This window comes from Arachis hypogaea, chromosome 3, assembly GCF_003086295.3.
Source record: "Arachis hypogaea cultivar Tifrunner chromosome 3, arahy.Tifrunner.gnm2.J5K5, whole genome shotgun sequence".
Classification (NCBI taxonomy): domain Eukaryota; kingdom Viridiplantae; phylum Streptophyta; class Magnoliopsida; order Fabales; family Fabaceae; genus Arachis; species Arachis hypogaea.
Window position 1 is genome coordinate 49,644,311 of NC_092038.1, and position 72,089 is coordinate 49,716,399.

The following is a 72,089-nucleotide window of genomic DNA, read 5'->3' on the forward strand; positions in this document are numbered from 1 at the left end:
TTTTATATTTCAAAAACCGTTACAAACAATTTAGCGACACTCCTTACCAACGGTGGTCCAAAACCGTCACTATGTCAACTAGCGACGCTCAAATCTGTGACGCTTTTTTTAACCGTCGCAAAACCATTTAGTGACAGTAAAAACCGTCGCCAAGCATTAAAAAAAACCGTCGCCAAAATGCTGTTTTGTTGTAGTGTACTTATTCTCAAGATTATCGATCTTGTTTTTATATTGCTGTCATGTAGGACATTCCATTAATTATTTAACTTTGACTTCACGGTGGGACTACATTGAAGTTAAATGAAACGTTTTTGGATTCAAATAGGATATTTTAAACCTTAAAAATCAAACAGAATTATGCCCAAACATAAAAAACCAATTTAATAGGCGTTTCAAATATAACATATAATTTTATATTGATGATCAATGTTAATTTGAAAAAAGTTAAAAAATTTAGACAAAAATTATAATCTTTTTGGTTTATTAAAAGTTATAATTACAATGTAAGTATTGCTCTGTATGATTGCATTTTTAAAATTATAATGCTAATTTTATTTTGTTCGAATAAAAAATAATGGTTATTGAGATCGGGACAACAACATAGATTATACGAATCAAAAAAGAACCTTTTATTTACTGAAAGATGATTTCTTAATACGACTTAGTACAAAATAATTTTTCATATTAAGGATCTTATAGAGGTTTTTATATATTTTGATTACATTCTAAAATTTTTGTATATCAGATTTTTGCAAATAACGTAATTATCTGGTGACATTATTTTAATTTATTAAACTACCAAATTTAAAAAGACAGTTTGTGTGACTATTAAAGTAGTGAAGAATTTTTTTTTCGAAAAAGTCTTAGTGGTACAAGAGTTGCAAGATTTATCCTTTGACTAAGAAAGACCAAAGAGATGGTTACAAATGTCCCTAATGCAAAGAATTTTACTCAAAGGTGCGTATTCTTTGTGAAAGAAATCTTATTCTATTATTTATTAAATGAGATTTGTGATAATAAATTTATTCATTATTTATAGATATTCAGTAAATTTGAAGGTTACTGATGAGGATTTTTATACATTATTCATGTGTATGAAATAGTTAGTAGCAAATATTTAAATATTTCTGCAGTAGAGCTCACGACAAAATATATAGTGACTACTAAAAAATATCATTTTTACGTATTAATTATGTATATTATAACTTAAGTATGAATAATAGTTAAATTAGTCTGTAAAAGATGTCTCATTCTTTAAATTCATCTTTAAAATATTTTATTAATTAAAATAATTTTTCAAAAATTATATATTAATTATTTTTTTCTTTCAATCATTTAATTAATAGTTTTTGTAAATGATTAATAATATAAAACGTTAATTCACGTCATATATATATGATACATAGTATATTTAATTAAATGTTAAATAAATATATTTATAAAAATTTATTAATTTAGTGTTGTTAAATTATATTAAGATTAGGATTTATATAATTAAGAAGAATTAAGTAAATTTAAGAATAGAACATTCCCTTTCAAAGTTTCTGTTAAATTGGAGAGCATCAATTTTTTTAACCGATTTTTATTATAATCGTGAAGTTGCATTGTGTCATGATGAGACTATAATTAATTTCTTTAAATAAAAATATAGTATAGAGCGTGTATTTTATAATTAGAGTAAACATGTTATATATGTAATTTTTTCGTAAACTCATTGTGTTTCTTAAATTTTTCTAGACTATCTTTTTCTTTGAAAATTTTGATAAAAAAACACTTCCATCTGATAATTCAGATATGAATAAAGTAAATACTTTTTCAAAATAAATATTAGTTTATTTAATTTTTAACAAATTATTTATTCAATTCGTATTTGTTAAAAAACATATGTAGCAAAATTAGCATTCTTAAATCATTCAAATGTTAACAAAATATTGAATTAATTAGCTGGATAGAATATATATTCCTTATTAATATTGATATATTTATCTTTTATACTTAATGATATAAAAAATTCTCAACTTTACCTAACTTCAATTGCACTTTTTTATATCAATTTTTATGTATTTTATTTTCGCCCAATTATGGTGACCGAGCAACTACAATTAAACTCCTCTCTTATTAGACACACTTAGATCCTTATATGAGTTCACCATATTCTCACCATCTCTAAATGCTTCTCTTTTTAATTATCTAATTTTACTCTCAATTGCACTTGCCACCGTAACAATCCTATTTCAATCTTATCTATGTCACCTCTTTTAGTGTCACAAATATAGAGTCTAGACAATTATCTAAGTAATTTGAGGTACACAAAATTCAAGGCCACGACAATCAACTAGAATTTCCAAGACTCATTCTTAGTGATAGCGATCTTCCTTGGTGCATTGTTCTTTGTATTTATTGATATATAGTAATTCAAAATTATTAATAGACTGAGTTTAAATTAGGACTACATATAAATAGCATAATATTCGCATATCCATAATATTTATTCATATCCGATATATATTTTACGAATATTATTCGATTCACATTTTGATAAGATTGAATAGTAATAAGATTGAATAGTGGATATTGTATTAATATCTATAAATTTGATTCGTAAATCTGTACATCCTCATCTTTAATAAATAAATAAATATATAATTGAATAATATAAATATCATAGTTAAAAAATGTAAACTCTAATTCAAATATCTAAAAATCCTAATATGATGCTTCTCTTCTCTCTCAATTAGTTCTAGACTTGTCTTTCTTCTTTTCTCAGACTCAAAATTCCTTTTCTCAAAACTCACTTCTGACCTCATCTATCACTGGTGTCTCGTTAAAGAGTGTTTTGGGAGTGTACTAAGTAGATTAAAAAAGACATATGAAAATATATTGGAGATAAATTTAAAGATACATATTTTGATTATAAAACTATATTTTAATTATAAAAGTGAATTGGGCAAGATTGTTCATCTTGAGCTCTTTTTTTCGAAAGTGCAACTCCAGTGAGATGGTAGAAGCCTAGAAGGTGAGGATCTCCTTCTTTGTTTCTTGGTATTGTAAAATTGTCTCCAGCGAGATGATGAAAAGATAGGATCCCCTCTTTTGTTTCTCCTGAATATATGAGAATGTATCTCCGGGGTAGACGTAAAGGTTGTGGTTTCGCCCCACTTGCTCTGGATTAAGATAATTTGAGTTTCTTGGGTAGATGCAAGGGTGTGATTTGCCCCACTTGCTCCAAGTTGGTAATTATGATTTATCTACATCTTCCTAGGTAGACACAGTGGCTCACCCCCACTTGTTCCATGTCGAGATTTGAGATATTCCCTTGACCATGCGTCACAAGTGTGGCTAGACACGTATACCTTTTCGGAAGATCTCCCCTAATGAGATGATAAATGAATGATTATATATATATATATATATATATATATATATATATATATATATATATATATATATATATATATTCTTGGGGATGCGCGCATGCAGGGACTGTGCAGAGTTTGCTACTGGACATGTCGGGTTTGACTGAATAACCGACAGATGAGACTCATCGGCCATAGAGCAGATATGTGTCATGTGCATTGTATGATTTGTTTGAGTATGCATATTGTGTTTGGGTTTGCCTAATTGTTTATCTATATTTATATGCTATGTGACTTAAATATTGTATTTGTTTTTTTAATTGTGTATTACTTGTATGCTTTGTATGTGTTTGCTTTGAGAGATCCTTCATACTGGTGGAGGTGACGCTGAGGATTGTTCTAAACTGGCGATTGAGAGGTTTATAGAAAACTGAAACTGAAGAGATAAATAGAATTTCTAGGTAGAATTACCATATTTCTGGTTAATGAGAACTCTAGGCTTTGATCTGGATTGTAGAAATTTAGGATTGTCTTTGACTTTTCAAAACTTTATATCTTATCTATTAAGTACTGTTACCATACTGAGAACCTCTGATTCTCATTCCATACATATTTATTATTTTTTAGATATAAAACGTGAGACACCTCACTGAGCGTACTGGAAACCCCCTCAGAAGCGAAGATCTACTATTTTTGGGGTTTAGCGTATGTGTGTGTGTTCACTTTTAGGGCTTAGCATGTGTGTGTGTGTTTTCTCCAGTGTTGTATTAAAATTATTACTGTCTCTTCTAGAGGTTGATTCAGAGAATTAGAATTGGATATTTTATCTTTTGGTTTGTTGTTTTGAGCTGTATATGTATTGTCTTTTTTACTTTCTGTTATCTACACCTTCTTGTCTCAACGTTTCAAGTGCGACGAGATTTAAACTTTATTTTACTTACTCTTTTGTTTAAAACTCCTAGTTAAATTATCTTTTTATCTTTATATATATCTACGTATGTATTTTTGTTTTTAGAGATTATAATATTTTACTATTTTTGATTTTAGCCCTGAACGTAAATCTCTATATAGTAGAGTGTTACACAATGTAAATCCAGAATGCCGCACAATAACCACAAATCCAAACCGCCAGCGCGGGGACATACTAAGGATTCGGAAAAGCACAACGCGAGGGCGTGTAGTGGATTCAGAACGGCATGGCGACGTCAGAACCGGAATGGCGTGGTGATGATTTGTTGATTTGTTCTTATTAGAGCAACAAATATGATATGCCTAGCGCATTGCTTTTCTCTCTCCTCAGGAAATCGTGTCTGCAATCTGCAAGTTACTATGGACTGTGATGTGGTAATTAAGTAATTATGATCAAACATGAAAGATAAGTGATAGTTTTTTTTCTTTTTTTTTTGGGTGTCATGGTGATAGGGTTTCTTAAGTTGGATAATGGATATATGGGTTACCTTTTTATTTGGGCTGTACAATTTTTTTCCTTTCTTATTATGATATATATTGTTTTTTAGTATTTATTTAATGTAATTTTTTATTATTATCATAGGTATATACTTCTATTAAAATATTAAACAAATACATAATAATACAGATAATTTAAATATTAATATAAATAAATTATAATACATATATACCTCTATTAAATATATATTAAAATTTAAAAACATAGAATACACTTATTCTAATGAATTTTTTTTATTATTTGACTTTTGAATTTACACTTAGATAAGATTTGTTACGATGGATAACCAGAGATTAGTGGGCTGGACTCGTTGAGTTGGCCCAATCATCTGAAGGAGGAAGCCTCTGACTAGGTTCGTGTCTGGGAGTCTCCGTCCGACTTGTGGGTATGAAGGAATGGGGGTGATGACAAGTCATCATATACCTATTTTTTTAGCTAATTTCACTTGTTTCATTAGTTTTATGCACTTTCTTGCATCATAAGTAAGTGATTTGGAGTGAAATTACATGATTTCCTTAAATCAATCAACCACCCTTTAATTGACACAAAATCATGAAATTTGAGCTAAAATTAATTGGTTTTTAAATAAATTTAAGCTTTGTGAATTTTGTGATGCTTTGATTGGTTGTTTGATTGCTTGTAGGAGAAGAAACGGTTGAAAAAGAAATTTTGGGCACGCTTTTTGAAGAAAAAGCACGCTTTAGACCTTAAGCCACGCTTTAGAAAGCGTAACCTAAGGAACCAAAAGCGTGGCGCATTGCGACCCAAGAAACCAAAAGCATGGGCAAGGGAGCTTTGGAAAGCGTCACCCAAGGAAACAAAGGCACTAGCGCTAAGTTAACTTAGTTAACTGAGCGCCCAAGAGAAAGGAGAAAAGCATTGGCGCTCAGTTAACTCATCTTACCTTTTTCGTGCCTTTGGAGAAAGAAATCAAGGTGCAAGCAAGCAAAAGTGGGGGAGCCAAGTCTCGAACCGTGTACATGATGGGACCAAGGGAGCGCTACTTGCTATTCTTCACCAAGGGAAATTAGACAAAAAGCAACCACCAGGATTCGAACAAGGGAGCCCTCTCTTGCAAGGAAGGAGTGCTACCACTTGGCCAAGGAAATAAGCACCGAAGTGCACTCCTCAAGGCTCGAACCAAGTGCCTCAAGCCCACCAAACAAGGCGCTACACAAAGAGAAGGGGCGCTCAGTTAAAACATTTTAACTGAGCGCTACCCTGATTGCATGCATCAAGCATTATGAGCACCACCAAGACAAGCCAAGGACACAAGGAGGGGCGCTCAGTTAAAACATTTTAACTGAGCGCTACCCTGGATGTATTGCACGCAACAATTCAAGCCTGGGAGGTGCACCATGGGTCCAATTTCCATCTAATTGCCAATTTGGATCCAATTCTCCATCAAATGAAAAGCCCACTCCAAATTCTAAAAATCAAAAATAGAAAGTGTATAAATAGGACTTAGTTTGATTTAGATAGGACTTTTGGCTTACACTTATTTTCACTTTTGAATTTTCATTAGTTTTGAGCTTTGAATTGAGAACTGGGATTGAGAGCTGAGTTCTCTCCTCCTTGTTCTCACTTTTGATTTTCTTGCTTTCTGTTTATGAATTGTGGATAGAAATTGAAGAAATTCTATTTCAATCCTTGATCTATAATTCATCTTTGTTCTCTTCTGCATAATTCTAAGGAATTGTGGATTGGATTTAGATTTCTGATTACATTTTCAAGTCTTCTGCTACTTTTGCTATCTTCCTTTGGATCTTGAATTGAGTTTTTGAAGAGTTCCATTGATTCAAATTCTGAGAATCATCTCTCACTCTTCCTCTCAATTGATCTAAGGATTGGATCTAAATCTTCCTTATTGTTTTCATCTTTCTTTCCTTCTGTAAATTGTTCTTTGTTGGATCAAGGAAGGTAGTGAGATCTAGACTTAGTTTTCTAGTCTCTTGACCCCTGAGATCTGCATTTTCATTTTAGTTCATCTGCTGAATGCTTCTTCAAGCTAATTCACTTCTCTGTTTAAGATCTATTTCAATTCAAGTCATCCTTTATTCTTCTGCTTGTTGCAATTTACTTTTCTTTGTTTAAATTCTGCAATCCCAACTCCCTGAGCCCTCTATCATTCATGTAATTTATATTTCTTGCACTCTAAGTTTCTGTCCTTTACTTTACTTGTCCTTCAAGATTCAGCTATTTTACTTTTTGTCTCTCTAATTCACTGCAATTTCCCCTCTCCGTTTATAATTCATGCAATTTAGCTTCTGTTTACTATAAATTACTCAAATCAACTCTTGTTTGCTTGACTAAATCAACCACTAAACTAAAATTGCTCAATCCTTCAATCCCTGTGGGATCGACCTCACTCATGTGAGTTATTATTACTTGATGCGACCCGGTATGTAACACCCTAACTACCAAAGCTCACGCTTCCAGCTGCGCAACTCTGATAGCTCGGACATTACGACGACACTTATACTAATTAATACTAAAATATGAGCCTGTTTAAAACTTTAAACCGCAATACCGCTCCCAAAAATACTTTCGTTCGACAAAGAACATCCATAGATACCATACAACTTACAAAAACTCTTACAAGATACATCCATATATATACATACATATATATAAGTAATATTACAAACATTAACCAATACAATTCCTATCCCTCTTACAGAATATATCAAGATAAAGGCGAGGGTACAATAAATAATAACTAAGGTCATACAGAGCATCACAACAATAACTAAATAAATTCTTCGTAACTTCTGCGCCCATATCCTGAAAGGGGAAAAATGTAAGGGGTGAGAACATCATCCTCGAAAGGGTTCTCAGTAGAGGGTTTTTGGGAATTACTGTAATAGGATACATGAAGATAGACCGTACCAGTGATTAATAACCATCTTATGCCTCTTTTCAAAAACAACAGTTTACAATAAAAGTAAAGTCAGAAATCTTTTCTGAAAGAGGAACTGTTCAATTCTCAAAACATCAAAGCATTTCAAAAAGGTTTATCTATACTGAGCCAAAATGACCTTTCATATCTTATTCCAAACCAGAACCACAAAACTGAAATCAACCATCGGTCCATCTCATTCAACCACGGCTCTAGGCCCAAACAATCCAACCACAACCAATCCACCACAATCCAACAGAGTCCCAGATGCAAACACAAGTAGGAAGATGCAAACACAACAAACAGTTATTGCAAGTAGAACAATTAGCAGTTAATCACATAGGCAAACCAAGTACAATATGCATACCCAAACAATGTCACATAGATGCATATGATGCATGCCTGTCCCTAGTGGCTGATGATATCATCTGTCGGTTATAGAGCCAACCCGACAAGTCCTGGTAGCTAACCATTGGACTGTCCCTCTGTCGCGCATCCCCAACTCGAGTTATACTCATCATAAACTTGATCATAAACATGATCCATATCCATCACCCTCACTGGTGAATATTTTGGGGGCGAGCTCATCCGGGACTTTCACAGTGCCCGGCCACACTTACGACATAGGGTCAACAGAGTATCAAGTCTCAACCTGGAGCACGTGGTGGCTAGCCACTGCTACTACCCAGGGAAACCCTCATCTCCGATAGTGGAAGTGCAAACATCACAACTTATCAATATCTCAGCATAAATGCTTTCATTCTCAATCATGGATCAACATCCATCTCAGCCATCCGGCTCACGGTTCAATCCAGAACCAGCCAATATTAATAATCACACACAGCCATTCCGGCTCACGGTTCAATCCAGAACCAGCCAATATTCATATCATTCAAAGCCATTCCACTCACCAAAACAGATTCCACATTCCAATCATCAACCTTTCCAAACATCTCTTTTTTTTTTTTTTTTTTTTTTTTCTCAATCATCTCAGCTCATAGCAATTTACTCAAAGTGAGTTCCCTTTTAAAACAGAGCCACTCTCGGCATTCTCTTTCCAAACTTCCAAACCATGGCAAGTTAAGGATTTATTTCAAAGCATTCAAAATCACCCATCCAACAATGGGATTTTATAACAAAAGTTTCTCGGCAGAGTCCCAAGTCTTTAGGGAAGGTCAACCTATATCAATTCCTTAAAATTCATTGAAACTCTTAAAATCATAGATTCTCGGTTCAAGTAAATAAAACTGAATTTACTATAAAACTGGCCATACAAAATCACAAGTTCCAACCCGGTCCAAAAATCAACTCATTGAAACGGAACCGGTTCATTTGAATCAAACCGCTTTCAGATTTCTTTTTGGAACCCATTTTTCCAACTCTTCCAAAATGCCTCAAACTTGATTACTCAATCAAAAGTCTAGGTTCCTTTAAAAATCACTAAAAACTCCTTTTTATATTGAAATCAATATTAAAGCATCATTCTTTCCTTCAGTGATACAAACGGTAACAATAGTTCAATTCTAAATAAGCCAAACTCAACATATAAGGTTCATCAAGTAAATTAAGCTTGAAAACATAAATATCCCCTTAATAAATCAAATAATACAATTTCTCGAATTCAACCCTTTTTAAATAACCTTTCAAACAAGACTAAGGTTTTATAAAAATTTCGGCAGCACCTCCCCTAAAACTTGGACTTTTGCCACCCGGTTCGGGTCCCAACCAAACCATTTCTCATTCCTTTTCAACAGCTCAAAACCAGAAATCAATTTAAAGCAAGCCAAATCCAACAATCGCCTCAGTGGCGTATCTCAAGGATACCATTCAAAATCAACTCAATATCAATCGATATAACTCATTTCCAAAGCTTTAAAGAAACGGTTCAATAACAAATCATTTGTCCAAAACCAAATCAATTAAAATAAACCAGGCTGAATTCAAAAGAGCATTCGACTTTTCACATCATTGAAATAATTGACTCAATTCAAACCAATCCTCAACGGTTTAAACTCAAATTTCAAATCTTTAAAGAATCAACTTCAAAACATTATATTTCACAAAGCCGCACAACAACTCAGCCAAACCAACATTCATAATCATTCAAGTCAATCAAATAATACATAAGGCAGATACAATCACCAAATACACAATATCTCACATCAGTATCCATATGTAATAATTCCAATATACAAAACATAGTTTTTGAAAAGCGCCCCTACCTCAAAACGCAATTCCATAACTCAAACGCGCCACAAGAAGTCTCTATCAACCTGAAGTTACCGGCAGCTCACATCACAGCTTTGTTCACTTTCGCGGCAGCAATTACAACCCTTACGCGCAACATGTGGCTCCGATAGCTTAATCCTAGAAAATATTATTATTGCGAAACCTTAAAACACATCATGGGATATGAACTGGCAAGGCCTCGAGGCAGAAGTACTTACGGTAACTAAAGAATACTGACCGAACCAAAGAACACAAGCCTCAGCGATGGTTCCATTAGTAGTTCCAGCAACAGATGAAGCAGTCCCCAAAACGAATACTACTTGTAACATAAATCTCCAAACAGAGCCAGCAACCATCTCCAGTAAAGGCAGCGACAATGCAACTTACTAGAACCATTTTATTCAATACAACTAGTGTCAGCAACAATGCTTCTAGGTAGGAATGAATTGATGGAACAAGAGAGAATCGGAAACAGGGTAAGGCTTACCTAACAGCAGCGATTCCAAATGGAGCCAGGGCAAGATCAGAGCAACACTAACTCCACAGCGGCAGTGTCGCCTGGTCAGAATCCAAAACCCAGGAGCAGAGGCAGAAAGGCATCTCCTTTCCCTGATTCACGCGGCGCTGTTCTTCGTGGTGCTCAATCGGCGATGGCATGAGCTCCGGCGGCAGTGGACTATGGAGAGGTCAACAGCGGCGAGGCAAGGCGCGGTGGTGACGCAGCTGGCGGTGGCTCTAACAGCGGCGACAGCAGCAACGTCCTCCACCCCCGCGCGGGTGCCCTCTGATCGTGGATCTCCGAGAACAACGATGACGGCGCGGCCACACAGAACGGCGACAGTGACTTCTCCTCCTCGCGACGGCGACGGGTCGGGACGGGCGGATCTGCGGGGATGAGTCAGACCCGCGCCTCCTCTTCCCGCGACTAAGCTCCCTCACTCCCGTTCTTCCTTTGGTGTGCCATGGCGGCGGCGGCTGGCAACTCGGCGGCGACGGCAATGCCCACCATTGCTAGCCATGCCTTTCTTCCTCCCCTGCCTCCCTCTGCTTTCCCCCCGTTTCTTTCTAGCCCTTTCTTTCTTTTGCTTTCATTTTGTTTGCAGCTGCTGCTGCTGTTAGGGTGCTGGTGTGGTTGAAAGGGAACCAGGCAGGGTTTTTAGGGTTAGGGCTTCTCTTTCAAAAATTAGGGTTATGGGCATTTTAGTAATTTCAAATAAAAATAGGGATATTATAGTAATTAGAAATAAATTCTAATCCATTAATAATAATGTATAAAAATAATATTTGCTCATCAATTTCATAAATTATTTTCAATAAAATGTCCCCACCAAATAATTAGAAATAATATACTTATTTTCCAAAATAACAACAGTAATATTTGAAATATTACTTATCTAATCCAAATCATGTAAAATCCCTATTATTTCATAACTGCCAAATTTATAATCTAAATATAGAAAATAATTCAACAATTATAAAATTGGATAATAATCATAACTCATCTTAAATCCAATAAATCAAAACTTGCCTTAATTACCTTTAATAAAATAATTTCTGAAATTAAGGCTATAAATAACCATATGATTTGAGACTTGATCATAATAAGACTTTTCAAAAGTTTTGGGTCTTACATTCTACCCACCTTATAAAAATTTTTGCCCTCGAAAATTGATACAAAACGAAGGAATTTTCATAACAGTTCATTCTTGAACACATTTAAGAAATAAGCAAAAATGTCTCAACATATAAACATATATACGGTTTTCAAATACTTTGATTATCATATGCATAAGGATGCAAAGGTAGAAGTGTGAGTGCAAAGCAAACATTACAAGGTAGGCTCAATGCAAAAAGGTGACATGGGTCAAACATGTGATAGTAAGGCAAGGCATTGAAGGTTATAAAACAGGATGAGGTTACAACGACGTGCTCAACATCTGCACACTAACCTCATCTCAACCTCGAAGCCTTAACCTTCTAACTCCATCAGGCACTTTACAATCTCATGGCCGATCATAAGCCTAACGATCGCAAACCCGCTCGCAAGAAATAAATCACCTACAACTCAACGTTGCACACCTACCGCTTCACCTTCCGTATACATATATCACGTCCTAAAGAACTAACGCATCGCGTAACTACGTCTACAAGTCGCACGTGATATCAAAACAATTCTCGAGTCTACTCAGAAGGATACAAGATCATAGAAAGGAGAGTCAAATGTCAAGGATAGTACTCATAGATCTGAGGGAATATATCCAATCCCAAACAACAAGGATGATCAAGCAAATGAAGTTTGCTAGAAATGAATCAACTGACAACCTCAAAGATGACCCTTGGATCAAGGAAATTCAATAAGACCAATACGCAGAAAAATCAGTGCATCAGTTTGAAACAATTTCAAGTTGAGCCGAAGAAGCATGAGGTTTATAGAAAAGAATATCTCAGACCCAAGACAAAACTCACAGAAATCAAGAGCATGATTAAAATACTTCCGAATGCATTGTTCACAAAAGAATCGAAAACTTGCAAAAAAATCACTTCGCAATCTGAAAGAGAAGTTAAACAATAAACATCCTTCAAGAGAGTAACAAAAGCATAAACGTGGCTTTACTTCAATACAATTTCATGTTGAAGTAGATTATGTAGAATTCCAAAAACAAAATGCACACAACTTTGGCTAAGAGCTAAAATATTTCCTCAAATATTTTAGAAAGATAATTAGATGCACGACTTAACCAAAAGCAGTTCATAAAAACTCGGAAGTAATCAAATGCTTGTTCATAATTCTCAAAATTTCATATTCAAACAAGCGTGTATAACATTTGTAGCAAGTACAAAAGAGGAAGTTAAACTCTTTTAGAAAAGAAACTCCGAAGTAAAAATTTGTTTACAATTTGGTAAAGGAAATAAGTGGTGCGTTACAAACGAATCGGTTTCCACTAAACAAGGAAACTTTTCAAAATCTCATTTAAAATAGCGCATGCCAACTTTAAGAACAATTTCGTCAAAATCGAATAATGGTTTCACTCTCAATCAAGTAACAGGGAATAGATTCAGTTTAGAATTTCTTCAAAGAGAATTCAAAACTTCTTTAAAAATTCAAAACAAGACTCCAAAAGTATAGTTGAAATCACCATTTCAAAAGGATGTTCAAGGATATTAGGATGTACTTGAAAAGGAGTCAAGCCATACAAGAAAGGATCTTAAACCAAAGTAGTTCAAACAAGATTCACTAGGCATGAGTCATCAAACAAGCTTTCAATTGATCCAAAAGAATACAAAAGTCATAAGAAAAAGACAACTCAATCATTAGTAATTTCTCAAGGATAAATCTTTGACTAAAAACTTTTGTAAAGATAATGAGAGGATATATAAATGATGCACTATTTTGAAACGAATCAAACTAACTCACATAAGAATGAGATTCACAAGATTGGAAAAACCAAGATCAATGGTAATGTTCACAAATTGTAAAAGATTAGTTAAAATAAGGTCAAGTATGATATTCATGTACATGGAAGGTTTAGTAGAGAATTTAGTCCGTTCATAGGAAGAAAGCTATGAGTCCAACACTCTCAAAAGAACAACAATGGCATAAATCATATAGCATGCTAAATCAAACTCAATTCAAAATAAGTTAAGTAAAGCTTATCAAATGAGACTCAACTGGGATAAAAGTGAAAAAGCTTTCCTTTCCAAAATTTTGAAAAATATCCAAATACCTAATCAAATGAAGATGTGCGTTGGAACCGTAGTAAAATTACTAGAAAGTCAAATTGTATTTTAAAGTAAATGTAGTTCCGTAAACCAGTAAAAGCATAGGCGGGATATTAGGAATAAATAGTTGTCAAACTGTATAAGAAATCTCAAAGTTTTATACATAGATAAATATATATCTAATCAACAGCAATTTTTATAAAATCTCAATTGGCTGTACTCACTGTCAAATAAGAGAAAAACTAAATCAATAATTTCTCTAATAATGGACTCAGAATCTCAGAGTTAAAAGGCACAGCGCATCATGACAAGTTCAAAGCTATATCAAAGAATACTTGAATCAAGAAGGACTCAAATAGAGAAAGGTAGATACAACAAGGATTTCAACCAAGCATATGCACTTAAGATCAAACAGGAATGCATATGAATAGAAGAATGAAGTTGAAAAATCAAGCTACCTTTCAAAAGAACTAGCAACAAGAACTTCAAGTTAGAATATGAAAGAACAGGCCGACTCGAACAAAATTCAAGACACACAACTGAATAGCCTCGAGAAAAAGTTTCCAACGTTCCCAAAACTCGCGATTCGCTTTACTCAAAACTCGGATTTCATCTATGATAACCCATCAGTGCTTTCATATACATAATTCACTAGTATTAAGCCGGCCAAACTTAATATTAGGAGTTATGCAATGCAAGACTAACAGCGTTAAATCAATAGATCGTCATGTGCATAAAGCTCTAATTCTCGTCATTCGACGAGACCTAATACATGACAAACACTCAGAGTATGCAATTCAAGCATAGTCAGTCCATTCCTCAGGCTCTACAGGAAGAACTGCTCTGATACCATAATGTAACACCCTAACTACCAAAGCTCACGCTTCCGGCTGCGCAATTCTGATAGCTCGGACATTACGACGACACTTATACTAATTAATACTAAAATATGAGCCTGTTTAAAACTTTAAACCACAATACCGCTCCCAAAAATACTTTCGTTCGACAAAGAACATCCATAGATACCATACAACTTACAAAAACTCTTACAAGATACATCCATATATATACATACATATATATAAGTAATATTACAAACATTAACCAATACAATTCCTATCCCTCTTACAGAATATATCAAGATAAAGACGAGGGTACAATAAATAATAACTAAGGTCATACAGAGCATCACAACAATAACTAAATAAATTCTTCGTAACTTCTGCGCCCATATCCTGAAAGGGGAAAAATGTAAGGGGTGAGAACATCATCCTCGAAAGGGTTCTCAGTAGAGGGTTTTTGGGAATTACTGTAATAGGATACATGAAGATAGACCGTACCAGTGATTAATAACCATCTTATGCCTCTTTTCAAAAACAACAGTTTACAATAAAAGTAAAGTCAGAAATCTTTTCTGAAAGAGGAACTGTTCAATTCTCAAAACATCAAAGCATTTCAAAAAGGTTTATCTATACTGAGCCAAAATGACCTTTCATATCTTATTCCAAACCAGAACCACAAAACTGAAATCAACCATCGGTCCATCTCATTCAACCACGGCTCTAGGCCCAAACAATCCAACCACAACCAATCCACCACAATCCAACAGAGTCCCAGATGCAAACACAAGTAGGAAGATGCAAACACAACAAACAGTTATTGCAAGTAGAACAATTAGCAGTTAATCACATAGGCAAACCAAGTACAATATGCATACCCAAACAATGTCACATAGATGCATATGATGCATGCCTGTCCCTAGTGGCTGATGATATCATCTGTCGGTTATAGAGCCAACCCGACAAGTCCTGGTAGCTAACCATTGGACTGTCCCTCTGTCGCGCATCCCCAACTCGAGTTATACTCATCATAAACTTGATCATAAACATGATCCATATCCATCACCCTCACTGGTGAATATTTTGGGGGCGAGCTCATCCGGGACTTTCACAGTGCCCGGCCACACTTACGACATAGGGTCAACAGAGTATCAAGTCTCAACCTGGAGCACGTGGTGGCTAGCCACTGCTACTACCCAGGGAAACCCTCATCTCCGATAGTGGAAGTGCAAACATCACAACTTATCAATATCTCAGCATAAATGCTTTCATTCTCAATCATGGATCAACATCCATCTCAGCCATCCGGCTCACGGTTCAATCCAGAACCAGCCAATATTAATAATCACACACAGCCATTCCGGCTCACGGTTCAATCCAGAACCAGCCAATATTCATATCATTCAAAGCCATTCCGGCTCACAACAAAACAGCACTTCCACATTCAAAATCATCAAATTATGAAATCGGCATTTAAGCCATAAATCATTTTCTCAATTCATTTCACTTTGAAATCAAGTTTCAACTCTTTTCAGCCTTGGCTTTAGAAATCTCGTTTCTCAAATCATCTCAGGCTCATAAGCCAAATTTACTCAAAGTGAGTTCCCTTTTTAAAACAGAGCCACTCTCGGCATTCTCTTTCCAAACTTCCAAACCATGGCAAGTTAAGGATTTATTTCAAAGCATTCAAAATCACCCATCCAACAATGGGATTTTATAACAAAAGTTTCTCGGCAGAGTCCCAAGTCTTTAGGGAAGGTCAACCTATATCAATTCCTTAAAATTCATTGAAACTCTTAAAATAATAGATTCTCGGTTCAAGTAAATAAAACTGAATTTACTATAAAACTCGCCATACAAAATCACAAGTTCCAACCCGGTCCAAAAATCAACTCATTGAAACGGAACCGGTTCATTTGAATCAAACCGCTTTCAGATTTCTTTTTGGAACCCATTTTTCCAACTCTTCCAAAATGCCTCAAACTTGATTACTCAATCAAAAGTCTAGGTTCCTTTAAAAATCACTAAAAACTCCTTTTTATATTGAAATCAATATTAAAGCATCATTCTTTCCTTCAGTGATACAAACGGTAACAATAGTTCAATTCTAAATAAGCCAAACTCAACATATAAGGTTCATCAAGTAAATTAAGCTTGAAAACATAAATATCCCCTTAATAAATCAAATAATACAATTTCTCGAATTCAACCCTTTTTAAATAACCTTTCAAACAAGACTAAGGTTTTATAAAAATTTCGGCAGCACCTCCCCTAAAACTTGGACTTTTGCCACCCGGTTCGGGTCCCAACCAAACCATTTCTCATTCCTTTTCAACAGCTCAAAACCAGAAATCAATTTAAAGCAAGCCAAATCCAACAATCGCCTCAGTGGCGTATCTCAAGGATACCATTCAAAATCAACTCAATATCAATCGATATAACTCATTTCCAAAGCTTTAAAGAAACGGTTCAATAACAAATCATTTGTCCAAAACCAAATCAATTAAAATAAACCAGGCTGAATTCAAAAGAGCATTCGACTTTTCACATCATTGAAATAATTGACTCAATTCAAACCAATCCTCAACGGTTTAAACTCAAATTTCAAATCTTTAAAGAATCAACTTCAAAACATTATATTTCACAAAGCCGCACAACAACTCAGCCAAACCAACATTCATAATCATTCAAGTCAATCAAATAATACACAAGGCAGATACAATCACCAAATACACAATATCTCACATCAGTATCCATATGTAATAATTCCAATATACAAAACATAGTTTTTGAAAAGCGCCCCTACCTCAAAACGCAATTCCATAACTCAAACGCGCCACAAGAAGTCTCTATCAACCTGAAGTTACCGGCAGCTCACATCACAGCTTTGTTCACTTTCGCGGCAGCAATTACAACCCTTACGCGCAACATGTGGCTCCGATAGCTTAATCCTAGAAAATATTATTATTGCGAAACCTTAAAACACATCATGGGATATGAACTGGCAAGGCCTCGAGGCAGAAGTACTTACGGTAACTAAAGAATACTGACCGAACCAAAGAACACAAGCCTCAGCGATGGTTCCATTAGTAGTTCCAGCAACAGATGAAGCAGTCCCCAAAACGAATACTACTTGTAACATAAATCTCCAAACAGAGCCAGCAACCATCTCCAGTAAAGGCAGCGACAATGCAACTTACTAGAACCATTTTATTCAATACAACTAGTGTCAGCAACAATGCTTCTAGGTAGGAATGAATTGATGGAACAAGAGAGAATCGGAAACAGGGTAAGGCTTACCCAACAGCAGCGATTCCAAATGGAGCCAAGGCAAGATCAGAGCAACACTAACTCCACAGCGGCAGTGTCGCCTGGTCAGAATCCAAAACCCAGGAGCAGAGGCAGAAAGGCATCTCCTTTCCCTGATTCACGCGGCGCTGTTCTTCGTGGTGCTCAATCGGCGATGGCATGAGCTCCGGCGGCAGTGGACTATGGAGAGGTCAACAGCGGCGAGGCAAGGCGCGGTGGTGACGCAGCTGGCGGTGGCTCTAACAGCGGCGACAGCAGCAACGTCCTCCACCCCCGCGCGGGCGCCCTCTGATCGTGGATCTCCGAGAACAACGATGACGGCGCGGCCACACAGAACGGCGACAGGGACTTCTCCTCCTCGCGACGGCGACGGGTCGGGACGGGCGGATCTGCGGGGATGAGTCAGACCCGCGCCTCCTCTTCCCGCAACTAAGCTCCCTCACTCCCGTTCTTCCTTTGGTGTGCCATGGCGGCGGCGGCTGGCAACTCGGCGGCGACGGCAATGCCCACCATTGCTAGCCATGCCTCTCTTCCTCCCCTGCCTCCCTCTGCTTTCCCCCCGTTTCTTTCTAGCCCTTTCTTTCTTTTGCTTTCATTTTGTTTGCAGCTGCTGCTGCTGTTAGGGTGCTGGTGTGGTTGAAAGGGAACCGGGTAGGGTTTTTAGGGTTAGGGCTTCTCTTTCAAAAATTAGGGTTATGGGCATTTTAGTAATTTCAAATAAAAATAGGGATATTATAGTAATTAGAAATAAATTTTAATCCATTAATAATAATGTATAAAAATAATATTTTCTCATCAATTTCATAAATTATTTTCAATAAAATGTCCCCACCAAATAATTAGAAATAATATACTTATTTTCCAAAATAACAACAGTAATATTTGAAATATTACTTATCTAATCCAAATCATGTAAAATCCCTATTATTTCATAACTGCCAAATTTATAATCTAAATATAGAAAATAATTCAATAATTATAAAATTGGATAATAATCATATCTCATCTTAAATCCAATAAATCAAAACTTGCCTTAATTACCTTTAATAAAATAATTTCTGAAATTAAGGCTATAAATAACCATATGATTTGAGACTTGATCATAATAAGACTTTTCAAAAGTTTTGGGTCTTACACGGTACACTTGTCGGTTAGATTTGTGTGTTTGGAAATTCGTTTTTCCACAAAAACACCATCAAGTTTTTGGCGTCGTTGTCAGGGATTGAAATAGATTGACAATGATTAAGTAAGGTGGTGGTCTAGATTAAGCACTTTTTTTTATTTTTTCTTTATTTTTACTAAGCACATTAACTGTTTGATACATTGTGTCACCTAACTCTCTAACCACATTCTAGCATTAGAATGTCCAAATTTCATTTGGTTTGTTTGTGATTTTTACAAGTCATGGAGGCTGAGGTGCATGAAGAGGGAGTGAGCAACAATACCTAGCCTGCAAGAAGGGTGTTGGCCTCTTACACTATCCCCAATCCCAGACATTATGGGATTAGCATCCTCACCCCAAATGTTCAGGAAAATAACTTTGAGTTGAAGTCTCAACTAATCACCTTGGTGCAGAATAATTGTGCTTATGGAGGTGGCCCTCTTGAAGACCCCAACCAATATTTGTCTATTTTCTTAAGGATTTGTGAAACAGTCAAGACAAATGGGGTTCATCCTGACATTTATAAATTACTTATGTTCCCATTTTCCTTGAGGGGCAATGCTACTCAATGGCTGGAAACCTTTTCCAAAGAGAGCATCAACAATTGGGATGAATTGGTGAGCAAATTTCTAGCCAAGTTCTACCCACCTCATAGGGTAATCAAGCTGAAAACAAAGGTGCAAACATTCATTCAAATGGATGGAGAGTCGCTGTATGATGCCTGTGAGAGATACAAGGCCTTAATCAGGAAGTGTCCCCCAAAAATGTTTAGTGAGTGGGATAGACTCTAAAACTTCTATGAAGGGTTGACCCAGAAAGCTCAAGAAGTATTAGATCATTCAGCAGGAGGCTCATTGCAGCTAATGAAGACAGCAGAGGAAGCCCAAAACCTCATAGAGATGGTGGCAAACAACCAATACTTCTTTGCTCATCAAAGACAACGCCAACCAGCCCAGAGAATGGGTGTATTGGAGCTGGAAGGTGTGGATACCATCTTCAAAGTGATGCATCAACAAATTTAGCAACAATTTGAGCAGATGGCTAAGAAAATTGATGGAATGCAAATCGCTGCAGTAAATACACAAAGCCAATCTCAAACCTGACATGGGTGGAAGTAATCTGAAGAAAGTTTTGGGACATTCAATTATGAGCAACAAAGCCCTGAGCAGGTGCAATGCATGAATAACACTTCAAGTTCATCTCAACACAATTTTCATGGTGATGCACACAAGACACTCTGGAAGACTCATTCTAATTCAAGGTGGGGTGAGCATCAGAATCAAGGACAAAGGGACTTCAACTCTGGTAGCCTCAGAAACACAAACAACCACAACCATTCATCCAATAATACTAACCAATTCAAAAGTTCACAAAATACATATCACCAACCTCATAAAAACTCACAAAACCACCAGAATAACTTGTCCACATCCACATTCTACCCACAAAATACCCTCGCAAATGGTTCAAATAATTTCCAACAACAACCATCTCACTTTACACAACCACAACCAAATCCAGACTCTCAAAGAATCTCTAGTCTAGAGATGATGATGGAGAAGCTCATGAAAAATTAAGAAGAAGCAAGAAAAGATCAAAAGATGGCAAGCAAAAACCAAGAGACCTCAATTAGAAACCTTGAGAGACACATGGGACAATTGGCTAAGCAAATTTTAGAAATGGGTGAGAAGAGAGCAAATACCTTCCCCAATGTCACTGAAGAACACCCAAGGGACAAAGGAAAAGCTACAAAGTGGGAGGAGTGCAAGGCAATCACAGTGGGAAGTGAGAAGACTATGAAGAAGGAAGCCATCAATCAGGAAAAACACAACAGAGAAGTTCCACAAGAAGAAATAGAGAAAAAAAGTGAAAAGGATCAGACAACCAAGAAGGCACAAATCTCAAAGGGAGACAAGAACATCCTTGAATCACAACTACAAGAGAAGAAGGATGAGAGGAGGGCATATGTCCCCAACCTTCCATACTCTCAGAGGTTCAAAAAAGAGAATAAGGATAAGTAATACTCGAAATTCTTGGACATATTCAAGACACTCAGCATCAATATTCCATTCTTAAAAGCACTTAAATAGATGCCATTGTATGCCAAATTTATGAAAGAAGTGCTAACAAAGAAAAGATCCCTGAAGGAAGGACAGATTGTTGAGATGACAAAGGAATGTAGTGCTATCCTCCAAAGAGAGTTGCCAGAAAAGAAAGATGATCCTGGGAGTTTTTACATACCTTGCACCATAGGAAACATAACAATTGAGAAGTCATTCTGTGACCTCGGTGCAAGCATAAACTTGATGCCTCTGTCTCTAATGAGGAAACTTCAAATTTCTGAGCTGAAGTCCACACGAATAGTTCTCCAAATGGCTAACAAATCCACTAAGCAAGCACTGGGAGTTGTGGAGAATGTGTTGGTAAAAGTGGGAAAATTCTTTCTCCCTGCTGACTTTGTTATCTCAGATATAGAAGAGGACCCTAACACTCTCATCATCCTGGGGAGGCCTTTCCTAGCTACGGGCAGAGCATTGATAGATGTTGAAAAAGGGGAATTGTTGCTAAGAGTGCATGATGAGCACCTAGCCTTCCATGTTTTTAAAACCTTGCATGAGCCCATTCAAGAAGAAAATTTTATGAAGGATAAGGTCAGAAATCAAAGTTTGAAGGAGGCAGTCAATGAGTTAACTCCAAGCTTCTAAATCCATGCTTGAAAGAAGTAGAGATGGTGCAACAGACCAAAGAAATCAAGGAGGAACTAGATCCAAAACCCCCAGATGAGAAATTCAACACCCCAGATAAAGAACCACCAAGGCAGGGAATATCTTTTGATAAAGAAAAGAAGAAGAGGCCAAGAGGGTGGAGAAACAAGAAGATCCATACTGAAGGCTTTTCACCAGGGGATAAAGTAGTGTTAAACACCCAACCAATGAAGGTGTCTCCACAAGTGTCTGAATACTACACTGTGAACCGGGTCCTTTCACTTGAACACCTAGAGATAATCAAAGAGGAGACCGGAAGGAAGTTCACAGTAAGAGGAGAAAAACTGAGGCACTATGATTTTCAACCTCCATGATCAAAGAATGAAGGATGTCAAGCTAATGATAATAAAAAAGTGCTTGTTGGGAGGTAACCCAACCTGAGGTAGTTCACTTTTCATAGCTATTTCAATGAAAAGGTTAATTAGACTTATCTATATTGCAAAGAGCTAAGTTTGGTATTACACACCAAAATAAATTAAGGGAGAATGAAGGATTCTAAGTTTGGTGTTCCACCAAAATCTCATTTAAAAGCACATTCTCACCTTTTGCATACATGGCTGCTAGCTCCGAGCAATCAGATAAACCAATTAACCAATTGTTTACTTTTTAGTTTTTCTAGTTTTTATTGCCTTTAGCAAAGATAAAAGGATTTCACATATGGTTAACTTGTTGCATCAGAGGCAGTGGCAGGGAATTAAGTTTGGTGTTCCCACACCAAAATAAATCCAAAAGACACACTCAATTCATGCATACTAACCATTCACTTAAGGGCTTGAGAAGCAAGCAACTTTTGAGATTTATGCAGGAAATTAGCCAACATTTGAAGACAATTTGTATTATGACTCAAAAGGGATACAACAGGAGGAGGAATGAAAAGCTGCAATCCAAAAGGTTGTGTCTGCACTTAATCCTTGTTGTTGAAGTACTTTAAATTGGAAATTCTTCTATGTCTTGCTAAAGTGTTCATTTAGTTGCAAGTGGAATTATTTGTCAAGAATGCTGATTTGCATAATGCTTGTTATCCATTACTTACTTTGAATTTTGTTTTGTTTTCCATATGCTTGAATAAAAGAGAAATGTTTGAATTAGGAAAGAGAAATGTTTGAATTAGGAAGTAAATATCCAATGTTGCATAAGTTAGAATGAAAGTTAGTGGTGGTATTTGTTGATTTAATGCATGGCTCATGAAATAAATGCTGCATAATGATATGTTCTTTGAAGAAGGAACTAGTTTGCTGTTATAAATGCTTGTATCAGTAAAGATCCCTTGAGAATAAAATAAAACAGAAAGAAAAAGAAAGAGAAAAAGCCAAAAGTGGCAAAGAAAACAAACAATAAGGCTAGGCACCAATAGCTTGGACCCTAGGACACATGCCTGTGGTGTTTTTGTACTAGGATATGCTTGGACAAGTAAGTTCTGAGGAGTATTTTAAAACTTGGCCACTTAGATCAACTGATTTGGGATTGCCAACTGAAAGTCCACAATAAAGAACAACCTAGCTACAAAAGACTTAATTATCCAAAGAGATGCTGCGCATCAATGATCCTAGGAAGAAAAGGGTGAGCCATGTGTCTGTGGTGAAGGAATGTTGAGCAAAAATTTAAGCCAAAGGCTGCTGCAACATTTGCCACCAAGCCTTCAAAGAATAATAAGCTCTCTGAGCAAAACAAGGAAAGAAAAGTCAGCAAGGGAACAAGCGAAAAAATGAAACCTTATAGCAGCAAGCTTAGTAAGCCTTTGAGGGAATATCTCTTATGTAACAGCAAGCAATAATTGAGTTATCATTGTCTGCATAAAAACTCCATGAACCAAGTTCAACTATTTGCTTAATAAGGATATGCATGCTTCACTTTTTCAGTTCATTTCCTCTTATGTTTGATGCTTGCTTGGGGACAAGCAAGATTTAAGTTTGGTGTTGTGATGACAAGTCATCATATACCTATTTTTTTTAGCTAATTTCACTTGTTTCATTAGTTTTTATGCACTTTCTTACATCATAAGTAAGTGATTTGGAGTGAAATTGCATGATTTCCTTAAATCAATCAACCACCCTTTAATTGACACAAAATCATAAAATTTGAGCTAAAATTAATTGGTTTTTAAATAAATTTAAGCTTTGTGAATTTTGTGATGCTTTGATCGGTTGTTTTGATTGCTTGTAGGAGAAGAAACGGTTGAAAAAGGAATTTTGGACACGCTTTTTGAAGAAAAAGCACGCTTTAGACCTTAGGCCACGCTTTGGAAAGCGTAACCTAAGGAACCAAAAGTGTGGCGCATTGCGACCCAAGAAACCAAAAGCATGGGCAAGGGAGCAAGGAGTAGCGCAGCATCACCCAAGGAAACAAAGGCACTAGCGCTAAGTTAACTTAGTTAACTGAGCGCCCAAGAGAAAGGAGAAAAGCATTGGCACTCAATTAACTCATCTTACCTTTTTCGTGCCTTTGGAGAAAGAAATCAAGGTGCAAGCAAGCAAAAGTGGGGGAGCCAAGTCTCGAACCGTGTACATGAGGGGACCAAGGGAGCGCTACTTACTATTCTTCACCAAGGGAAATTAGCCAAAAAGTAACCACCAGGATTCGAACAAGGGAGCCCTCTCTTGCAAGGAAGGAGTGCTACCACTTGGCCAAGGAAATAAGCACCGAAGTGCACTCCTCAAGGCTCGAACCAAGTGCCTCAAGCCCACCAAACAAGGCGCTACACAAAGAGAAGGGGTGCTCAGTTAAAACATTTTAACTGAGCGCTACCTTGATTGCATGCATCAAGCTTTGTGTGGACCCAATCAGGTAGCTTTATTGTTGATTTTGATTATTTCCAACCTATAGCATTCCGAGTTGCTATCTTCCGACTTTGTAATTTAACTTTCTACTTTCTTTTGCAAAAATGGTGAAGAAAAGTTCCAGCTCTTCCTACCAGAAAGTACAGGATGCCAAGAAGAGGTCTCGGGCCCGAGTTGATGCTGCCAGGGCTGCTAGCACTCTTCCTCCTCTTCCTCCACCTCCTTATCCTCACAACTTGGGGACTTCCTCTCGTCCCATTATGGTATCCTCTTCTTCTGCTTCTTCTCTTCCTCCTCCTCCTCCCCGATCTTCCCCTAAACCCGAGAAGAAGAAGCGTAAGACTTCAGAGTCTGGCTCTTCTTTTTCTAGGGAAGCTAATTTTGATGGACCTAAGTTCATTTGAAATCATATCTATCCTTATACTCGGATTAATATGGATGATATTTCTGTTCTAAACCATCTTAATTTCTTGGTTCAGGGGAGTGTTCGTGCGGCTGGAGTATGTACAAAACTTCTTGATATTTTGGAGAAGACTCTCCTTAGCTCTTTGAGTTCCACCCAGAAGGTTGAAGAGCTAGATGGGAGGGTCTTCCTTTATCAGGAATAGGAAAAAAGGCTGAAGGGGGAGGTCCCTGAGTTAATAGAGGAGATGATTTGGCTTTGGGAGAGGGAGAAGAAATTGATGGGCCAGTGTGCCATGGGGGAGGGCCTCAAGGAAAAGGCAGAACAAAATTACGTCAGGCTCTTCGGGGAGAACCTTGATTTGAAAAAAGAGTTGTCAGGATGTCGGGAGGCTTTCCAGGACTTGGAGGATTCGGTGGCCGAAGGTTCAGAGGAGGCTTCGAGGGTCTTTAAGGAACATGTTGGAGTTATTGCTCCCGACTTGGACCTTTCCTCCTGGTGGACGAAATTGTGATCACTATTTTGTGCCTTTTGGTATCATTGTAAAATTATGGAATTTAAGAAATTGGCATGAGTGGACACAATTCCGTTCAACTAACCAGCAAGTGTACTGGGTCGTCCAAGTAATACCTTACGTGAGTAAGGGTCGAATCCACAGAGATTATTGGTTTGAAGCAATCAATATTTATTTTATTAATCTTAGTCAGGATATCAATAGGATTATTTGGATTAAAAGTGAAATTACTAGATTTGATTATAAAAATAAAAGAGGGAACAATGTTACTTTGATTTGCAGCACTGGAGAATATGTTGGAGTTTTGGAGATGCTTTATCCTTTGAATTTCTACTTTTCCTTGAGATCCTCTTCTCACACGCAGGTTCCTTCCATGGCAAGCTCTATGTAGGGTGTCACCGTTGTCAGTGGCTACTTCCCATCCTCGCAGTGAAAACTATGCTCACGCACTCTGTCACAGTACGGCTAATCACCGGTTGGTTCCCGCTCCTACTGGAATAGAATCACTCTTTTGCGTCTGTCACTAACGCCCAGCAGGTTAAAGTTTGAAGCACGTCACAGTCATTCAATCCCGGAATCCTACTCGGAATACCACAGATAAGGTTTAGACTTTCCGGATTCTCATGAATGCCGCCATCCATCTAGCTTATACCACGAAGATTCTGTTGGGGAATCTAAGAGATATTTATTCAATCTGATGTAGAACGGAGGTGGTTGTCAGGCACACGTTCATGGGTTGAGGAAGGTGATGAGTGTCACGGATCATCACCTTCTCCACAATTAAGCGCGAATAAACATCTTAGATAAGAACAAGCGTGTTTGAATGGAAAACAAAGGAATTGTATTAAATCATCGAGACGCTGCAGAGCTCCTCACCCCCAACAATGGAGTTTAGAGACTCATGCCGTCACAAAGTATGTAATTCAGATCTGAAAATGTCATGAGGTACAAGATAAGTCTGTAAAAGTTGTTTAAATAGTAAACTAGTACCCTAGGTTTACAAAAAATGAATAAACTAAGATAATTGGTGCAGAAATCCACTTCTGGGGCCCACTTGGTGTGTGCTGGGGCTGAGACTAAAGCTTTTCACGTGTGGAGGCCTTTCTTGGCGTCAAACTTCAGGTTGTGACGTGTTTTGGGCGTTCAACTCCGGATAATGACGTTTTTCTGGCGTTTAACTCCAGACAGCAGCATGAACTTGGCGTTTAACGCCAAGTTACGTCGTCTATCCTCGCTCAAAGTATGGACTATTATATATTGCTGGAAAGCCCTGGATGTCTACTTTCCAACGCCGTTGAGAGCGCGTCAATTGGACTCCTGTAGCTCCAGAAAATCCATTTCGAGTGCAGGGAGGTCAGGATCCAACAGCATCAGCAGTCCTTTTTCAGCCTAAGTCAGATTTTTGCTCAGCTCCCTCAATTTCAGTCAGAAAATACCTGAAATCACAGAAAAACACACAAACTCATAGTAAAGTCCAGAAATATGATTTTTGCCTAAAAACTAATATTATTCTACTAAAAACTAACTAAAACATGCTAAAATCTACATGAAATTACCCCCAAAAAGCGTACAAAATATCCGCTCATCACAACACCAAACTTAAACTGTTGCTTGTCCTCAAGCAACTAGATGAATAAAATAGGTTTTAACAGAAATAAAGAAGTAATGATATTCTCGAATTTTAAATGAAGCTCAGAGTCTTATTAGATGAGCGGGGCTTGTAGCTTTTTGTCTCTGAACAGTTTTGGCATCTCCCTGTATCTTTAAATTTTCAGAATGATTGGCATCCTTAGGAACTCAGAATTTCGGATAGTGTTATTGACTCTCCTAGTTAAGCATGTTGATTCTTGAACACAGCTACTTATGAGTCTTGGCCGTGGCCCTAAGCACTTTGTCTTCCAGTATTACCACCAGATACACAAATGCCACAGACACATAACTGGGTGAACCTTTTCAGATTGTGACTCAGCTTTGCTAGAGTCCCCAGTTAGTGGTGTCCAGAGCTCTTAAGCACACTCTTTTGCTTTGGATCACGACTTTAACCACTCAGTCTCAAGCTTTTCACTTGGACCTTCATGACACAAGCACATGGTTAGGGACAGCTTGATTTAACCGCTTAGGCCTGGATTTAACTTCCTTGGGCCCTCCTATCCATTGATGCTCAAAGCCTTGGATCCTTGCTACCCTTGCCTTTTGGTTTTAAGGGCTATTGGCTTTTTCTTTTTCTTTCTTTTCTTTTTTTTTTTTTCGTCTCTTTTTTTTTTCACTGCTTTTTCTTGCTTCAAGAATCAATTTCATGATTTTTTTTCAGATCATCAATAACATTTCTCTTTGTTCATCATTCTTTCAGGAGCCAATATTCATCAAATTCAAAGTACATATTATGCACTGTTCAAGCATTCATTCAGAGAACAAAAAGTATTGCCACCACATATAATTAATTATAAATTTTATTATTAAGAACTCGAAAAATATAGATTACTTCTTTATTCTAAAAAAAATCTACTACTTTATTCATGCCTAATGATGATGAGAAAAATAAATTATAGCTTAATTGGAAATAAAATCAAAATAGACATACTAATTACTACTACTACTATATAACTTCTAAGGTAAAATCCTATAATCATACTATCACAGAGTTAAAGCTGGAATTAGAACTTAACAACCTGTATTTTGGGAAGTGGATGTTCCTCTAGTCTGTGGGGTGCCTTCAAGAATTAATTTCTGACGCTTCAGCTCCCTTAAGTTCACATCCTTGCTCTTCCTGTTCTCTTAGGTGCCATGATCTTAATGAGTTTTAGCTCAGTGATCATGGCAAATCACACCAAACTTAGAGGTTTGCTTGTCCTCAAGCAAAAGAAAGGAAAGGAGAGGAGTAGAAGGAAAGGCATTTTTCAAATAAAGATAAGATGAGTTGAAAAAGATATGAGAAGAAATTAAAAATATTTGAAAAAGAATTGGATTGGAAAAAGATTTATGTTTATGAGTTAAGATACATTTGATATTTTTGAAAAAGGGATTTTAGAAATTAGGGTTCTTTAGAAAACCAATTTGATTTTGAAGGGTGACATTTTGAAACATGTTTATGCAAGAAATCATGAATTGAAACATAAAAATTTAGAAAAATTGTAAAGAAAAACGAATTTTACCTCCTCCCCACCATCCTGGCGTTAAACGCCCAACTGCTGCATGGTTTGGGCGTTTAACGCCCAAATGCTGCTTCTTCTGGGCGTTCGACGCCCAGCTGATGCATCTTTCTGGCGTTTAACGCCCAGATGCTACCCTTACTGGCGTTAAACGCCCAGTGGGTGCTTCTCATGGGCGTTCAACGCCCAAATTATTTCTTACTGGCTTTTTCACGCCAGTGAGCTTCCAATTTTCCTTGTAACTCTGTGACTTCAATCAATTGCTATTTCACCTTTTGAAGATACTCTAGCATCTACCTGTAAAACTAGATCAAATAAAATTATATTTTGTGAGTGGCTGGGTTGCCTCCCAGCAAGCGCTTCTTTAATGTCATTAGCTGGACTGAGTTTTAATCAAGTCTCAGTTTTGAGCATTCTTGCTCAAAATTGCCCTTAAGATAATGTTTGACTCTTTGTCCATTAACAATGAACTTTTTGTTAGAGTCATTATCCTGAAGCTCTATGTATCCATATGGTGATACGTTTGTAATGACATATGGACTTCTCCACCGGGATTTTAATTTCCCAGGGAATAATCTGAGCCTAGAATTGAATAGCAGAACTTTCTGCCCCGGATCAAAGACTCTGGATGACAATTTCTTATCATGCCATCTTTTCGCTTTCTCTTTGTAAATCTTTGCATTTTCGAAAGCATTGAGTCTAAATTCCTCTAGCTCTGATTCGAGACTCTCAGCCATATTGACCTCTCTTACCAGAGAGTCAATAATATCAACACTCATGCAGTCATTTGGGGTGTCTGGATGTTGCATGGCTTTAACAACATTCAGCTTGAACTCTTCCTCATTGACTCTCAAGGTTACTTCCCCTTTTTGGACATCAATGAGGGTTCGGCCAGTTGCTAGGAAAGGTCTTCCTAGAATGAGAGTTGCACTCTTGTGCTCCTCCATTTCCAGCACCACAAAGTCAGTAGGAAAGGCAAATGGCCCAACCTTGACTATCATGTCCTCAATCACGCCTGATGGGTATTTAATGGAGCCATCAGCAAGTTGAAGACATATCCTGGTTGGTTTGATTTCTTCAGTTAAACCAAGCTTTCTGATAGTAGATGCAGGTATTAGGTTGATACTTGCCCCAAGATCGCATAAAGCTTGCTTGGTACAAACACCTTCTAATGTGCATGGTATCATAAAGCTCCCAGGATCTTTAAGCTTCTCAGGTAAGCTTTTTAGAATGACTGCACTGCATTCTTCAGTGAGGTAAACTGTTTCAGTTTCCCTCCAATCCTTCTTATGACTTAATATCTCTTTCATGAACTTAGCATAAGAAGGTATTTGCTCAAGTGCTTCTGCAAACGGAATCTTTATTTCAAGAGTTCTGAGATAGTCTGCAAAGCGGGCAAATTGCTTATCCTGTTCCGCTTGGCGGAGTTTTTGAGGATAAGGCATTTTGGCTTTGTATTCCTCAACTTTAGTTGCTGCAGGTTTATTACCTACAGAAGTGGGTTGGGAAGCCTTTTTAGAAGGATTGTTATCAGCACTTGTATGTGACTGATCACCCACTGGCGTTTGAATACCAGGGGTGGAAGCTGGGGTGGCGTTAAACGCCACCTCCCTGCTTGTTTCTGGCGTTTGAACGCCAGAACCATGTTTCTTTTGGGCGTTCAACGCCAGATCCATGCTTGTTTCTGGCGTTGAACGCCAGGAATGAGCATGGTTTGGGCGTTCAGCACCAGCTTTGTCCCTTTCTGGGCTCGGACTGTCTTCAGGAGGATTTTGAGTATCCACTTGTTTATTTCTTGGTTTCCTGCTGCTTTGAAGTGAGGTATTTAATGTTTTCCCACTTCTTAATTGAACTGCTTGACATTCTTCTGTTATTTGTCTTGACAGTTGTTTTTCTGTCTGCTTTAATTGTACTTCCATGTTCCTGTTAGCCATTCTTGTTTCCTGTAACATTTCCTTGAATTCGGCTAGCTGCTGAGTTAGAAAGTCTAATTGCTGATTAAACTCATTAGCCTGATCCACTGGACTGAGTTCTGCAGTTACTGTTTTAGCTTCTTCTTTCCTGAAAGATTCATTGCTTAAGTACAGATGTTGATTTCTGGCAACTGTATCAATAAGCTCTTGAGCCTCTTCAATTGTTTTTCTCATATGTATAGATCCACCAGCTGAGTGGTCTAGAGAAATCTGAGCTTTTTCTGTAAGCCCATAGTAGAAGATGTCTAATTGCACCCATTCCGAAAACATTTCAGAGGGGCATTTTCTTAGCAACTCTCTGTATCTCTCCCATGCATCATAAAGGGATTCATTATCTCCTTGTTTGAAGCCTTGGATGCTTAGCCTTAGCTGTGTCATCCGTTTGGGAGGGAAATAGTGATTCAGGAATTTTTCTGACAGCTGTTTCCATGTTTTTATGCTGTTCTTAGGCTGGTTATTTAACCACCTCTTAGCTTGATCTTTTACAGCAAATGGAAACAGTAATAGTCTGTAGACATCCTGATCTACTTCCTTATCATGTACTGTATCAGCAATTTGCAGAAATTGTGCCAGAAACTCTGTAGGTTCTTCATGTGGAAGACCAGAGTACTGGCAGTTTTGCTGCACCATGATAATGAGCTGAGGATTCAGCTCAAAGCTACTAACTCCAATGGAGGGTATACAAATACTACTCCCATATGAAGCAGTAGTGGGGTTAGCATATGACCCCAGGGTCCTCTTGTCTTGTCCATTCATACTTACTTTAGAATTGGAACACAAGAGATAATTTATATGTTGATTTAGAAAAAAATGGAATAAGTAAAAACAATATATAAAAAGGAGTTAAAAATTTATTTATTATTATTATTATTATTATTTTATTTTTTTTTTGAAAATTTTTTTTTTCGAAAAATTTGAAATTAAAATCTGAAATTTATATAAAAATTTCGAAAAAGTGGTTCAAAATTAGTTAGAAAATATAAAATTTTTTGAATTTTGAATTTTATGATGAAAGAGAAAAACACACAAAAGACACAAGACTTAAAATTTTTAGATCTAATGCTCCTTAATTTTCGAAAATTTTTGGAGGGAAAACACCAAGGAACACCAAACTTAAAAATTTTAAGATCAAGACACAAGAAAAACTCAAGAACACCTTGAAGATTCACAAGAACACCAAGAACAAAAGAAAGAACACCAAACTTAAAATTTTTAGAAAACTTTAAGAAAATTTTCGAAAATTATAAAAATTAATAATAAAACACCAAACTTGGAGTTTGGCACAAGATTAAATTAAGAAAAATTATTTTTGAAAAAGATTTTTTTTAAAAGTATTGGTGCTCCCTTGTCAAGAATATGACCCTTCTATTCTAGCCAAATGGGCAGAAAAGGTAACAATTGTTCTGGGCAGGTATATTCTTTTTGAAAGATTAATGCTTTGGATTAGTAAAAGAAAAACAAGAAAAGATACAGAACAAGAAAAACTCAAGATCAAACAAGAAAAATAAACAAGAACAACTTGAAAATCAATGAAGAACAAAGACACAAGTCGAAAATTTTAAAGAAAAATATGAGACATGCAATTGACACCAAACTTAGAACAAGACACTAAAACTCACGAAAATTAAGAATAAAAACGCAAAATAAATTATTCCTAATCTAAGAAATAAAATAAACCTTCAATTGTCCAAACTCAATAATCCCCGGCAACGGCGCCAAAAACTTGGTGGACGAAATTGTGATCACTATTTTGTGCCTTTTGGTATCATTGTAAAATTATGGAATTTAAGAAATTGGCATGAGTGGACACAATTCCGTTCAACTAACCAGCAAGTGTACTGGGTCGTCCAAGTAATACCTTACGTGAGTAAGGGTCGAATCCACAGAGATTATTGGTTTGAAGCAATCAATATTTATTTTATCAATCTTAGTCAGGATATCAATAGGATTATTTGGATTAAAAGTGAAATTACTAGATTTGATTATAAAAATAAAAGAGGGAACAATGTTACTTTGATTTGCAGCACTGGAGAATATGTTGGAGTTTTGGAGATGCTTTATCCTTTGAATTTCTACTTTTCCTTGAGATCCTCTTCTCACACGCAGGTTCCTTCCATGGCAAGCTCTATGTAGGGTGTCACCGTTGTCAGTGGCTACTTCCCATCCTCGCAGTGAAAACTATGCTCACGCACTCTGTCACAGTACGGCTAATCACCGGTTGGTTCCCGCTCCTACTGGAATAGAATCACTCTTTTGCGTCTGTCACTAACGCCCAGCAGGTTAAAGTTTGAAGCACGTCACAGTCATTCAATCCCGGAATCCTACTCGGAATACCACAGACAAGGTTTAGACTTTCCGGATTCTCATGAATGCCGCCATCCATCTAGCTTATACCACGAAGATTCTGTTGGGGAATCTAAGAGATATTTATTCAATCTGATGTAGAACGGAGGTGGTTGTCAGGCACACGTTCATGGGTTGAGGAAGGTGATGAGTGTCACGGATCATCACCTTCTCCACAATTAAGCGCGAATAAACATCTTAGATAAGAACAAGCGTGTTTGAATGGAAAACAAAGGAATTGTATTAAATCATCGAGACGCTGCAGAGCTCCTCACCCCCAACAATGGAGTTTAGAGACTCATGCCGTCACAAAGTATGTAATTCAGATCTGAAAATGTCATGAGGTACAAGATAAGTCTGTAAAAGTTGTTTAAATAGTAAACTAGTACCCTAGGTTTACAAAAAATGAATAAACTAAGATAATTGGTGCAGAAATCCACTTCTGGGGCCCACTTGGTGTGTGCTGGGGCTGAGACTAAAGCTTTTCACGTGTGGAGGCCTTTCTTGGCGTCAAACTTCAGGTTGTGACGTGTTTTGGGCGTTCAACTCCGGATAATGACGTTTTTCTGGCGTTTAACTCCAGACAGCAGCATGAACTTGGCGTTTAACGCCAAGTTACGTCGTCTATCCTCGCTCAAAGTATGGACTATTATATATTGCTGGAAAGCCCTGGATGTCTACTTTCCAACGCCGTTGAGAGCGCGTCAATTGGACTCCTGTAGCTCCAGAAAATCCATTTCGAGTGCAGGGAGGTCAGGATCCAACAGCATCAGCAGTCCTTTTTCAGCCTAAGTCAGATTTTTGCTCAGCTCCCTCAATTTCAGTCAGAAAATACCTGAAATCACAGAAAAACACACAAACTCATAGTAAAGTCCAGAAATATGATTTTTGCCTAAAAACTAATATTATTCTACTAAAAACTAACTAAAACATGCTAAAATCTACATGAAATTACCCCCAAAAAGCGTACAAAATATCCGCTCATCACCTCCCTTGACCCTGACAAGATCGTGGTAAATGGGGCCATCGTTTCTCCTCCTCGTCCTGAGATGGCTTTAGAGCTGAAGACCCAGGGCCAGAGAATTAAAAAATCCCCCCTCGTGAGGGTCCACAAGAGGGATCCCAGCCGGTGTCTTCGAGTGTTTCGACCTCAACTCCTGAAGAGCCTATTCCATCCTCCCTTGTTGTCGATCCGACTACCCTTCCTGCTGCTGATCCGTCTTCTAGTGACTCTTAATTTTTCTCTTAAGTGATTTGAGCTATTTGGGGCCTGACTTGTGGGCCCCCTTTGAACAATTTATCTTTTCTTGGTGGTTGTTGTTTGTTCATGACTCTCTTGGCCTTTTACAGCCGTTAACAAAAAGGTTGATCTTTAATTTGCTCTTTTTTGGACAAGGGCTTTTTAAAGAATATTTTTTGCATGTGCATGCTTCGTTATGAGTTTTTCTTGAAAACCTTTTTTTGATCTTCTTTGGAAAAACCTTTTTGGGCGGGCTGTTTTTTGTCTAAGTTACTTGTAGTTTTTCGTAGACTTGGAACAGCTTGCCTTAGTTTTTGGTGGATTTCCTTATCTCTTTTTGGGTTCCTTTCGTATTCAATTTTCATCTATTGAATCGTTTTGTAACTTAGGTTATTTTCGCAATGCATTTCCATTCTTCTCGGTTTTGCCGATTTGTAAGTCGATAAATTCCCGAGTTTATCATGATCTACTTTATAACCTCTTTACACCGACTTGTACCTCGTCGTTTTATCTTAACGACCTTCTAGGTCGGTTCATGGGATTTTCATGTTTTGTCGAGTTTAAGTTCGGTGCGTTTCGTAGAAAGAATGATAATAACTTAAAAGAAATTTATAAAGAGATGTGGGAAAAAGAATCTTTATTTATTCACGAAGGTACTATTTGCTACTAAGAGGTTGACAAATTGTTGCCCCTTAGCCCCCATTTTGATGCCTCGTTAAAATCCCCTTCAGGAAAACCCTTCTTTTTGGGAAAAAATCATGAAGTCGGGAAAAAGAGTACATCAGGGAATAGAGTTCACTTTTAACTATAGTACCTTTTCATATTACAAGCATGCCACAACCTAGGTAATTCGGTGCCGTTCAAGTCGGTCACCTTGTAGCAGCCTTTTCCTAGGACCTCTTTAGTTTTGTATGGCCCTTTCCAGTTGGCAACAAGATTTCCATCCCCAGATTTGTTAACTCCAATGTCATTTCTTATCAAGACCAAGTCGTTCGGGGCGAAGCTTCTTCGAATGACCTATTTGTTGTATCTGTGTGTCATCCTTTGTTTCAGCGCTGCCTCTCTTATTTGGGCTTGCTCTCAGACTTCAGGGAGTAACTCGAGTTCTTCTTTGTGCCCCTGTACGTTGCCAACCTCGTTGTAGAAGCTCACCCTTGGACTTTTCTCATTGATTTCAACTGGTATCATGGCTTCTATGCCATAAGAAAGTTGGAAGGGTGTTTCTCCTGTGGCAAACTGAGGTGTAGTCCGATAAGCCCATAGTACTTGAGGGAGTTCTTCAGCCCAAGCTCCCTTTGCATCTTGCAACCTTTTCTTCAACCCTGCCAGTATGACCTTGTTAGCCGCCTCGGCTTGCCCATTTGCTTGTGGGTGCTCTACCGAGGTGAACTGATGCTTGATATTTATGCTGGCTACCATGATTCTAAAGGTAGAGTTGGTGACCTGAGTGCCATTATCAGTGGTGATAGAGTGAGGTACCCCATACCTTGTGATAATGTTTTTGTAGAGGAATTTCCAACTTCTCTGGACGGTGGTGGTAGCCAACGGTTCTTCTTCGATCTACTTTGTGAAGTAGTCTACTCCCACTATCAGATATTTTACTTGCCCAGGTGCTTGGAGAAAAGATCCTAGTAGGTCAAATATCCATTTTGCAAAAGGCCATGGAGAAGTTATTCTGATAAGCTCCTCGGGGGGAGCGACGTGGAAGTTTGCATGCATTTGGCATGGCTGACACTTCTTCACGAACTCGGTGGCATCTTTTAGCAAAGTCGGCCAGTAGAACTCGGCTCGGATAACTTTCCTAGCCAGGGACCTTGTTTCGAGATGATTCCTACAGATACCATTGTGGACCTCCTCAAATACTTCCGTCGTCTTTGAATTCGGGACGCACTTCAATAATGGTGTTGATGTCCCCCTTTTGTAGAGGGTATTTTTCACCAAAGTGTAGTTTTGCACTTTCCTTAGAATTTTTTTGGCCTCTTTTTCCTCTCTAGGTAGGGTGTTGAATTTTATATATTCGATTAGTTGGTTCATCCATCCGAGGTCCAATCCAGAGACTTCAAAGACATCTTGCTTAGCCTCTACTTTTGCGACAGAGGGTTCTTGGAGAGTTTCTTGGATCAGGTTTCTATTGTTCCCTCCTGGCTTGGTACTTGCTAATTTGGAGAGGGCATCTGCCCTGCTATTGAGATCCCGAGTTATGTCTTTGATCTCAGTTTCTGCAAAATGCCTGAGATATTCCAAAGTTTTGTCCAAGTATCTCTTCATATTGGGGCCTTTAGCCTGATACTTCCCATTAATTTGTGAGGTCACCACCTGGGAGTCGCTGAACACAACTACTTTCGTTGCACCAACTTCTTCCGCCAGTTATAACCCTGCAATCAAGGCTTCATATTCTGCCTGATTGTTAGAAGCTGAGAATTCAAATTTGAGGGAGACATCTATTTAAGTTTCCTCTTAGTTGACTAATATTATGCCTGCACCGCTTCCAATTTTGTTGGAGGAGCCGTCCACGTATAACTCCCATGTTGTGGCGGCTTCCTTTTGATCTCCTGCGTATTCTGCCACGAAGTCGGTGAGGCATTGGGCTTTAACTGCAGTCCGAGTTTTGTACTTTAAGTCGAATTTGGATACCTCTATTGCCCATTGAACCATTCTACCCGCAATATCCATCTTCTGGAGGATTTCCTTCATGGGCTGGTTCGTTTGAACCCTTATTGTGTGAGCCTGAACAAAAGGTGCAGCCTCCGAGAGGCTACTATTAAAGCATACGCAAACTTCTTAAGTTTTTGATACCTTAATTTAGGGCCTTGTAGGACTTTGCTGGTGTGAAGTATACAGGATGTTGCCCGACCTCGTCTTCCCATATTAGAGCTGATGCTACAGCTTTGTCTGCTACAGACAAATACAGGACGAGTTCTTCCCCAATGGCAGGTCGGGTCAGAATGGGAGGTTGGCTTAAAAACCTTTTGAACTCCTAGAATACTTTTTCGCACTCAGGAGTCCATTCGAACTGGCATCCTTTTCTTAATAGAGAGAAGAGTGGTAGGGATCTTAATGCAGATCCCGCCAAGAAACTGGAGAGGACAGCAAGCCGGCCATTTAATTGCTGGACCTCTCTTAAGCAAGTCGCGCTTTTCATTTCTAGGACTGTTTTGCACTTGTCAGGGTTTGCTTCAATCCCTTTTTGTGTAAGTATAAATCCTAGATATTTTCCTGCCTCCACCGCGAAGGTGCATTTTGCTAGGTTCAATCTCATCCCATGCATTCTAATGGTGTTGAAGACTTGCGAGAGGTTTGTCAAGAGGTCGGCCTCATCCTTGGTTTTTACAAGCATGTCGTCTACATAGACTTCCATTAAATTCCTAAGGTGGGGAGCAAACACCTTGTTCATCAGCCTTTAATATGTGGCTCCAGCATTTTTCAGCCCAAAGGGCATGACCACATAGTAATAGTTTGCTTTAGGCGTGATAAAAGATATTTTTCTTGGTCCGGCTTGTACATCGTGATTTGGTTATATCCCGAGTATGCATCTATGAACGATAAGTATTGATACCCCGAGTAAGAGTCTACCAAGGTATCAATGTTTGATAGGGGATATGGTCTTTGGGACACGCCTTATTCCAGTCAGTGTAGTCGACGTACATCCTCCACTTGCCGTTTTGCTTCTTGACTAGCACCACATTTGCCATCCATGCCGGATATTTGACCTTTTTGATGAAACCGACTTCTAAGAGGGCTTGCACTTGTTCTTCCACCACTTGGGCTCGTTCAGGTCCGAGCTTCCTTCTTTTTTGCTAGACAGGTCACTATCCGGGGTATATCGATAGTTTATGTGATATGAGCTCGGGATTTATCCCTAGCATGTCGGAGACTTTCCAGGCGAAGAGGTCGGAATTCTCTTGTAAGAGCCTTATAAGCTTATGCTTCAAATCTTCTTTCAGGTTGGCTCCTGCGTAGGTGCTTTTTCCTTCCTCTTTTCTGACCTGTACCTCTTCAGTCTTTCCCCTGGTTGTGGTCATAGCTCCTCATTAGCTCTGACTCCTTCGAGCTCAATTGTGCGCACCTCCTTGCCTTTTCTTCTTAGGTTCAGGCTTTCATTGTATCATTTTCTTGCCAATTTTTTATCTCCTCTAATGGTTACTATTCCTTTTGATGTTGGGAATTTCATGCAAAGGTGGGGAGTAGATACCACTATTCCGAGCCGATTTAGGGTAGTTATACCTATTAGGGCATTGTAGGTTGAACCCACATCGATGACTATGAAGTTGATGCTCAGAGTTTTGGATTTTGCCCCATTTTCCAAAAGTGGTATGTGGGGGTATGAATCCTAGTGGTTTTATTGGTGTATCCCCCAGCCTATATATGGTGTCAGGGTAAGCTCTTAACTCCTTTTCATCCAACCTCAGCTTATCGAACGCTGGTTTGAATACGATGTCGGCTGAGCTTCCCTTATCCACCAGGGTTCTGTGAAGATGGGCATTGGCAAGGATCATGGATATCACAATTGGATCATCATGTCCAGGAACGATACCTTGCCTATCTTCTTTAGTAAATGAGCTGGTTTGGAGGTTGGGAGCTTCGCCGCCAACTTGGTAGACTTCCTTCAAGTGCCTCTTTCGAGATGACTTTGCGAGGTCGTCTCCATCAAATTCTCCTGAGATCATATGTATATGTCTTTTTGGAGTCTGAGGTTGTGGGTCTCTTCGGTCATCGTCATCTCGCTTTCTTTTTCCATGATGGTCTGACCTTTCCATGAGATATCTGTCCAGCCCACCTTCTCTGGCCAGCTTTTCTATCACATTTTTGAGGTCGTAACAATCATTTGTTGAGTGACCATATAGCTTATGGTACTCACAGTAGTCGCCACAACTCCCCCCTTTTTATTTTTTATGGGTCTAGGGGGAGGTAGTCTTTCAGTATGACAAATTTCTCTGTAGACATCAACTAGGAAAACTCGTAGAGGAGTATAGGAGTGGTATCTCTTAGGCCTTTCAGGGCCGACCTCATCTTTTTTCTTGGGCTCTCTCTCTTTCTCTTTTGATGAGTGAGAGTGCCCAGGTCGCCAGCCTGGTTCTGGAAGTCTGGCATTTTTCTCCATGTTTATGTACTTCTCAGCTCTCTCCTGTACATCACTCAGAGAGGTCGGGAGCCTTTCTGAGATGGACTGGGAGAAGGCCTCTCGAAGTCCATTTACTAGGCCCATAATCACTGCCTTCATGGGCAGGTCTTGAATCTCCAAGCATGCTTTAATGAACCTCTCCTTGTAATCCCTCAAAGGTTCTTCGACCTCCTGTTTTACTCCCAACAGGCTTAGTGCGTGCTTTACTTTGTCCTTCTGGATGGAGAATCGCATCAGGAACTTTCACGAGAGGTCGTCGAAACTGGTGACGGACCTCAGAGGAAGACTATCAAACCACTTCATCGCTGCTTTCATCAAGGTTGTCGGGAAAGCCTTGCAGCGAGTGGCATCAGAGGCGTTAGCCAGATACATCCGACTTTTAAAGTTTCTTAAATGATGCTTTGGATCCGTGGTTCCATCGTAGAGGTCCATATCAGGGCTTTTAAAGTTCTGTGGAACTTTTGCCCTCATAATGTCCTCGCTGAACGGGTTTTCTCCTCCCAAGGGAGAATTTTCTCGGTCGCTACGGGAGCTTCGACTTTTAAGAGCAGACTTCAGCTTTAAGAGCTTTTCTTCTAGCTCTTTTCGCTGCTCAATCTCATTCCTCAAGTTTCTCTTTGCCTCTCGCTGTCGTTCCAACTCTTGTTCCAACTATTCCAAGTGCCCTTGGTGGCCGTGGAACAATCCCATGAAATCAGCTGCGCGGGGTTGTCCCTCCTTTCCTGATTCGCGCCCTTCAGAGGAATTTACCTTTGGGTCTCTCAACCCAGAAGTGCCTTCCCTGTGTTGGTTGGTCACCCCTTGGTGAGTGACGATATCCATGTCGTTATTTCCAGGTCCTGATTCTCTTGTTCAGAATCGGACGCTGTGTGGCTGTCTTCGTGCGATTCGTCCGCCATTACTGGTTGATCTCTCGGGTCCCCGGCAACGGCGCCAATGTTACGATGGGTAAGTGGAGATTAGTGGGCTGGACTCGTTGGGTTGGCCCAATCGTCTGAAGGAAGAAGCCTCTAACTAGGTTCGCGTCTGGGAGCCTCCGTCTGACTTTTGGGTATGAAGGAATGGGGGGTGGTACCTGCAAAGACACTCTGATGCCTAAGTCAGCAAGGGGCTAAGCAGGTTTAGAGAGTATTGGGACTTAGAGATACCTGAGAGGTATTAGTGTATTTATAGTGGTGAACCAATAACCACCGTTAAAGTAGTTCCACCTTTTAAGGAGGATAACCGTCCCTTTATCTTAGGAAAGTTGAGATATGGCTCCTGGAAATGGGTTGAGAGATTTTAGGGGCAGTTACTTATTTGAATAAGGGTTATTTGCCAGCTAACCTTTGATCCCGACTTCCTTTGGAGTGAAATTTGTGTCGAATCCGACCTCTTGAGGGAAGGTCGGTTATGTGGGGAGGCCAATCTATGGATTTGGCCTTTTTATCTTATTTGGACCTGGGCCTTAGTATTGGGGAAGGATATGAACAAGATTATAACATTTTTGTTGATGTAATACTTTTAATTTTACTGATAATTTAAAATTTATATTAGTCTATAATTATGTTTTAGTGTATTTATTTATATTTTAATTATTATTTATTATAAAACAGTTATTTCGGTTGAACTACAGTTAAATCGGTTGAACAAGTAAATCAGTAAACCAGTAGCTAGAGCGGTTTGATGACTAGTTCAGTTTTCAGAACCTTGCAAATGATATGATAATCTAGCTGTCGGTGATCGCTCGAGATTTCGGCCGCCTAATATGTATGAGATCTATTGTATCATCTTACCTCCCAATATCATTTTTTTCGTCGGAATGTCACCCGAATCAACTAGTTGTATCCATTGCCAAACTCCTTGCATTTGCCATGATACTTCACGTGATCTGACTCTACACTTTATACTCAATCCCATGATGACTACTATAGTTCTTCACACAAAGAACCACCTCTTCTTTATTTTGAAATTGATGACAAATTCATTCAGTATAGGAGCACGAGACGATTCAGGTTGTCAATCCTTTAGCCTAAATTTAAAAATCCTTACTCAGCCATAGCATCAAGATTGAGGGTTGACAAATGAAGAGAAAATTCCTGTGTGGCTGAACCCTCAGATTGACGGCTGGTGGGTCAAACTAGAATAGCCCTTATGTCCTTGTCACTATTAGTAAGAAATTCGACATCATCATCATCCTCGCCAAGAGCTTCTTCTCTTGGATCTGCCTTGCTAGCATCTATTGGGTCTTGAGCAACCCGAACAGGTGATGATATTACAAGAGCAAGCTCACCAAACGTGCAATTATCTGCATGTCCCACGCATGTTCCACTTCACGATTTAAATTTATGGTGAAAGTAAGAGATGTTCCTAAAGCTGCAGCAACTAAACCGACGGGAGTGGACCTAGATGCTTCGATTGTTCCCACAAAATGAGGATTTGGAGCCGATCCTCTAAAACTTCCAACCACATCTTCAAGCTTTGTATACAACTCTATAGTACGGATCTCCAGAAAACTTATACCACAATAAAATATTACTTGCAAGTCATCATCGTTCTGTAATTCAAACAAATCAAACTTTACAAATCCTTGACCAACTACTACTGAATCCTATATAATAACTGACCCACTCTCTTTTTTCCAACTAACCCAATTATTTGTAGAATATTATTTTATAACTTTGTAAATGTTGTGGATGGTCTTATAAATACAGCAGATGACTTCTTCTTACCGGTAAAAGTAACACTCTCTCTAGTCTTTTTAATCTCTTTCTATTACAATGTATAAGTATTAGAAAACTATCATCACTATCACCCATTTGTTAACTCTACAACACTTCCATCCGTCTCTAACTATTTATGCCTTCGAATTGGTCTTTATGCAACCATAAATCGTTGGCTTTCTTATTGGTTTAATCATATATAGCATAAATCATTGGTGTTTAATATGTTTTTTTCTAGTATGTTACTTCATAAATTATGGGAGTATATCATGTTTTATGTTTTTTACTTTAAAATCCAGTTTCATCCGACAATTTATATTCATTAAAACGCTTTTTGCACTCCAGAATTTATAACTATTTATGAATCGTTATAATCCTCAATGTTTTATATTTTTTTATTAAAACCAATAGGAAAGGAAAACGATTCACATAAAAAGTGAAAGGACAAAAAAATTAATTTTTTTATTTAGGACAATCTAATAATTTTTATATTTAATTAATTTATTTAAATAATTTATCCTAAATTTTACTATTTTAATTTAAGAATAATTAAAAAATTATCTTCTCACTTTAGAAAAGATTAATTTTAAAAAGAAGTAAAAGATGAAGTAATTATTGTTATAATAATACTAATTTTGTCAAAATGTCATTTCAGTCCCTACTTTGATGTGTTGTTTTACATCAAATCCCTATCAATCTTTGTGGTGTTGACTGTGCCTCAAAAGCAAATTTTGCATTCGCCGCTATCTTTGCTCCGTACCATACGCGAGATACATAAGATTGTGGTTTGGAAGCAACGTAATAATATTCCTCTAATGCAAAAATAAAAAGAGAAAGTATAGGAAATTAATGGCGTAAGCGTACAATGTGTAAAATAGAGGTTTAGGAAGTATTAGAGATATGACTATTAGTGTTACATTGTCTCGTCAGATTACGCTTTTGGGATGAGTGGGTTCATGACATAGTATTAGAGTTCTAGATCCGAAAAGTCAAGGGTTCGATTCTTGTTGAACTCCAAAATCAACTTAAATTTTTGAATAGTATAGGTGATGTTTATTTTATTTAGACTAAAAATTTAGTCCATTGTACACATTGTAAGCTTAGAAGAAATCGAAATTTGTAAATTAAACACTAGCGTCCATATTAATTCCCTAGAACCATTTTTCATGCAATATAATGACCGAGGGTGGATATCATTAGAAAGGTTATTAGTTAGGATTAGCCTCTACTTTGTTATGATTTAAATTGGAATAATCGTTAACTTTTTTAAATTATATTCTAATCCTACTTAATTAATCCATTCTAATGTTATCTTTTAGTTATTCTAATATATATATATATATATATCAAAAATTTTATTTGCACATTAGTCTTTTAACTATGCTATATAAACATAAAAAAAACATTTATTTAGTGTTTACAAAAATTTAATTATGCTACTATACATTTTTCATTATATTATTATGAGAAATTTGATTATTTTATTAATTAACTACTTTGTTTTAAAATATATAAACTAACATAAACAAATATACACAATAATATATATATATATATTGATTATTTTTTTTATTCACAAAGATTTTCATTAATCTTATATGACATACTTTCCTATTTTATAATTTTTTTCCTTCTCCCCGTTTTTTGGTTAAAAACATAAAATTGGAAAATGTAATTTCTGATTGAATCTGGTTTGAACATTTGAATTATTAAATCTATAATTCTATTAGTTTGATGATGGATTCGATTTTCAAAATTTTTGTTATTTTTAATGAATCTTTTAATATGTATTGGATAAATAAATTTTAAATAAAATTTATTATAAAGAAATTAAGTTTTAAAAATATTATTATAGAATAATTTAATTTTTTAAAACTAACCAATAAATTTATAGAATGATAAATATTTGTTAAAAGTTAAGTGTCTGATTTAAATTTTTTAAAGTAATTTAAGTATTTGCTCAATTATTTAATAATATAAAAAGAAGATAATAATGTTTATAGAGTGCCATGATAGGCTACTATGGAAAAAAGTTAATAATTTTTTTTCCAAAATAATTGTTATTTTTTAAATTGAGTACTTGATCTATTTACACATGAAGAAACAATCAACTCCTAGATAAATTTTTTACACAAAAGATGTTGAGCGATGAATTTTGGGGTGGAGCTAGGTTGAATTTTAGGGGGTTAAAAATTAATTTTATAATAAAAAATAAAATAAAATGTTTAAAAAGATTAAACTCAAATTTGTACATAATTTATAAAAAAATGTGAAGTTTGAGGCGGTCATTGTCCCCTTTTATTGCATGAGACTCCGCACCTGAATAAATTCGACTTAGGTGAGTTTGATATATAATTTAATTAAAATTTTTTAAAAAAATTAAAATAATAAAAAAAATTTTTAATCATAAAATATTTATTTTAACAAAATAATAAAAATATTTTGTTATAAAAAAATTTTAATTTTTATAAGTATTAAAAAAATAAAAAAAAATTATATTAAATATAATATTTGATTTTATAAGTTAAAAAAAAAGATAGATTTATGCAAACTGGTAACATATCAGTGAGAAGTTGAAAATTAATTCTCAATTTTTTTGAATTATTAATATTTTTTTCTGTTTTTATTTGATCTCACCTATAAAATATAGGTGAAAGATTACCCTTTATCCTAAAAAAAATGAGAGGATCTAATCTAGTGAGAAGCCAGTTGTTGATTTTGAGGTTGTCCAGTGAGCAGTGATAGCATAGTTCCTGTCACGTGGCACACCATGAACCTCATAATAGGGATAGCATGGGCTGAACATCTTCCCGTGCTAGAATTTGATGGCATCCACAACAATCCAAGGACAACCAAATAGCTACACTGTAAGAATGTTCCAGAATATAACCCGCACCGAAGTTTTTTATCTCCGCCTGAAAGTGAGAGATCAACGTTTGAAAAATAACATAAATAGGTCTTCGAAAATTTCTGCAATAAGTTTATAGCCTTTTAAAAAATAAAAATATTAAATAAATTGTTGAAAATTTTGTTTGATAGATTTATAGGTTCTTGAAAAAAAGTATTAAATAAATCTTGTAAATTATAATGATGGACTCATTGGTCCTTGATAGAAAAATAAGGGTAAAGTACGTAAATAAATAAATTGATCATCCTTTATCCAAATACACAAAACTGATATTCCTTATCTAATTGTGTAATTTGACACTTTTATGTAAACTGTGGGAAGCTACCACGGTTTACAATTTTAACATAAATCGTGGCAACCTACCACGGTTTATGAATTGTGTGATTTGTGTGTAAACCGTGGCAAGCTATCACGGTTTATGAAGGGAGAATGTTTAACATAAATCGTGGCAAGCTCCTACGGTTTATGAAGGAAAAAATTTGATCACAGTGTGCAGTCTAAATGATATGTTATCTGCTATGTATTTGATAGTTTAAGCGGTTTGAGATTCTAAGATATACATTATTTCCGTCACAGTTATCATGCGCAGTCTAAATGATACCACATTGATGCAATCAAACATCTAAAATAAACGGATTTTATTCATATGAAACTAATGCAGAAAATCAACATGGTGACATTCATAGACTTAACCAACCATACATAACTCAACTGAACAGTTAATAAAACAACTAAAACAACAAGGTAATGAGATCTACGCATCTCCCCCGGTAGTATGTCTTCGCTGGTCATAGTTCCTCCGCGTATGCCCAGCCTGACGGCATAGCCCACAGCGCTTCGACTAGTTCTCCAGAGACTGATCCATACTACCATGGATCCTGGTTGCCCTTGGACGACCTTCCTTTGCACGCCTCATGTTAGGATCAGGAATGATGGTTGGCCCAGCATATGAAGGCCATAGGCCTTCCGAGATAGGCGGAACAAAACCCTGCTTGTAAACGTTGAAAACTTCACTCATACAATAGACCTCATGAACATATGACACCCAATTAAGGCGGGAGTAGGCGCAACATGCAATGGCGTGGCAACAAGGATAATGCAGCGCCTGAAAGTGGCCACAGTCGCATCTGTGATCTTTAAGGGAAACTCTATAGCTACCCAGCGAGAAGCGCCCGGTTGGTGTTGTCTCGGCCACGATGTACTCCGATTGATGCCTGTCGTATAACGTGACAGTGAAGCACCTTGAGTCTCTTAGATTCTGATCAATTGCCTTGGCCAATGCCTGGCAAAATTCATTACCAGATCCGAGTTGTGCCTTTGCTGTTTGTCCCCGTACCACAAAAAGCTTAGCAAGCCTCCCGTAAGTTGACTGAACCAACGATGTGACCGGGAGGTTTTGAGTTCCCTTTAGCACCGAGTTCACACATTCACTGATGTTGGTTGTCATGTGCCCGAACCGTCTACCACTATCCTCATGTTGGGTCCATTTCTCGTACTCCATCCGATTGGCTCATTCACACATTGCTGGATTCTCAGTCCGCATGATGTCAAACCAGTAATAAAACTCTGCTTCAGTCTTTACGTAGGCAGCATTCACTAACATCCTCCTTGAATCTTTACCTTTGAAAGTTAGGGCAAAATTCGCTGCCACATGCCGAATACAGTACGCTCAGAAAGCACGAGGCGGCAGCCACCCAGTCTCAGGTGTCTCAAGCGCTGCCTTGATCCCGTTATGCCTATCAGAGATTACAAGGATACCCTCCTGAGGAGTCACATGCTCTCGTAGGTTGGACAAGAAGAATGACCACGACTCTGCATTTTCTCTTTCCACAAGGGCGAATGCAATGGGGAGGATGTTGGAGTTCCCATCCTGCGCAATCGCCAACAGCAGTGTCTCTGCATACTTGCCATACAAGTGGGTACCGTCAATACTGACGAGGGGCTTGCAATGACGGAATGCCTCGATATAGGGTGGGAATGTCCAAAATAATTGGTGAAAGTACACCGTCGACTCATCAACCTCACCACGAAGCCGAACAGGAGAGGTCTTCAACACGGTTATTGTTCCGGCCATTGTTGACTGTACTCCTAGCATCCAACGTGGCAACTCCGCGTACGACTCTTCCCAATCTCCATATATTTGTGCCACTGCCTTCTGCTTCTCCATCCAAACCTTCCTGTAACTAGGCCTGAAACCATAATCGGCTTTTGTAGCTTGTTGCAGTACCTTTATCGTAACTGCAGCATCTGCCCTAACCAACGGAAGAATCCTCGCACAGATAACGTGGTAATCCAGCTGACGGTGATCACTGGAAATAGAGGTTGCCAAGCATGTGTGTGGCCCGTTGTACCTCCTAACCTCCCAAGTGCCCTTTCGTGCATGTAGCGCAATGCGAATCAACCAAGTACAACCCTTGCCAAATTGCTTGCATTTTCCATGATACTTTAGATGATCTGATTCGATGACTCTGTACTCAACACCTCGCCGGATGCTATAGTCCTTCACACTCAGCACAGCCTCATCTTTATTCTGGAAAGATTGCCCAATCTAAAATTCTGTAGAAGAGCCCCCGACCGTGTTACCACCGTCCTCCTGTTGACCAAGAACCTCCAAGTTTAGTGTGGAGAAGTTTGGAGGGTACTGTTGAGAAGCAGAACTTGAAGGCCCATGCTGCGCATGTGGATTGGCACCTGTGTCATCGTCGCTGTCCCCGATGATATCGACAGGCTCCTGGTCAGAGTCATCGTCACATATTGCATTCTCTACTCTATCAGGTTCACCAAAGCCTTCCATATAAGGTAACTGGCCACCATCGGTGCCAACGACATCAGGCTGCTTAAATATTCCTTCATTCTCCAACTGTACAGAACCAACAACCACCGTTCGCTCTAAATCAGCTGCGAACGTAGGGGAACCCACCGGCGGAAGATACGGTCTGACCGCAGGCATCGAACTAGACACACCTTCTGCGGCAGTTGAGCTCTGAAATGGAGCTGATGCCCCAGAACTATCGACACCAACCTTCAACTTCGCAAACAACTCATGAATTCGGATCTCTGAAAAACTCCTAACACAATGGAACAGAACCCTAATATCTTCATCAGCCGCTAGCACAAAGGTATAATACTGAACACTCGTCGAGACAACTGCGATGGGAATCTTGTAGAATAGCTTCTTCACCCACTTCGTACCAAAGACGCCAAGCTTCTGCAAGATGTTGTTCTTTAGATCTGACAAAGTGCTTGACGAACTGATGAACACACTCAATGGTTCTTTGTCTGTGAACTTCACACCATGGCTTTTGCTTTTTTTAATTTTCCCAGAGCAATGCACTAAAGCAAGAACACTCTCCTCCTCACTTGCCATTGTGAGAATGATCTCTTGTGCAAGTAGAATGTCACGCACATATATATAGAATTTTAGTGTTCCTAAACCATTGTAACCTACAAGGGTTTACTATCAAATTTTTTCCTTCATAAACTGTGGGAGTTTGCCACGGTTTATGTTAAACATTCTCCCTTCATAAACCGTGATAGCTTATCACGGTTTACACACAAATCACACAATTCATAAACCGTAGCAGGTTGCCACGGTCTATATTAAAATTGTAAACTGTGGTAACTTTTCACGGTTTACATAAAAGTGTTGAATTATACAATCAAATAAGAAATATCAATTTTGTGTATTTGGATAAAGAATTTGATCAATTTATTTATTTACGTACTTTGCTCGAAAAATAGTGAATTGTATTCAATATTGTAATTTTCTAGAAAACTGTAAGTTTAAGATTCCTCGGAAACTTACTTCATATTTTATTTTCTTAAAACCCTGTAAGTCTATCACAATTTTTTCATCGACTTACATGCTACTTTTTATCCGATTGGAACTTTTCATTGAAAAATTTTCAAGCAATTACTTGTCTTATTCCTCTAAAACTTTATGAATTTTTATTTTATTTTATATTTTCATCTACTATATATAGTCCTTTTTTTTTCTAATAATAAGTGTGAATATAAGGTTCTGAAAATCGAACTTTTCTTTAAACTATTTTAACTATTAGTTTATTAGTTTAAAAATTTAATTATCATTCAACTGAAATAATCAAATTATAATAAATTAATATATAAAATTTATAAATACATGCATTAAACATAAATATATGTTAATATAAAATTAAAAATTAAGCAAATTAAAAATACAAAACCAACTAAAATTTTATAATTTCATGTAAATATAGTGCAAAAGTTAAATATGAAAGAAAAGAACCAAATATCAAGAGTGTTATATTTTATTTTTATCTTTTCATCTACTATAGTCTTTTTCTTTTGAGTAATAATAAGTGTGAATATAAGGTTCTGAAAATTAAACTTGTCCTTAAACCATTCTAACTATTAGTTTATTAGGTTAAAATTTAATTATGATTCAATTGAAATAATTAAATTATAATAAATTAATATATTAACATTATAAATAAATACATTAAACATAAATATATGTTAATATAAATTTTAAAATTATACAAATTAAAAATACAAAACCAACTAAAATTTTATAATTTCATATAAGTATAGTGCAAAAGTTAAATATGAAAGAAAATAGCCAAATATCAAAATTTATATTTATATAAAATTCATAATATTATATATATTTTGATTTTATACAATATATATATATATATATATATATATTATAGAATAATAAAGGATAATTATACAAAAAGTATTAGTTTAATTGTATCTTATTTCATAAATTGTTCTCTATTATTTGAAAAAGAAGTATATTATATATTTTTAATTTTTAATATATATTTAATTTAAATTAAATGTATTATATTATTACCTTAAAGTTAAGTACAATTTATTATATAAACAAAATATATTAAAAAAATTCTTATAAACAAAAAAAACTTGTTTGTTAGGCCTAAATACTTAACCCAATTGCCAAAATGTTAATCCTAATCCTAAAATTTTAAGAAACACAAAATATCTATACTTAGTACCACACACTGATAAGCGGATAATTTATACGCTTTTTGGCATTGTTTTTAGGTAATTTTTAGTAGGATCTAGCTACTTTTAGGGCTGTTTTCATTAGTTTTTATGTAAAATTCACATTTCTGGATTTTACTATGAGTTTGTGTGTTTTTCTGTGATTGCAGGTATTTTCTGGCTGAAATTGAGGGACCTGAGCAAAACTCTGATAAGAAGACTGACAAAGGACTGCTGATGCCATTGGATTCTGACCTCCCTGCACTCGAAATGAATTTTCTGGATCTACAGAACTCCAAATGGCGCGCTCTCAACGGAGTTAGAAAGTAGACATCCAGAGCTTTCCAGCAATATATGGTAGTCCATACTTTATTCGAGATTAGATGACGTAAACTGGCACTCAACGCCAATTCCATGCTGCATTCTGGAGTCAAATGCCAGAAACACATCACGAACTAGAGTTGAACGCCAAAAACACGTTACAACTTGGCGTTCAACTCCAAAAGAAGTCTCTGCACGTGTAAAGCTCAAGCTCAACCCAAGCACACACCAAGTGGGCCCCGGAAGTAGATTTCTGCATCAATTACTTACTTCTGTAAACCCTAGTAGCTAGTCTAGTATAAATAAGACATTTTATTATTGTATTAGACATCCTGGATTGTATTTTTGATCCTGTGATCACGTTTTGGGGGCTAGCCATTCGGCCATGCCTGGACCTTCATCACTTATGTATTTTCAACGGTGGAGTTTCTACACACCATAGATTAAGGGTGTGGAGCTTTGCTGTACCTCAAGTTTTAATGAAATTACTACTATTTTCTATTCAATTCAGTTTATTCCTGTTCTAACATATTCGTTGCACTTCACCATGATGAATGTGATGATTCGTGACACTCATCATCATTCTCACATATGAACGCGTGACTGACAACCACCTCCGTTCTACCTTAGACCGAGCGCATATCTCTTGGATTCCTTAATCAGAGTCTTCGTGGTATAAGCTAGAATTGATGGCGGCATTAATGAGAATCCGGAAAGTCTAAACCTTGTTTGTGGTATTCCGAGTAGGATTCAGGGATTGAATGACTGTGACGAGCTTCAAACTCGCGATTGTTGGGCGTGATGACAAACGCAAAAGAATCAATGGATTCTATTCCGACATGATCGAGAATCGACAGATGATTAGCCGTGCTGTGACAGAGCATTTGGACCTTTTTCACTGAGAGGATGGGATGTAGCCATTGACAACGGTGATGCCCTACATACAGCTTGCCATGGAAAGGAGTAAGAAGGATTAGATGAAGGCAGTAGAAAAGCAGAGATTCAAAAGGAGCACAACATCTTCATACGCCTATCTGAAATTCCCACCAATGATTTACATAAGTATTTCTATTTTTATTTTATGTTTATTTATTATTATTATTCGAAAACTCCATAACCAATTATTATCCGCCTAACTGAGATTTACAAGATGACCATAGCTTGCTTCATACCAACAATCTCCGTGGGATCGATCCTTACCCACGTAATATTTATTACTTGGACGACCCAGTGCACTTGCTGGTTAGTTGTGCGAAGTTGTGAAGTTATGTTTGGACCATGGTATCATGCACCAATTTTTTGGCGCCATTACGAGGGAGAGAACGAACATGAATGCCATTATCCGGAATCACAATTTTGCCTACCAAGTTTTTGGCGCCGTTGCCGGAGGTTGTTCGAGTTTAGACAACTGACGGTTCATCTTGTTACTCAGATTAGGTAATTTTCTTTTTATTTTATTTTCAAAAGTTTTTCAAAAGTCTTTCAAAAATTTATCACCTGTTTTCGAAAATTTTTAGAATTTTTAAGAATGAATTCTAGAGTTTCATGTAACATGTTGAAGCTTGGTTGGCTGTAAAGCCATGTCTAATTCCTGGACCGGAGCTTTTGACTAACATTACATGATTCCTGAAATTTTGATTCAGGACTTTGGATTCATTACTTCCTTTTTCCAAAATATGTTTTCGAAAAATTTATTACAAAAATCCAAAAAATTAATAAAATCATAAAAATAAAAAATATTTTGTGTTTCTTGTTTGAGTCTTGTGTCATGTTTTAAGTTTGGTGTCAATTGAATATTCATCTTGTTCTTGCATTTTTTGAAAATTCATGCATTCATAGTGTTCTTCATGATCTTCAAGTTGTTCTTGGTAAGTCTTCTTGTTTGATCTTTAAATTTTCTTGTTTTGTGTTTGTTGTTGTTTTTCATATGTATTTTTGCATTCATAGTGTCTAAGGATTGAAATATCTAAGTTTGGTGTCTTGCATGTTTTTCTTTTCTTGAAATATTTTCAAAAATAAGTCTTGATGTTCATCTTGATCTTCAAAGTGTTCTTGGTGTTCATCTTGACATTCATAGTTTCTTGCATGCATCATGTGTTTTGATTCATAATTTTCATGTTGTGAGTCATTTTTTATGTTTTTCTCTCTCATCATTAAAAATTCAAAAATAAAAATATCTTTTCCTTGTTTTACTCATAATTTTGAAATTTTGGGTTGAACTTAGTAAAAAAATTTTAAAATTAGTTATTTCTTGTTAGTCAAGTCAAAATTTCAATTTTAAAAATCTTATCTTTTCAAAACTTTTTCAAAAAAAAATCTTTTTCATTTTTTTTACTATTTTTTTGAAAATTTTAAAAATTAATTTTCAAAATATTTTTCTTAATTTTATCTCATAATTTTCGAAACTCTACTAACAATTAATGTGATTGATTCAAAAATTTGAAGTTTGTTACTTTCTTGTTAAGAAAGGTTCAATCTTTAAATTCTAGAATCATATCTTTTAGTTTCTTGTTAGTCAAGTAATTAATTTTCAATTTTAAAATTTAATTCTTTTTCAACTATATCTTTTTAATCATATCTTTTCAAATAGTATCTTATCAAAAAAAATTTTTGATTTCAAAATATCTTTTCTAACTTCTTATCTTCTCAAAATTGATTTTCAAATCTTTTTCAACTAACTAATTGACTTTTTGTTTGTTTCTTATCTTTTTCAAAACCACCTAACTACTTTCCTTTCTCTAATTTTCAAAAATTTCTCCCTCCTTTTTTAAAATTCGTTTTAATTAATTAATTGTTTCAAATTTTAATTTTAATTTTATTTCTTCTCTTAATTTTCGAAAAATCACTAACTCTTTTTCAAAATTTATTTTCAAATTTCTCCTTCTCTCATCCTATTCTACTTATCTATTTATTTACTAACACTTCTCTTCATCTCAAGAATCTGAACCTATCTTTACCCTTGTGTTTGGATTCTTACCTTTTCCTTCTTACATTCCCTTTTTTGTCTACTAACATAAAGAAATCTCTCTACTGTGGTAAAGAGGATCCCTATTATTATTTTCTGTTCCCTTCTTTTTCATATGAGCAGGAGCAAGGACAAGAACATTCTTGTTGAAGCAGATGCTGAACCTGAAAGGACTCTGAAGAGGAAACTAAGAGAAGCTAAATTACAACAATCCAGAGACAACCTTACAGAAACTTTCGAAAAAGAAGAGGAGATGGCAGCTGAAAATAATAATGCAAGGAGGATGCTTGGTGATTACACTACACCTACTTCCAAGTTTGATGGAAGAAGCATCTCAATCCCTACCATTGGAGCAAATAATTTTGAGCTGAAACCTCAACTAGTTGCTCTACTGCAACAGAACTGCAAGTTCCATGGACTTCTATCAAAAGATCCCTACCAGTTTTTAACTGAGTTCTTGCAGATCTGTGAGACTGTTAAGACTAATGGAGTAGATCCTGAAGTCTATAGGCTCATGCTTTTCCCTTTTGCTGTAAGAGACAAAGCTAGAACATGGTTGGACTCACAACCTAAAGATAGCCTGGATTCTTGGGATAAGCTGGTCGCGACCTTCTTGGCTAAGTTCTTTCCTCCTCAAAAGCTGAGCAAGCTTAGAGTGGATGTTCAGACTTTCAAACAAAAAGATGGCGAATCCTTCTATGAAGCTTGGGAAAGATACAAACAGATGACCAAAAGGTGTCCTTTTAACATGATTTTAGAGTGGACCATTCTGGATATATTCTATTATGGTCTATCTGAGTTCTCCAAGATGTCATTGGACCATTCTGCATGTAGATCCATTCACCTAAAAAAAACACCTGCAGAAGCTCAAGAACTTATTGACATGGTTGCAAATAACCAGTTCATGTACACTTCTGAGAGGAATTCCGTGAATAATGGGATGCCTAAGAGGAAGGGAGTTCTTGAAATTGATGCTATGAATGCCATATTGGCTCAGAACAAAATGTTGACTCAACAAGTCAACATGATTTCTCAAAGTCTGAATGGATGGCAAAATGCATCCAACAATACTAAAGAGGCCTCTTCTAAAGAAGAAGCTTATGATCCTGAGAACCCTGCAATGGCAGAGGTAAATTACATGGGTGAACCTTATGGAAACACCTATAATTCTTCATGGAGAAATCATCCAAATTTCTCATGGAAGGATCAACAAAAGCCTCAACAAGGCTTTAATAATGGTGGAAGAAATAGGCTCAACAATAGCAAGCCTTATCCATCATCTTCTCAGCAACAGACAGAGAATTCTGAGTAGAGCACCTCTAATTTAGCAAACTTAGTCTCTGATCTGTCTAAGGCCACTTTAAGTTTCATGAGTGAAACAAGGTCCTCCATAAGAAATTTGGAGGCACAAGTGGGCCAGCTAAGTAAGAAAATCACTGAAACTCCTCCTAGTACTCTCCCAAGCAACACTGAAGAGAATCCAAAAAGAGAGTGCAAGGCCATTGACATAATCAACATGGCCGAACCTAGGGAGGAAGGAGAGGACATGAATCCCAATGAGGAAGACCTCATGGGACGTCTCTCAAGCAAGAAGGAGTTCCCTATTGAGGACCTAAAGGAATCTGAGGCTCATATAGAGACCATAGAGATTTCATTAAACCTCCTTCTGCCATTCATGAGCTCTGAAAACTATTCTTCCTCTGAAGAGGATGAAGATGTAACTAGAGAGCAAGTTGCTCAATATCTAGGAGCCATCATGAAGCTGAATGCCAAATTATTTGATAATGAGACTTGGGAAGGTGAACCTCCCTTGCTCATTAATAAACTAGATACATGGGTTCAGCAAACTTTACCTCAAAAGAGACAAGGTCCTGGCAAATTCTTAATACCCTGTACCATAGGCACCATGACCTTTGAAAAGGCTCTGTGTGACCTAGGGTTAGGCATAAATCTTATGCCACTCTCTGTAATGGAGAAGCTGGGGATCATTGAGGTACAGCCTGCCATATTCTCATTGCAAATGGCAGACAAGTCAGTAATACAAGCTTATGGATTGGTAGAGGACGTGTTGGTATAGGTTGAAGGCCTTTACATCCCTGCTGATTTCATAATCTTAGACACTAGGAAGGAGGAGGATGAATGCATCATCCTTGGAAGACCTTTCCTAGCCACAGCAGGAGCTGTGATAGATGTTAACAGAGGAGAATTAGTCCTTCAATTAAATGGGAACTACCTTGTGTTTAAGACCCAAGGGTGTTCTTCTTTAACAATGGAGAGGAAGCATGAAAAGCTTCTCTAAGTACAGAGTCAAACAGAGCCCCCACAATCAAACTCTAAGTTTGGTGTTGGGAGGCCACAGCCAAACTCTAAGTTTGGTGTTGAATATCCACATCCAAACTCTAAGTTTGGTGTTGGGAGTCTACAAAATTGACCTGATCACCTGTGAGGCTCCATGAGAGCCCATTGTCAAGCTAGTGACATTAAATGAGCGCTTATTGGGAGGCAACCCAATTTTTATTTATCTAATTTTATTTTTCTTTTATTGTTCTTTTATGTTTTATTAGGTTCATGATCATGTGGAGTCACAAAATAAATACTAAAATTAAAAACAGAATAAAAAAATAGCAGAAAAAAAGCACACCCTAGAGGAAGAGCTTATTGGCGTTTAAACGCCAGTAAGGAGCATCTGGCTGGCGTTCAATACCAGAACAGAGCATGGATCTAGCGTTGAGCGCCAGATACAAGCAGCATCCTGGCGTTTAAATGCCAGGAATACACCCTAAGGAAAGCTGGCGCTGAACACCAGAAACAAGCATGGAACTGGCGTTCAACGCCAGAAACATGCTGCAAATGGGCGTTGAACGCCCAAAACAAGCATGAAGCTGGCGTTTAACGCCAGAAACAAGCATCAATCTGGCGTTGAATGCTAGGATTGCATGCAGAGGGCATTTTACACGCCTCATTGGTGCAGGGATGTAAATCCTTGACACCTCAGGATCTGTGGACCCCACAGGATCATCTCAGGATCTGTGGACCCCACAGGATCCCCACCTACCTCAACTCACCTTCTCTCCTCTTCACACAATCCAATAATACTCTTCCCCAAAACTCTTCAACAATCACCTCAATCTCTCTTCCCTATCACCTCTTCACCACTCACATTCATCCACTCTTCCCCATAAACCCCACCTACCTTCAAAATTCAAAATCTCTTTTCCACCTAAACCCACCCTAAATAGCCGAACCTACTCCCTCTCCCTTCACTATATAAAGCCCTCTATCCTTCTTCATTTTCACACACCACAACCCTCTCTTCTTCACCTTGGCCGAAACCACACACTTCTCCTTTTCCTCCATATTTACTTCTTCTTCTTCTTCTTCTTCTTCTTCTTCTTCTTTTTTCTCTTGCTCGAGGGCGAGCAATATTCTAAGTTTGGTGTGGTAAAAGCATAGCTTTTTGTTTTTCCATAACCATTGATGGCACCTAAGGCTGGAGAAACCTCTAGAAAAGGGAAAGGGAAGACAAAAGCTTCCACCTCCGAGTCATAGGAGATGGAGAGATTCATCTCCAAAGCCCATCAAGACCACTTCTACGAAGTTGTGGCCAAAAAGAAGGTGATCCCCGAGGTCCCTTTCAAACTCAAGAAAAATGAGTACCCGGAGATCTGACATGAGATCCAAAGAAGAGGCTGGGAAGTTCTGACCAACCCCATTCAACAAGTCGGAATCTTAATGGTTCAAGAGTTCTATGCCAATGCATGGATCACTAGGAACCATGATCAAAGTGTGAACCCGAATCCAAAGAATTATCTTACAATGGTTCGGGGGAAATACTTAGATTTTAGTCCGGAAAATGTGAGGTTGGCGTTCAACTTGCCCATGATGCAAGGAGATGCACGCCCCTACACTAGAAGGGTCAACTTTGATCAAAGGTTGGACCAAGTCCTTATGGACATATGTGTGGAAGGAGTTCAATGGAAAAGAGACTCCAAAGGCAAGCTAGTTCAATTAAGAAGACTGGACCTCAAGCCTGTGGCTAGAGGATGGTTGGAGTTCATCCAACGCTCCATCATCCCCACTAGCAACCGATCCGAAGTTACTGTGGATCGGGCCATCATGATTCATAACATCATGAATGGAGAGGAAGTAGAACTTCATGAAGTCATCTCCCTTGAATTCTACAAAATAGCCGAAAAGTCCTCCACCATGGCAAGGCTAGCTTTTCCTTATCTTATTTGCCATCTATGTTACTCAGCTGGAGTTATCATAGAAGGAGACATCCCCATTGAGGAGGATAAGCCCATCACTAAGAAGAGGATGGAGAAAACAAGAGAGCCCACTCATGGATCCCAAGAGACGCATGAGGAAGCTCATCACCAAGAAATCTCGGAGATGCCTCAAGGGATGCACTTTTCTCCCAACAATTATTGGGAACAACTCAACACTTCTCTAGAAGACTTGAGTTACAATATGGATCAACTAAGGGTGGAACATCAAGAGCACTCAATCATTCTCTATGAAATTAGAGAAGATCAAAGAGTAATGAGGGAGGAGCAACAAAGGCAAGAAAGAGACATAGAAGAGCTCAAGGACATCATTGGTTCTTCAAGAAGAAAGCGCTACCATCACTAATGTGGACTCATTCCTTATTCTTAATTCTCTGTTTTTTGGTTTTTATGCTATATGTTTGTTTATGTTTTGTGTCTCTACTTCATGATCATTAGTATGTAGTAACTATGTCTTAAGGTTATAAATAATTTCATGAATCCTTCACCTCTCTTAAATGAAAAATGTTTTAATACAAAGGAACAAGAAGTACATAAGTTTCGAATTTATCCTTGAATTTAGTTTATTATATTGATGTGGTGACAATACTTTTTATTTTCTGAATGAATGCTTGAACAGTGCATATTTTTGATCTTGTTGTTTATGAATGTTAAAATTGTTGGCTCTTGAAAGAATGATGAACAATGAGAAATGTTATTGATAATATGAAAAATCATAAATCTAATTCTTGAAGCAAGAAAAAGCAGTGAATAGCAAAAGCTTGCGAAAAAAATGGCGAAAAAAATATATAAAGAAAAAGAAAAAGCAAGCAGAAAAAGTCAATAGCCCTTAAAACCAAAAGGCAAGGGTAAAAAGGATCCAAGGCTTTGAGCATCAATGGATAGGAGGGCCCAAGGAAATAAAATCTAGGCCTAAGCGGCTAAATCAAGCTGTCCCTAACCATGTGCTTGTGGCATGCAGGTCCAAGTGAAAAGCTTGAGACTGAGTGGTTAAAGTCGTGATCCAAAGCAAAAAGAGTGTGCTTAAGAGCTCTGGACACCTCTAACTGGGGACTTTAGGAAAGCTGAGTCACAATCTGAAAAGGTTCACCCAGTCATGTGTCTGTGGCATTTATGTATCCGGTGGTAATACTGGAAAACAAAGTGCTTAGGGCCACGACCAAGACTCAAAAAAGTAGCTGTGTTCAAGAATCAACAAACTTAAGTAGGAAAATCAATAACACTATCTGAAATTCTAAGTTCCTAGAGATGCCAATCATTCTAAACTTCAAAGGATAAAGTGAGATGCTAAAACTGTTCAGAAGCAAAAAGCTACAAGTCCCGCTCATCTAATTAGAATTAATATTCATTGATATTCTGAGCTTTATAGTATATTCTCTTCTTTTTATCCTATTTGATTTTCAGTTGCTTGGGGACAAGCAACAATTTAAGTTTGGTGTTGTGATGAGCGGACAATTTATACGCTTTTTGGCATTGTTTTTAGGTAATTTTTAGTAGGATCTAGCTACTTTTAGGGATGTTTTCATTAGTTTTTATGTAAAATTCATATTTCTAGACTTTACTATGAGTTTGTGTATTTTTCTGTGATTTCAGGTATTTTTTGGCTGAAATTGAGGGACCTGAGCAAAACTCTGATAAGAAGGCTGACAAAGGACTGATGATGCTGTTGGATTCTGATCTCCTTGCACTCAAAATGGATTTTCTGGAGCTACATAACTTTAAATGGCGCGCTCTCAACGGCGTTAAAAAGTAGACATCCAGAGCTTTCCAGCAATATATGATAGTCTATACTTTATTCGAAATTAGACGACGTAAACTTGCGCTCAATTCCAGTTCCATGCTGCATTCTAGAGTCAAAGGCCAGAAACACATCACGAACCAGAGTTGAACGCCAAAAACACGTTATAACTTGGCGTTCAACTCCAAAAGAAGCCTCTGCACGTGTAAAGCTCAAGCTCAGCCCAAGCACACACCAAGTGGGCCCCGGAAGTAGATTTCTGCATCAATTACTTACTTTTGTAAACCCTAGTAGCTAGTCAAGTACAAATAAGACATTTTATTATTGTATTAGACATCCTGGATTGTATTTTTGATCCTGTGATCATGTTATGTATTTTCAACGGTGGGGTTTCTACACACCATAGATTAAGGGTGTGGAACTCTGCTGTACCTCAAGTTTTAATGCAATTACTACTATTTTCTATTCAATTCAATTTATTCCTGTTCTAAGATATTCGTTGCACTTCACCATAATGAATGTGATGATCCGTGACACTCATCATCATTCTCACCTATGAACGCGTGACTGACAACCACCTCCGTTCTACCTTAGACCGAGCGCATATCTCTTGGATTCCTTAATCAGAGTCTTTGTGGTATAAGCTAGAATTGATGGCGGCATTCATGAGAATCCGGAAAGTCTAAACCTTGTCTGTGGTATTCCGAGTAGGATTCACGGATTGATGACTATGACGAGCTTCAAACTCGCGATTGTTGGGCATGATGACAAATGCAAAAGAATCAATGGATTCTATTCCGACATTATCGAGAACCGAAAGATGATTAGCCGTGCTGTGACAGAGCATTTGGACCTTTTTCACTGAGAGGATGGGATGTAGCCATTGACAACGGTGATGCCCTACATACAGCTTACCATGGAAAGGAGTAAGAAGGATTGGATGAAGGCAGTAGGAAAGTAGAGATTCAAAAGGAGCACATCATCTTCATACGCCTATCTGAAATTCCCATCAATGATTTACATAAGTATTTCTATCTTTATTTTCTGTTTATTTATTATTATTATTATTCGAAAACTCCATAACCAATTATTATCCACCTAACTGAGATTTACAAGATGACCATAGCTTGCTTCATACCAACAATCTCCGTGGGATCGACCCTTACTCACATAAGGTTTATTACTTGGATGACCTAGTGTACTTGCTGGTTAGTTGTATGAAGTTGTGAAGTTATGTTTGGACCATGGTATCATGCACCAAGTTTTTGGCGCCATTACTAGGGAGAGAACGAACATGAATGCCATTATCAGAAATCACAATTTTGCCTACCACACACGCAATAGCTAAGGAAACCAAAGAAAAAAAGAAAAGAAAAAAAAGAGAAAGAATCGGAGAACAAAGAAGAAAAAAACATGGAAAAGGTAGAAGAAAGAAAGAATGGAGGAAGGAGGAAGGAGGAGAAGACAACGATGGTAGAAGGAGGAGTTGTCATCGCCGTGCAAAAGGAAAGGAAGAAAGGCGAAGAGAGAGAAAGAGAAATAGAATTAGAAAGAGAGAAAAAGTAGAGAGTTTAATGTGGAAGAAAAGGGAGGAGACGATACTAGCTATGGGGCCACTGACATTGTTATCGCTTTTGCCGTCACTGGGCTAAGAAGAAGAAAAGAGATGATCCAAAGCTTAAACGAGAGAGAAAGAACACGAGGTAGAAAGACTACAAGAAAGAAGAAGAATAAATAAGGGCACTAGTGAAGGAGGATGTCATTGTTGTTGTTGAAGTGGTAGAATCTCACTATCGGATATTTTTTCACCTTGACCTGCCAGCTAGATAACTCACTTTTGCCTCAATTTCAAAAATTGATCGATTTCTGGTTTGGTCCGATCATTCAATTTTCTATTTTTCAATTTTCAATTTATTTTTTTCGGGTTACTTTTCTAATTGAGTCAAACTACTTTTTTCAACGATTCATGGTTCGATTGATTCGACCAGTTGGTTTGAACTAATTTTCAAAATCACGTGTGAGAGGTGTCTGGAAGAGTGAAGAACTTTAAAAGAGAGATTATTAAAATGAGATTCACTATTATTTGAGTAGCAAATTTATTTAGAACAACAAAATAATTGATTATAAAAAAAGATTAGTTCTAGCTCATCATAGCAGATAGCAGTAAAAAAGATTAGGTAGTTTTTTGTTACGTATTGGTTGCTTAAGTTACACCATCTCTCAAATTAGGTGTATGTATTTCTAGTAGTCCAAAATTGCAATGGTATGTGGCAAATGGCTTGGGTGCTAAAACCTTTGTGAGGATACCTATAGTTTAGTCTTTGGACTTAATAAGTAATAATTTGATCATTTTGTCAAGAAAATTTTCAAAACAACATCGCAATGCTTGACTATCACAGTAGGTAGACATTGGTTTTTCCACTAATAGCATAAGTTCCTTTATGATGTACACTATCCGTTGAGTTTAACATGTTGCTGATGTGAAAGCTCTATATTTTGCCTTTGCTGAAGATCAATTAATAACATTTTGTTTCTTGCTCTTCCATATAACCAAGTTGATTCCTAAGAAAAAAGAATAGCATCCAAAAACTAATTTACGAGAATTAGAACATGTTGCTTTATCATTGTACCAATGGTTTAATGTTGAATGCATGTGCAACAAAAGTATTTATGCCATTAAAATACTCAAATTTAATTTTCCTTACTTATGATGTAGTTATCATACATCTACAAATGATGACTTAGAATTATGATCACAAAAATAGAAAATAACTTAGACATTAATAATTTCGTCACTTTAAACACCTTTTAGAAAATCTTCAGTAACGTTTTTTCCTTAAATTAGAGACCTCCAACAACGAATAGTCACATTTTTCACAAGGTAAACAATTTGAATAAAATCATAAACGTAAAATCACATCGAAATTTAAATTCCTTTTAAGAAATTTCGGCCGAGTTTCTTAAATTAGAGGCCTCCACCAAATGATAATATCAGTTATTTTTCACAAGGTATACATATTCACACAAACATTTAATCACATTATGCAATCCTAAGTATTCTATTATGCACCTTTTATTACTCTACAATTTCTAGTAAACAAGGGTCAAGAAAGAGCCATTAGACATCCTACTCCGACATTTGTCCTATAAATCTATCATAGAAAAATTAAATCCAACATAACTTAAAAATTTCTGCAACTTAAGTAATTTAGTACGGCAAGGAGGTCACCTTCTATCTCCCTATCTTTTTCTGTTTTGTGCAAAAGGACTCTCTTATATACTACATAGAGGAGAAAAAAGGCTAGAAATTTTTGCTTTGAGACTCAATCAAAGATATCCTAAAATCAACCATTTATTCTTCGCAAAGTTATTGAGGAGAAGTGTCAGAAGCTATTACGAAGAGATTGATAGTCAGAAGGTTAATCTAGACAAATTTTTAGTTTTTTTAGTAAGAATACACCCATTCATATCTGAAACACTCAGCGGAGATACAACTTGTTCCTCATGTTAAAAACCAAAATAAATACTTTGACTTACCAAATGTGGTTCAGAGATTAAAAAAATAAATTTTAACTATATTAAGGACAAAGTGTATCAAAAGCCGAGTCACTAGAAAAGAGCTCTCTTATCATCTAATGGTAGGGAAGTTCCTTTTAAGATCGTGATAATGAAAAATTTTTTATTTACATGATAAGTTGTTTCAAACTCCGAAAAACTTTAATTAAAGAAATTCAGCAAAAATGTTTCAATGTTCGTGGACCCAGAGAAGATCAAAAAATAGAATGCAATAGACCAGTAGATAATTCTTGCAGGCCTAAGATACACGAAAAATTTAATTTTAAAGATCTCAAGGCCTTCAATCATGCCATGCTAGAAAAGCAAGGTTGGAGACCCTTGGCCATACCAAATTCACTACTTAAAAAAGTCTAGTAGAAAAAATACTACAAGTATTCAAACTTTCTAAAAATGGAAGTGAGTAATAACCATTCTTGGAGTTGGAAAAGTATCCTTAAAGGAAAGAAAATTCTAGAAAAAGAAATAATGTGGGAAGTTGAAAAGGGTTTTGCTATTACGATTTACGAGAATTCATGGGTCAAAAACTTTTTATAACACCCAATTTTGGCATTGATTCGGGTCTCACTCTAGAATGGGTTTTGATCTAATTCTCCCTAACAAAACTTAGAACCAAACAATTATTCAAAAAAGTTTCACTTCACTAATCGTATCAGCCATTCTCAATACAACAATTCATGAAAATGAAGATAAAGTTACATGGATGATGGAGAAGGAGGTAGCTTCACAGCCTTTGGATATGAAATTCTGTTCTAGATTTTCATCTGCCGATTGAATTCTTGCCAGAAGAATGTAAAAGCAAAGAGATATGGAGGAACATCTAGAAGATTAATTGCCAACCAAATATTAAGAATTGTCTTTGAAATTTTATGCACGAGGGCCTCTCTATGATGGAATATCCTCAATTTTAAAATCAACTCCATCAATCCGATGTGCACAAGATGTAATCGAGCTCAAGGATTCGTTTTTCACTATTTCTGGAATGCCTGGATTCTGCTAAAACAGGAAGAGCCTCCCATCTACTATGAATAAATCTAGCTAAAGAAACCTGAAAATGGTAGTAGAACATTTTCTAGTAAATCTGGCGTTCTCAAAATGAATTAAGTGTTCGAAGGAAAGTACAAATTCTCTTCTCAAATGGTTGAAGCTGCCCGAAGTGTTATGAGAGAGACAAAGCAATTACTAGAGCTAGAACCTTCCCTTCATTTTTTTCTTTATTTGTATGTTGCAAAATATCTATGTTAAAACTTCCGATATTGCCCTTATGTCTGTAATCCATTTTAAACCAAATTTCATAAGTAAAATTTACCTAACTACCTTTGATAAATAAAAAAGTAAGAAGAGCCTCACTATTTTTGTATCTCTATATTTTTTAGTATAGTATTGGTTCATCACAAGCTTTTGTATTATCTTGCGAGACTCTATTTGCCTTTCTTTGAGAGATCTACCCTTTTATAACAATCTTCAATAATTCTTCATGTGGCATGAAATTATAACAGAATAAACAATGATAAAAATCTTAAGAAGGATAAAGTATATTTTTTATCTCTAATATTTTTAAAAAATTTTAAAATATCTGTAATATTTAATTGATTTAATTTTATCTTTAATATTTGAAATAAACTTTAATTTTACTCTTTATATTAATTTTTTATCGATCCAATATTTTCTTTTCAATTATACCTCTTATCACATAATCATTACTTTTTTATACATACAAAGTATATATCGTTTCATATAAAAAGAACACTATAATATTTTTGACATTATGTCACCTTTTTAAAACCATGATTAAGGTATAAACAAGACATTTAATCTATGATCACTGGTTTTTTTTTTTTTTTACCAAAAGTTACCATTTGAACTATGACCAATATTACTGTAATTATAGTCTAACAATCATGGCTTTTAGAGCAAAGGTCATAGTTCTTTTGTTATAAAGTTAAAAATATGGTGGTGCATGAAATTGTGATCATCAATGGCGCCATCAACATGGTGCGCACAATTGTAATATCAACTCTTTATCACAACTTCACACAACTAACCAGCAAGTGCACTGGGTCGTCCAAGTAATAAACCTTACGCGAGTAAGGGTCGATCCCACGGAGATTGTTGGTATGAAGCAAGCTATGGTCATCTTGTAAATCTCAGTCAGGCGGATTCAAATGGTAATGGAGGATTAATGATTAAAAGATAAATAAAACAAAAAGTAAAGATAGAGATACTTATGTAATTCATTGGTGAGAATTTCAGATAAGCGTATGTAGATGCTTTGTCCCTTCCGTCTCTCTGCTTTCCTACTGTCTTCATCCAATCCTTCTTACTCCTTTCCATGGCAAGCTGTATGTTGGGCATCACCGTTGTCAATGGCTATAGTCCCGTCCTCTCAGTGAAAATGTTCAACGCGCTCTGTCACAGCACGGCTATTCAGCTGTCGGTTCTCGATCATGTCGGAATAGAATCCAGTGATTCTTTTGCGTTTGTCACTAACGCCCCACAATCGCGAGTTTGAAGCTCTTCACAGTCATTCAATCCTTGAATCCTACTCAGAATACCACAGACAAGGTTTAGACCTTCCGGATTCTCTTGAATGCCGCCATCAATTCTAGCTTATACCACGAAGATTCTGATTAAGGAATCCAAGAGATATCCACTCAATCTAAGGTAGAACGGAGGTGGTTGTCAGGCACACGTTCATAGGTGAGAATGATGATGAGTGTCACGGATCATCACATTCATCAAGTTGAGGAACAAGTGATATCTTAGAACAAGAATAAGCTGAATTGAATAGAAGAACAATAGTAATTGCATTAATACTCGAGGTACAGCAGAGCTCCACACCTTAATCTAAGATGTGTAGAAACTCCACCGTTGAAAATACATAAGTGATAATGGTGATCATTGGCTTCGGCCCCAGAGAGGGAACTATAAGAACCAAGATGAAAATACAATAGCAAAAGGTCCTATTTGTAGAGAACTAGTAGCTTAGGATTTACAAAGATGAGTAAATGACATAAAAATCCACTTCCGGGCCCACTTGGTGTGTGCTTGGGCTGATAATTGAAGCATTTTTGTGTAGAGACTTCTCTTGGAGTTAAACGCCAGCTTTTGTGCCAGTTTGGGCGTTTAACTCCCATTCTTGTGCCAGTTCCAGCGTTAAACGCTAGAATTCTTGAGCTGATTTGGAACGCCTATTTGGGCCATCAAATCTCGGGAAAAGTATGAACTATTATACATTTCTGGAAAGCCCAGGATGTCTACTTTCCAACGCAATTGAGAGCGCGCCAATTGAGCTTCTATGGCTCCAGAAAATTCACTTCGAGTGCAGGGAGGTCAGAATCCAACAGCATCTGCAGTCCTTTTCAGCCTCTGAATCAGATTTTTGCTCAGGTCCCTCAATTTCAGCCAGAAAATATCCGAAATCACAGAAAAACACAAAAACTCATAGTAAAGTCCAGAAAAGTGAATTTTAACTAAAAACTAATAAAAATATAATAAAAACTAACCAAAACTTACTAAAAACATACTAAAAACAATGCCAAAAAGCATATAAATTATCCGCTCATCACAACACCAAACTTAAATTGTTGCTTGTCCCCAAGCAACTGAAAATCAAATAAGATAAAAAGAAGAGAATATGCAATGAATTCCAAAAACATCTATGAAGATCAGTATTAATTAGATGAGCGGGACTTTAGCTTTTTGCCTTTAAAAGGTTTTGGCATCTCGCTTTATCCTTTGAAATTTAGAATGATTGGCTTCTATAGGAACTCAGAATCCAGATAGTGTTATTGATTCTCCTAGTTAAGTATGATGATTCTTGGACATAGCTACTTTATGAGTCTTGGCCGTGGCCCAAAGTACTCTGTCTTCCAGTATTACCATCGGATACATACATGCCACAGACACATAACTAGGTGAACCTTTTCAAATTGTGACTCAGCTTTGCTAGAGTCCCCAATTAGAGGTGTCCAGGGTTCTTAAACACACTCTTTTTGCCTTGGATCATGACTTTATATATATATATATATATATATTATTTTATTTTTTTATTTTTTTTACTGCTTTTTCTTGCTTCAAGAATCATTTTTTATGATTTTTCAGATCCTCAGTAACATGTCTCCTTTTTCATCATTCTTTCAAGAGCCAACATTCATGAACAACAAATTCAAAAGACATATGCACTGTTCAAGCATACATTCAGAAGTCAAAGTATTGCCACCACATCAAAATAATTAATCTGTTATAAAATTTAAAATTCATGCAATTCTTCTCTTTTTCAATTAAGAACATTTTTCATTTAAGAAAGGTGATGGATTTATAGGACATTCATAACTCTAAAGCATAGACACTAAGACACTAATGATCATAAGACACAAACATAGACAAACATAAGCATAAAAATTCAAAAAATAGAAAAATAAAGAACAAGGAAGTTAAAGAACGGGTCCACCTTAGTGATGGCGGCTTGTTCTTCCTCTTGAAGATCTTATGGAGTGCTTGAGCTCCTCAATGTCTCTTCCTTGCCTTTGTTGCTCCTCTCTCATGATTCTTTGATCCTCTCTAATTTCATGGAGGAGAATGGAATGTTCTTGGTGCTCCACCCTTAGTTGTCCCATGTAGGAACTCAATTCTCCTAGGGAGGTGTTGATTTGCTCCCAATAGTTTTGTGGAGGAAAGTGCATCCCTTGAGGCATCTCAGGGATTTCATGATGAGTGGGATCTCTTGTTTAATCCATCCTTTTCTTAGTGATGGGCTTGTCTTCATCAATGAGGATGTCTCCCTCTATGTCAATTCCGACTGAATAACAGAGGTGACAAATGAGATGAGGGAAGGCTAACCTTGCCAAGGTAGAGGACTTGTCCGCCACCTTATAAAGTTCTTGGGATATAACCTCATGAACTTCTACTTCCTCTCCAATCATGATGCTATGAATCATGATAGCCCGGTCTATAGTAACTTCGGACCGTTGCTAGTGGGAATGATTGAGCATTGGATAAACTCCAACCATCCTCTAGCCATGGGCTTGAGGTCATGCCTTCTCAGTTGAATCGGCTTCCCTCTTGAATCTCTCTTCCATTGAGTGCCCTCTTCACAAATGTCTATGAGGACTTGGTCCAACCTTTGATCAAAGTTGACCCTTCTAGTGTGAAAGGGACCTCGGGGATCACCTTCTTCTTGGCCACAACTTCATAGAAGTGGTCTTGATGCACCCTTGAGATGAAGCTCTCCATCTCCCATGAGTCACAGGTGAAAGCGTTTGCATTCCCTTTCCTCTTTCTAGAGGTTTCTCCGGCCTTAGATGCTATAAATGGTTATGGAAAAACAAAAAGCAATGCTTTTACCACACCAAACTTAGAAGGTTTGCTCGTCCTCGAGTAAAATAAGAAAGAAGAGAGTAGAAGAAGAAGAAATAGAGGAGATGAAGGTGGCTTTGTGGTTCGGCCAAGGGGGAGAAGTAGTGTGTAGGTTGTGTGAAAATGAAGGAGTGAAGATGGGTTTATATAGGAGTGGAGAGGGGGTGTATGGTTCGGCCATTATGGGTGGGTTTGGGAGGGAAAGTGGTTTGAATTTGGATGGTGGGGTTTTATGGAGGATGGATGTGAGTGGTGAAGATAATAGTGGGATTTGATAGGTGAGGGGTTTTTGGGGAAGAGGTATTGATATGATTGGGGAATGGGTGAAGAAGAGAGAGAGTGGTGGGGATCCTGTGGGGTCCACAGATCCTGAGGTGTCAAGGAAAATTCATCCCTGCACCAAGTGGCGAGCAAAAATGCTCTTTATGCCAATTCTGGCGTTAAACGCCGGGCTGGTGCCCATTTCTGGCATTTAACGCCAACTTCTTGCCCTTTCCTTGCGTTTAACGCCAGTCTGGTGCCCCTTTCTGGCGTTAAACGCACAGAATGGTGCCAGACTGGGCGTTAAATGCCCATTTGCTGCCCTTACTGGCGTTTAAATGCCAGCAAATTTTTCTCCAGGGTGTGCTATTTTTCTTTCTGTTTTTCATGCTGTTTTTGCTTTTTCAATTAATTTTGTGACTTCCCATGATCATCAACCTATAGAAAACATAAAATAACAAAGGAAAATAGATAAATATAACATTGGGTTGCCTCCCAACAAGCGCTTCTTTAATGTCAGTAGCTTGACAGTGGGCTCTCATGGAGCCTCACAGATACTCAGAGCCAGGTTGGAACCTCCCAACACCAAACTTAGAGTTTGAATGTGGGGGTTCAACACCAAACTTAGAAGTTGGTTGTGGCCTCCCAACACCAAACTTAGAGTTTGACTGTGGGGGCTCTGTTTGACTCTGTTTTGAGAGAAGCTCTTCATGCTTCCTCTCCATGATTACAGAGGGATATCCTTGAGCCTTAAACACAAAGGATTCTTCATTCACTTGAATGATCAATTTTTCTCTGTCAACATCAATCACAGCCTTTGCTGTGGCTAGAAAGGGTCTGCCAAGGATGATGGATTCATCCATGCACTTCCCAGTCTCTAGGACTATGAAATCAGTAGGGATGTAATGGTCTTCAATCTTTACCAGAACATCCACTACAAGTCCATAAGCTTGTTTTCTTGAATTGTCTGCCATCTCTAGTGAGATTCTTGCAGCTTGTACCTCAAAGATCCCTAGCTTCTCCATTACAGAGAGAGGCATAAGGTTTATGCTTGACCCTAGGTCATACAGAGCCTTCTTGAAGGTCATGATGCCTATTGTACAAGGTATTGAGGACTTTCCAGGGTCCTGTCTCTTTTGAGGTAATCTCTGCCTAGTCAAGTTATCCAGTTCTTTGGTGAGCAAAGGGGGTTCATCCTCCCAAGTCTCATTACCAAATAACTTGTCATTTAGCTTCATGATTGCTCCAAGGTATTTGGCAACTTGCTCTTCAGTGACATCTTCATCCTCTTCAGAGGAAGAATACTCATCAGAGCTCATGAATGGCAGAAGTAAATCCAATGGAATCTCTATGGTCTCAGTGTGAGCCTCAGATTCCCATGGTTTCTCATTAGGGAACTCATTGGAGGCCAGTGGACGTCCATTGAGGCCTTCCTCAGTGGCGCTCACTGCCTCTTCCTCCTCTCCAAATTCGGCCATGTTGATGGCCTTACACTCTCCTTTTGGATTCTCTTCTGTATTACTTGGAAGAGTACTAGGACGGAGTTCAATAACTTTCTTACTCAGCTGACCCACTTGTGCCTCCAAGTTTCTAATGGAGGACCTTGTTTCAGTCATGAAACTTTGAGTGGTTTTGATTAGATCAGAGACCATGGTTGCTAAGTCAGAGTGGCTCTGCTTAGAGTTCTCTGTCTGTTGTTGAGAAGATGATGGAAAAGGCTTGCCACTGCTAAACCTGTTTCTTCCACCATTATTCTTGTTGAAACCTTGTTGAGGTCTCTGTTGATCCTTCCATGAGAGATTTGGATGATTTCTCCATGAAGGATTATAGGTGTTTCCATAGAGTTCTCCCATGTAATTCACCTCTTCCATTGAAGGGTTCTCAGGATCATAAGCTTCTTCTTCAGATGAAGCATCTTTAGTACTGCCTGGTGCAGCTTGCATTCCAGACAGACTTTGAGAAATCATATTGACTTGCTTAGTCAATATTTTATTCTGAGCCAATATGGCATTCAGAGTATCAGTCTCAAGAACTCCTTTCTTCTGATTCATCCCATTGTTCACAGGATTCCTTTCAGAAGTGTACATGAATTGGTTATTTGCAACCATTTCAACGAGTTCTTGAGCTTCTGCAGGCGTCTTCTTCAGATGAAGAGATCCTCCAGCAGAGCTGTCCGATGACATCTTGGATAGTTCAAACAGACCATCATAGAAGATACCTATGATGCTCCATTCAGAAAGCATGTCAGAAGGACACTTTCTGATCAATTGTTTGTATCTTTTCCAAGCTTCATAGAGGGATTCACCTTCCTTCTGTCTGAAAGTTTGGACTTCCACTCTAAGCTTATTCAATTTTTGAGGTGGAAAGAACTTTGCCAAGAAGGCGTTGACTAGATTTTCCCAAGAGTTCAGGCTTTCTTTAGGTTGTGAGTCCAACCATATCCTAGCTCTGTCGCTTACAGCAAAAGGGAATAGCATAAGTCTGTAGACCTCAGGGTCAGCCCCATTGGTCTTGACAGTGTCACAGATTTGCAAGAATTCAGCTAAAAACTGATGAGGATCTTCCAATGGAAGTCCATGGAACTTGCAATTCTGTTGCATTAGAGAAACTAATTGAGGCTTAAGCTCAAAGTTGTTTGTTCCAATGGCAGGGATAGAGATGCTTCTCCCATAGAAGTCGGGAGTAGGTGCAGTAAAGTCACCCAGCACCTTCCTTGCATTGTTGGCATTGTTGTTGTTTTCGGCTGCCATGTCTTCTTCTTTGAAGAATTCTGTTAGGTCCTCTACAGAGAGTTGTGCTTTAGCTTCTCTTAGCTTTCGCTTCAAGGTCCTTTCATGTTCAGGGTCAGCTTCAACAAGAATGCTTTTGTCTTTGCTCCTGCTCATATGAAAGAGAAGAAAAACAAGAAAATATGGAATCCTCTATGTCACAGTATAAAGATTCCTTGAGGTGTCAGAGGAAAAGAAAAATAGAAAGAAGAAGTAGAAGAATTCGAACTTAGAAAGATAGAGTTCGAATTGTGCATTGAGGAGGAGTGTTAGTCCATAAATAGAAGGATGTGAGAAGAGGGAAAGAAATTTTAGAAAATTAAAGTGAATTAATTAAAAGAAATTTTGAAAAATTGATTGGTGATTTTCGAAAACTGAGATTGAGAAAGTAATAAAGTGAATTTTGAAAAAGACTTTGAAATTAGAAATCAAAAAGATATGATTTGAAAACTATTTTGAAAAAGATGTGATTAAAAAGATATGATTGAAAAGTTATGGTTTTAAAAAGATTTGATTGAAAAGATATGATTGAAAAACAATTTAAAAAGATTTGATTTTTAAAATTAATGACTTGACTAACAAGAAAAGATATGATTCAAACATTAAACCTTTCTCTACAGAAAAGGCAACATACTTGAAATGTTGAATCAAATCATTAATTGTTAGCAAGTATTTTTGAAAATGGAAAGAAATTGATTTTGAAAAGATATGATTGAAAAGATATGATTTGAAAAAGATTTGATTTTGAAAAATTTTGAAAACTTGAAAAAAATTTGAATTAAAAACAAAATCTTCCCTCTTGTGCCATCCTGGCGTTAAACGCCCAGAATGGTATCCATTCTGGCGTTTAACGCCCAAAACTCTACCTTTTTGGGCGTTAAACGCCCACCCTGGCTGGCGTTTAAACGCCAGTTTTCCTTTTTCACTGGGCGTTTTGAACGCCCAGCTTTTT

The 72,089-nt window shown here is 37.3% G+C and overlaps 2 protein-coding genes, 2 long non-coding RNA genes and 2 other non-coding genes across 6 annotated transcripts; 1 reads left to right on the forward strand and 5 right to left on the reverse strand.

The window, feature by feature from the left end:
- Positions 1–7,369: 7,369 nt before the first annotated feature.
- LOC112790534 (uncharacterized) lies at positions 7,370–11,128 on the reverse strand. Its single transcript, XR_003196667.3, has 4 exons — positions 10,440–11,128; positions 10,171–10,338; positions 9,946–10,090; positions 7,370–7,608 (listed from the first exon to the last, which is right to left on the reverse strand). It is a non-coding gene; the product is annotated as an uncharacterized lncRNA (long non-coding RNA).
- A 3,540-nt stretch (positions 11,129–14,668) lies between these two features.
- LOC112790535 (uncharacterized) lies at positions 14,669–18,496 on the reverse strand. Its single transcript, XR_003196668.3, has 4 exons — positions 17,812–18,496; positions 17,543–17,710; positions 17,318–17,462; positions 14,669–14,907 (listed from the first exon to the last, which is right to left on the reverse strand). It is a non-coding gene; the product is annotated as an uncharacterized lncRNA (long non-coding RNA).
- Positions 18,497–35,706: 17,210 nt separating this feature from the next.
- Positions 35,707–36,414, reverse strand: LOC140183483 (uncharacterized). Its single transcript, XM_072231930.1, has one exon. The coding sequence runs from the start codon at positions 36,412–36,414 to the stop codon at positions 35,707–35,709; it is 708 nt and encodes a 235-aa protein (XP_072088031.1).
- Positions 36,415–45,719: 9,305 nt separating this feature from the next.
- Positions 45,720–46,379, reverse strand: LOC140183484 (uncharacterized). The gene has a single exon (XM_072231931.1). The coding sequence runs from the start codon at positions 46,377–46,379 to the stop codon at positions 45,720–45,722; it is 660 nt and encodes a 219-aa protein (XP_072088032.1).
- A 7,420-nt stretch (positions 46,380–53,799) lies between these two features.
- LOC112793987 (small nucleolar RNA R71) lies at positions 53,800–53,908 on the reverse strand. Its single transcript, XR_003198670.1, has one exon. It is a non-coding gene; the product is annotated as a small nucleolar RNA R71 (small nucleolar RNA).
- A 16,698-nt stretch (positions 53,909–70,606) lies between these two features.
- LOC112793353 (small nucleolar RNA R71) lies at positions 70,607–70,714 on the forward strand. Its single transcript, XR_003198049.1, has one exon. It is a non-coding gene; the product is annotated as a small nucleolar RNA R71 (small nucleolar RNA).
- Positions 70,715–72,089: the final 1,375 nt, after the last annotated feature.

Excerpts from the sequence above, each read along its gene's own strand:
- LOC140183483 (XM_072231930.1), bottom strand. The coding sequence starts at position 36,414 with ATGAAGAGATACTTGGACAAAACTTTGGAATATCTCAGGCATTTTGCA.
- LOC140183484 (XM_072231931.1), bottom strand. The coding sequence starts at position 46,379 with ATGGAGTACGAGAAATGGACCCAACATGAGGATAGTGGTAGACGGTTC.